This window comes from Leopardus geoffroyi, chromosome B1, assembly GCF_018350155.1.
Source record: "Leopardus geoffroyi isolate Oge1 chromosome B1, O.geoffroyi_Oge1_pat1.0, whole genome shotgun sequence".
Taxonomy (NCBI): domain Eukaryota; kingdom Metazoa; phylum Chordata; class Mammalia; order Carnivora; family Felidae; genus Leopardus; species Leopardus geoffroyi.
Genome location: NC_059327.1, coordinates 145,826,556 through 145,898,644, shown reverse-complemented (window position 1 = coordinate 145,898,644; position 72,089 = coordinate 145,826,556). Strand labels below are relative to the sequence as shown.

The 72,089-nt window shown below is 38.4% G+C and overlaps 1 protein-coding gene, 1 long non-coding RNA gene and 1 other non-coding gene across 3 annotated transcripts; all 3 read left to right on the top strand.

Moving 5' to 3' along the window:
* The first annotated feature begins 21,853 nt into the window (after window positions 1-21,853).
* On the top strand, window positions 21,854-21,955 carry LOC123596551. Its single transcript, XR_006711727.1, has one exon. It is a non-coding gene; the product is annotated as a U6 spliceosomal RNA (small nuclear RNA).
* Window positions 21,956-24,512: 2,557 nt separating this feature from the next.
* Window positions 24,513-42,713, top strand: LOC123595869. Its single transcript, XR_006711408.1, has 2 exons — window positions 24,513-24,820; window positions 42,409-42,713. It is a non-coding gene; the product is annotated as an uncharacterized LOC123595869 (long non-coding RNA).
* Window positions 42,714-51,584: 8,871 nt separating this feature from the next.
* CXCL8 (C-X-C motif chemokine ligand 8) lies at window positions 51,585-55,211 on the top strand. The gene is made up of 4 exons (XM_045473764.1): window positions 51,585-51,729; window positions 53,072-53,207; window positions 53,493-53,576; window positions 54,056-55,211. Exons 1-4 carry the CDS (start codon window positions 51,666-51,668, stop codon window positions 54,075-54,077), a joined length of 306 nt encoding a protein of 101 aa, XP_045329720.1. The 5' UTR covers window positions 51,585-51,665; the 3' UTR covers window positions 54,078-55,211.
* The last annotated feature ends 16,878 nt before the right edge of the window (window positions 55,212-72,089 follow it).

The window sequence follows — 72,089 nt, the reverse complement described above, 5'->3', positions numbered from 1 at the left end:
TAAATCTCCAGCTCTCTTTCTCTTTTACTCTCTTTTAAAATCAAAAAGAAGTTTTGATGCCTCAGATGGAAAGAGGCCTATGGCAACCGGGGGAGGCCTATGGCACTGTGACAGTCATTACAGGGAGACGAATGTTTTGATTTCATTTTTGCCTCAATCAAGTATAGTATATTGATAATTTTGCAAGCACAATGATTACTCCACCCAAAATCTATGGTGGAAAAGAATGCTTACTAAAATAAAAGCAGGCAAAAGTATTTGCATAATGGTCACACTAACCCAAATCAAGAGACGACTTCATTGAACTCTGCCTGTGTGCAGTTTGCATATGTCTCCTTTGGCAGGTATACTGGTCTCTCTCCCCCACTCCCCTCTTTATTTCATGTTGAACAATCCAGAGGAATTGTTCTATTTCTCCTTTGGCAGGTATACTGGTCTCTCTCTCTCTGTCTCTCTCTCTTTTTTTAATTTCATGTTGAGCAATCTGGAGTAATTGTTCTATTCCCTTCGATACGTTATTTCTTGATCTTAAAGAGTAAGAAGAAATTTTCCTCTGTCCAACGTTCTTCTAGCTAGGCTAAGAATTAAATTTACATGAGATGGATTAATAGGCGAAAAGAACCAAAGTTGTATTACGCACACACACAAAGGCCCAGTAATGAAATCAAGACCTAAAGAAATGACCAAGTAGGTAGTTTTTATACTTTGTATACAAAGGCAGTAAATCTGTGAAGAATTGACCTGTCCAAAGAAAACTTAAATTTGGGAGCTTCAAGTAATAAGAAATTCTAAGCAGAATTTGGGCTAATGTCATAGATTAGTACAAAGTAACAAGGTTTGTGTATATAGCCTTCTTAGCTCTAAATTTCCTACCTCTGGTGATAAGTATATCTCTTTCTTGTACCGGGAGGGTGTCTTTACATGACAGGCTTATTTCCTACTTCCAGGGGGACAGGTTCTGAGTGTCCTTGTATACACTGTCTCTTAAGTAATTTTTTTTAATTTTTTTTTTTTTTTTTGAGAGCAAGAGAGACAGAGCATAAGTGGGTGAGGGGCAGACAGAGAGGGAAACACAGAATCTGAAGCAGGCTCCAGGCTCCGTGCTGTCGGCATAGAGCTCAATGCAGGGCTCCAATCCATGAACTGTGAGATCATGACCTGAGCCGAGCTCAACCAACTGAGCCACCCATGCTCCACAGGTAACTTTCACTTAAAATAAATCAATATGCCAAAATGGCACATTTTGAGCAGCCTTTCCATGACCCCTACAATCTTTCTTCTTATTAGTCTTTTTTACCCTTGCCTTGTATTTTAGTCATCCTGATGAAAGGCAACAGAGGAAAAAAATGGACCAAAAAATTGCCAATACATTCTTTTAAAGAGGTTATGATGTGTCAGATGATTCTAGGACCCCCAGATATCAGTAATCTCTGCTTACCTAGAATTTACATGGAATTGGGAAGGGGCAGAACAATAAACAATGAATGATGAACACAGTAATTATTTCACAGTGAGAGAGTTAGTTTAGTTTGGGTGTTCAGAATAAGCCTCTGTTAGATGGTGATGATATTTGAGCTGTGATTTGAGCCACACACAACTCTGGGACAGAGTTTTCCAGGAAAAGCATAAGACCCTAAGATAGTACTGAACTTGGACTGTTTGAGTATCAGAAAAAAGCCTGGGCAGCTAGGGCAGAATGAGTACCTCCTAAGAGGCAAAGATGGGCCTGAGTTTGAGCTTCTGAGAAGCTATGATAAAGAGTCATTATTTTATTCTAGTTATAGTGGGAAGTCATTGGAAGTTCTTAAGCAGAGCAGTAATTTGATTTGAATTTGTGTTTTTTAAATGATCACCCCAACGGTTGTATCCAGATAAGAGATGTTTGGACCCAGGTAGTAGCAGTGGAGATGAAGAGATGCAGACAAGTTTGAGATGCATTTTGAATATCAAAGGTGTATTATTGATGGATTATTATTATTATTGATGTATTAAATAGCATTGTGACAGGAAAAAAGAAGAAATCAAAGATAAGTTCTTGGCTTTTGACTTGAGCAACTAAGTAGGTAACAGTACCATTTATCAACTTGAGGAAACCTTATGAATGAGCTGGTTTGTGGAGGGAGTATCAGGAGCTCTGTTTTGGCCATAAGATCCTAGGGATACTTTAACTTTTTTATTTGCATGACTGATGTATTGATCACTTGGGGAGAGCTGGACAAGAAGGAGATGAGTGTTAAGGGAGGAGGGGACACAGAAGCATGAGGAAGAGGATGCTCACTGTTGTGGTGGTTGTTGACTGCCACACTAGGCAATCCAGCCTTGGCTTTGCTGTGTGTACCTCCCTCTTCCTCTTTCATGCCCTCTCCAGACCATCTTTCTTTCTGAAAGAGGGACACTTTCCAGAAAAAGGAAAATAGCAATTGACTGTACATTCTTTGTTTTGCAATCCTCATTTGTCATTGAAACCCGATCACACTTTTCTTCATTTATTTTTCATTCTGGCTTTTACACTAAGGCTTCCTAGTCTATGAACTTCTGGGGTCACTGAGTCTAGGAATCAGGAAAAGAAAATATATAGTCTTATTGAACAATGGTTCAACACTTACCTCTTTGATATTTATATTTCAAGAAATATGAGTAATTCAAGAGATTCATTTAAAGGAATGTTTTTTTTTAAACCATAAAGTAGCACTGAAAACAGATCATGTCAATGATTCCTTGTGTTTCACACATTCAGTTGCCAGCTAAATTTTAATTTTCAGAGGAATGTTACTTATAGTTACTATATAATATTTATGTCAATAACTATTATATTTTTAACTTTTTATTTTGAAATAGGTTAATAGGAAGTTGCAAGGATAGTACAAAGCAGTCCACTGTAGCCCTCACCTAGTACCAACTATCATTTTAAAACTTCTAATATATTTGCCTTTAAGTAATTTGAAAGGGCAAAAATTCTCACAAGTAATCAGATCATTAGTGAAAAAAAGGTATATATTTGCACTTTTTAAAATATATATCCAGGGGCGCCTGGGTGGCGCAGTCGGTTAAGCGTCCGACTTCAGCCAGGTCACGATCTCGCGGTCCGGGAGTTCGAGCCCCGCGTCAGGCTCTGGGCTGATGGCTCAGAGCCTGGAGCCTGTTTCCGATTCTGTGTCTCCCTCTCTCTCTGCCCCTACCCCGTTCATGCTCTGTCTCTCTCTGTCCCAAAAATAAATAAACATTGAAAAAAAAAATTAAAAAAAAAATATATATATATCCAGAATGGAATTAGTGGGTCACAAGTATGCCTATGTTAATTGTTGGATTTTTAAATATAAAAGGCATATGTGTTCATTGGATAACATTTTAATAATAAAACCGCAGAAAAAAAAGAAAAGAAGAGATATTTAAACTACCTATGACCCAAGAACTGATATATAAGTAATACAAAAAATTTTAGGCATAAAAATTTATGTATAAAGTCTCCTTGTGTGGATGAAGGAAGAATATTCCCAGAAGAGGGGCAAACTTGTATAGAAGCCCAATGCAACAGAGAACATGTCACTTTTAAGAACTGAGGGAAGTTCAGTGTGTGTAGGTGTTAGAGTATAAGCAGACAGTGTGGAGAAGACTATGGTGAAGAGGGAGATGATGAATCAGGTTTGGATTGACTGGTCTGGTGAAAACCAGAAGCCACCCAATGGGTGTGTCCAAGAGACAGCAGATCGTAGTTCTTTCATTCAGGAGAGAGGTCTAGGTGAAAAATACAGATTGGGAGTTATTAGCAACTCAATAGTAACTTGAGTAAGGGAATTCTAATGAAAGAAGAAAGATTCAGAGAGAGAAACACCAATATTTTTAAAACACAGAAGAAAAAAGAGACAGCAAAATAAACTGATGCGGTTGTAGCCATAGAGAAAATATGGAATCGGAATTGTGTAATGTTGGGGAAGCCAAGGAAAAAAAGATTTTCAAGAACAAGGGAGCGGGCAACAGGGTCAAGTACTCCTGAGTGGGCACATGGAAAGAAAAAAGAAAAAAAAAAGAAGTCTTAGATATGTCTACGTGCCTGCCCTACCTATTTTAATCACTATGAATGTTCGCAGATCTCTAGAAATGTAAGGTTCTCAAATGCTGAGAACAGTTATACTTACCACTACATAGGTGGTGAGGATTTCAAGTATTTTATTAGAAAGAAGAGGTCAACAAGGTTTAGATACAGATTGTTTTCATGAGCAAAAAATGTTAGGAATTGTGGGATGATAGAAGGATGGTCTGGCTGGACCCAAAGCACTAGGGCAAGGGGCTAGAAACAGGTGGGATGCCTCTAACCTCTGAACTCCTCTTGAAGCCAATTTAGAGGAAAAAAAGAATGGATAGACTTCTGAACTCATTTCCTGGGAGTGACCACTAGCAGGAGATGAAAAGGAATTGCCCATGTGAACACTTTACTTGAATGAGATTAAGGAGGTCAGAAGATTTCTTTCTGGGAGAGAAATCAAAGATGACTTTCAAGTTATCTCCTGACATTTTAGTCAAGTTGATTTGTGTGCTCTTATCATCAGTCATCCCTAGGAAGAAAAGAAACACACTGCTAATTCAGTGCTTTTCAGTGGTAATCAATACAAATGAGAGTGTTTTGGTGTATTACAATTTTATTTAGATAATGTTTTTGACTTGGTTCAAGCCAGAGTGTTAATGACCTAAAATGGGAACATTTCCCTGCCTCCTTTATAATTTTATTCCCCACCCCCACCCCCACCCGCCTCTTTTGATGTCTCCCAGCGAAGGAGCTAGAATCGCCCACTGCCTATTCCGAATATACATATATATTTTTTAAAGTATGAAAAACTAAAATACATAAGACAAAATAGTCCCAAGGCCCTTGGGCTTCTGGGCTGGGCTAGGCCTACTGGATTCTTCTATCAACAGCATGTTTGTTATTTCCTTCTTAACTGTACTTATTATTCTCTTTTGCTCAACTTTATAAACATATGTTGAGCAAAGCATCTTATTAAGCCATAATATGGAGGAACACAGATGAAAGACGTGGTTCCATGATGCAGGGTCAAAGAACATCATATTTATCTCCATATTCCTGGCAACTAGTACATAGAAGGAGCTCAAAACATATTTGCTTAATAAACATGAGTGTTGCAGAGGCCAGGCACATATCCAAGTAACTTTAATACAGAACACTGTAACTCATGCTATGGCAGAAACATAAACATTTCTGAACATATTTGTGGAAAACACTCAGATCTGAACATAGGCATAGCACACAATTAATCTACTTGATAGTAAGTAAATAAAATCAAAGATTTACATGAAGTGAAACTCTAAGATAACCTTGAGGTCATCTAAGACAAATTCTGGTTTCACAGCTCACTACCATGTACTGCACACAATGTAGGGCCTCAATCAATTTGATTTTTATAAGCAAAATACATTTTAATCCACAATCTGGGGCATAGTTTGTTACTTCCGTCTGCTAAACATTTCATGTTTGCATGCTAAATTTGAAAAGCTGCTATTTGGCAGACCTCTGCATGCAATGTTTGATTTCATGTCTGAATATTGAATTATTCCATGGGAATTAAAGACATTCCTACAATGTAAGCATTTTGTATGCATTTGATACTGAAATATAAGAGTGTCTGTGGGGTGACTTCACTGAACAATCAACAGAAGCTAAACACTTAAAACCAACAGCACAATGATATGATTGTGTGTGATGGCTCTTTGAAAGGTTATATTTATGAGCCGGAATACTCTATTTTTTATAAAAGGCCAAGTGTCTTAAATTATGGACTTCTATAAAAGATGAAGTGTTGAGGTAATTTCAGATAATCCAATTAAGGTTAAAATTTCATTGATGTGATTTCAGAGAATCCAATTAGGAATAAAATGTCCCTTTCAAAGAAAAATTCTTAGGCAAGAAGGGTAATTCAACAGGTATTTCTATTAATTATTTTAGAATTGAAACCAGATTGAGGCAATGTTTTGTAGGAGAGGAGTGAGTGAAAGTCATTGTACAACTTGCCCTGTGCCAACCTGCCTCTGGCACCAGCATCGTGGTCTTCTGAGAGCCTCTGCTTTTGTTTCCTCATCTGTTAAATCAGGGAGTGGGATTAGAGCAGGTGTTTACAACCATTTAGGTCTAAACTCGTCTTTATTATAATAAATGTTATCTAAATTTCTAAAAATGAAATGCAGAGGCAATATAATCCCTTTGTACACATAATTGGGTGGAACTCAATATAATGTCCTATGCATAATATAAAGCAGAAACAAAGATAAATCAATTTATAATTAAATAATGTGTTTTTTTATAATGTTGAAGCATAGATACACTAGAAGACCTAATGAAGCAGACAGATGCATGTACCTACTTACAATGAGTAAGTTCACATTTGAGGGAAGTAAGTGGTTTAGAAGACACTCCATGTAAGAAGTATACAGAAATGAAAACCCAGGAGTCTGGATGTGGACACTAGAATAAAAAATAATGTTAGGTTAAGTGATAACAGAGCAGGCTGATTTGTAGGTAATAAAAGAAGAAAGGGAATGGAGAAAATAAGAGAGTATGACACTTCTTTGACAGTTTTATTTGCTGTTTCTTTGTAAAAATGTTTATTTAATCTTGATAGCTTTACTGCCAAATTTGGAAACAAAAAAGTGTTGGCAGAGTGAACAAATTGCTAATTCAAATACCATGGGAGGGAAAGGGAATAGAGAGTGCTAAGGGACTGCTGCTTTTTAGGGTAGTCAGGAAACTTCTCTAAAGTTTTTGCATTTGCAAAGAGAACAGAAAGAAGGAAGGAAGATTATGCAAGGTAGAGAAAGACCCGGAGGGAATGCGCTTAAAATGTGCAAGTGTCTATAAGAAGCCCAGTTTGAGAAGACTGCAGAAGAATCTGTAGGGCAAAGTACAGAAGTGGCAAAGGATGAGGTCAGAAAGGTGCCACAGAAGGAGATCATATAGGGATCAGAAGAACTTCTGAAGGGTGTCTGGCTGGCTCGGTCAGTGATTATGAGATCGAGCCCCACATTGGGTGTAGAGATTACTTAAAAATAAAATCTTAACTTTTATCTGAGATGGGAAGTCACTGGAGATATTGAGCTGAGAAGGAACTTGATAAGACTTGTATTTTAACAAAAGTATTGTTTTCATTCATTCAGGATGAATATGTTCCAATTAAAAATAGAGTGTAGGGTTATAATAGAAGTAAGTAGACCAATTAGACAGAGGAGGAGGCTTTGACAGTACTCCAGGTGAGAGATGATGGTGGCCTGGATTTTAGTGGTAACAAAAGGGGAACTAAGAAATGTCTCAATCTTAGATATATGCTTGAGAAGGTTGGAGAATGGACTAGGTGTTTACTGAAATAGGAAGACTTAAGGAGAAGCAGGGCCATGTGTAGGAGAGAAAGCAGTAGTTTAATTTTGAAAATGCCACCTTTGAGATGTTCTCTAGGCACTCAAATGGTGACTGCAAAGATGCAATTGGAAAAGGAGTATGGAGTTTAGAGAGAAGTCTGGCCTAGAGATATAAATTTTGGATTTATCAGTGTAAAGATGATATCTAAAGCAATGAGATTGCATAAGATTGTTAAGGGAGTGAATTCAGAGAGAAAAAAGAAATCAGACAATGGGAGTCCTACAGTTAATGAAGTGGATCTATTCATGGAGCTTCAGAAGGGTAGCACAGAAGTAGAAAGGGAATCAAGGGAGAGTGGTATCTTGGAAATCAAATGAAGAAACATGCTTCCAGATCAGCTGTGTTTAGGGTTTCTGGTTGATTAACACAAGGACTGATTGGCAATTGGAATTAGTAATGGATGGGTCTTTGGTGTCTTTGATAAAAATTTCTTAATATAGAATAGCGAAGATGAAAGCCTTAATTGAGCTCAAAAGAGAAACAAAAGTTAAGACAGCCAAGTGTAGGGGTGCCTGGGTAGCCCAGTCAGTTGAACAACGGACTCTTGGTTTCACCTCAGGTTGTAATCTCATGGTCACAATGGAACCCCGAGTAGGGCTCCGAGCTGGGCATGGAGCCTGCTTATGATTCTCTTTCCCTGTCCCTCTGCCTCTCCCCTGCTCATGCTCACTCTCTCTCTCAAAAAAAAAAAAAAAAAAAAAAAAAAAGACAACTAAGTGTAGATCCTCTTTTGAAGAATTATGCTGTAAGTGATGGTGAAGAGTAGAGCAGTACCCAGAGGAGGAAGGGAGGACAGGAGAGTTTTTGCTTATATATATGTGTGTGTGTGTGTGTGTGTGTGTGTGTGTGTGTGATTTTTTAAGATGTAAGATTACAGAATTTATAGATGGGGATAATTTCCTAGAACAGTGCTGCTCAATAAAACTCTCACTAGGTAGAAATGTCCTATCATTTAAATCAGTGCTGTGCCATCTTATATGGTAACCACTAGTCACGTATGGCTATTGAGCACCAGAAATGTGGCTAATATGACTGAGGAACTGGGTTGAAGTTGTATTTAATTGCAGTTAATTTAAATTTAAATAGTCACACATGCTAATGCTGAATTTGGACAGCACAGGTCTAGAAAGAGGAAAGTTGGTGAAATAGAAGACAGGTCAATTGCTGTGGTGAGGACCTTGAAGAGCTGAAAGTGGAAGGGATCTCATACGTAGGTATGGCAGCTGGCCTTGATAAATACATGGGCAGTTGATTCATTTTTTAAGTTTATTTATTTATTTTGTGTGTGTGTGTGAGAGAGAGAGAGCTTCTATGGGAGAGGCAGAGAGAGGGGGAGAGAGAGTATCCCAAGCAGACCCTTCACTATCAGCACAGAGCCCTACACAAGGCTCGATCACAAGATCCAGAAGATCATGACCTGAGCTGAAATCAAGAGCTGGTTGCTAAACTGACTGAGCCATTCAGGCACCCCCACATTTCTTTTTTTTAAGTAAATAATATAAATTTGACCCTACTCTTTATTCTCTTAGAGTTTTAGGAGATTTTAATTTTAGCCATAAATGGGGCTTTCTTAATTTTTGCCACCTATCTCTCAGATACTTCAATGATCCCAGGAGACACATAAAAAAGAAAATATTTGAAGAATGTTCCTTTGGTCTTGCAATCCCTGAAGACAAATTTTCTAAGTCCACATGGTCTGTTTAAGGGCAGAGCTGCATGCTTGGAGCACAGATAAAGTAACCATGTTTGGAGCACAGAAATCTTTGCCAAGTTGGAAATTCCCAATCTTGTGTCTAACTTTCCTGGTGTAAAATACAACCATTTTCCCAGAGCCCTGTTACCTTTCTGGGCATCTGAGAGAAGTTCAGGATGTTTATTCCTAGTGGAAACTCAAATCAGACTGCCTTTTCTAGTCTTGGATAATGTACCTTCTCTTCCCTTCATGTCTATTTCTTTTTAAAGATACTCTCCTCTCTCTTCTTCTCCATCAGGATTGCTAGGATAACCTAAATTACTTTAGGCTTTTATTTATTTATTTATTTATTTATTTAATTTTTTTTTTCAATGTTTATTTATTTTTGGGACAGAGACAGACAGAGCATGAACAGGGTAGGGGCAGAGAGAGAGGGAGACACAGAATCGGAAACAGGCTCCAGGCTCTGAGCCATCAGCCCAGAGCCTGACGTGGGGCTCGAACTCCCGGACCGCGAGATCGTGACCTGGCTGAAGTCGGACGCTTAACCGACTGCGCCACCCAGGCGCCCCTAGGCTTTTATTTAAAAAAGAAGTCCTTATAGATGCTGGAGAGGATGTGGAGAAACGGGAACCCTCTTGCACTGTTGGTGGGAATGCAAATTGGTGCAGCCGCTCTGGAAAGCAGTGTGGAAGTTCCTCAGAAAATTAAAAATAGACCTACCCTATGACCCAGCAATAGCACTGCTAGGAATTTATCCAAGGGATACAGGAGTACTGATGCATAGGGGCACTTGTACCCCAATGTTCATAGCAGCACTCTCAACAATAGCCAAATTATGGAAAGAGCCTAAATGTCCATCAATTGATGAATGGATAAAGAAATTGTGGTTTATATACACAATGGAATACTACGTGGCAATGAGAAAAAATGAAATATGGCCTTTTGTAGCAACGTGGATGGAACTGGAGAGTGTGATGCTAAGTGAAATAAGCCATACAGAGAAAGACAGATACCATATGGTTTCACTCTTATGTGGATCCTGAGAAACTTAACAGAAACCCATGGGGGAGAGGAAGGAAAAAAAAAAAAAAAAAAAGAGGTTAGAGTGGGAGAGAGCCAAAGCATAAGAGACTGTTAAAAACTGAGAACAAACTGAGGGTTGATGGGGGGTGGGAGGGAGGGGAGGGTGGGTGATGGGTATTGAGGAGGGCACCTGTTGGGATGAGCACTGGGTGTTGTATGGAAACCAATTTGACAATAAATTTCATATAATAAAAAAAAAAAAAAGAAAAAAAAAAGAAAAGAAAAAAAAATAAAAAAATAAAAAAGAAGTCTTTAGACATCTCCTTTAGATCCAATGAATTTAGAACTCCCCTGAGCTAAGACAGAGAGATTTTTCTGCTTCACTGAGTTGTGTGTGATCTCACTATAATGGTACTTAGAATGAAGACAACGGTATTTCTGGGAAAGAAAAACCTCCTAATTCATGGGTCTCACAACGCAAGCTTTATAACAAAGGGAAAATTTTTTTGTACTTTTGAATAGGCCCAAACAACTCCTTGGTTCTTAAGTTTCTTTGACTCAACTCATTTTTAAGCCCCATGACCTGCCTTGAGGACAGCCCTGTCATATCCTCTGGGTCCTCTTCCTATGGTCTATGCAAGGAATAGGGATCTGGAATCCAACTTTACTGGTTTAATTTTATATCCACTTTCTCAAAGAAATTTCTGGAAATAAGAAGAAACTTTGTTGATTCCATATTTAGCAAATTTGTTTTTTATTGAGCCCATTCTAAATGGCTTAATAGAAAACATATTTCCAGAGCTTCTAAGGTTAAAAGCAGAAGTTTTTGTTTTTGGCATATTCATTCATTGTCCTAAATGGTTTACTCTCTAGATAGTTCATATGATTTTTGGGACTTGTTTATTCTTTCTCCTTGGGGTAGCTCAGACATTTAGAAAAGTAGTCAGAAGATATTAAACTAGAATATTAAGTAATATTTTATATGGTATTTTTAAAAAGTTTTATTGGGAAGGTATATAAACATATTGCCATATTTTGTATTTTCTTCTTATTCTTCCTCCTCCTCCTATTGTTGCTGCTGTTTCTTCTTCTTCTCTTCCTCCTTCTTCTAATCCCCTTCTCCTCCTCCTCTTCCTCCTCCTCTTCCTTCTCCTCCCCCTTCTTCTTTTCTTCTTTTTCTTCTTCTTCTTCTTCTTCTTCTTCTTCTTCTTCTTCTTCTTCTTCCTCTTGTAAGAGCATGATTGCTGAGAAGACAGAAAGTGGTTATGTGAGGGGGCAGAAGAAGAGCCTGGAAATAGGAAGAATGTTCTGAGGGTAATAGTAATATATTATTTCTTGATCTGGGTGGTGGTTACACATATGCTTATTCTATAATAATGATTTAAAGTATAGACATATACTTTATATATAAAGATAAGCATTTTTTTCACTTCTGTGAATATGACAACTCTCACAATTTTTTTTAAATTGAGGGAATATCATGGGAAAACCATGGTGAAAAAAGGTTTTTCACCTGCAGGGGAGAGACCTAAGAATGACCTGCCAAGGGTCAGGGTCACAGAATTCTGTGTATGAGTATTAATGTGTTTTTCAGTCATTAACCATGAAATTTTGCAGAAACCTTTCCAAATTCTCTGATTTTAAACAGGGAACTCTGGAGTTCTGGTGGTCTACACAGAAAGGTGTTGCTTCTGATCTCTCCTGCTATGGAGCCATGAAGAGCTGAACTACTCACCTCCCTGTGGGGCTTTGAGGTCTATGTTTTAATCTACACCTTTCTTTCCTGCATGCCTTTAGCATGTCAGAAACAACTTGTCTGAAATAGAACTCCTCAGTAGCAGGATGAGCTTTAAAAAAATTTTTTTCCTCCTGGTATTAAGTTCATTTTGGCTGAGATGACAAAGGAAAATGGACCACGAGATTGTTAATCTGAGTAGTGTGAAGGATTTGATTGTCTTGCAGCTACCACTTCCCTCCAGCATAGCTTTCCCTTTATTCCTCTGTGATTCAGCAGGGAGCAGTTGGAGATGAAGGGCTGGTAATGAGGCCAACAAGAAGAAACCCACTACAAGTTCTGAGAAAGGAGTATACAAGGACAAAGGGACCAGAAGCCACTTTGGACTCACAAGCTGTTCCCAACTTGTATTTTCTTTGTAATTATTTTAGCTCTTTGTCAGACTAACATTTAAGCCATGTTGGATAAGGACCACACTGTTCCCACATGTCTTCAATTGGGACACAGTCCTAGAGACTCCACATGTATTCAGTTTACTGACTCTGTAAACATATGGTAAACATCAAGCTTCTAAGGAGGGCTCTGAAAGCCATGATAAGACAGCTTTTTCTATCATGGAACTCACACTATGGATGAGGAAATGGGTCAGTAGATGAGGAAGGTGTCAGGTCTTATTCAGGCTCTAGGTTAGATCCTAGAGATGAAAGAAAGGAGTTCACATGGCCCCTTTGAGGAGTATACCTAGAAGTTAAAATAAGTAATCAAGGCAGAGAAAGAGTGTTGTATGTTATTTATAACTCTACAGAGAGTGTTGAACTTGGGGGAAGAGATTTAGAAATGAATTCTAGCAAAAATAATTGAAAAGCTGGGTTTTGAAAATAACTAGTTATTATGATGATTTTATATTTTGTTATCTTTTTGAAAAAAGATTTCTTAACATTTTTTTCCCCCTCTCACATCGTTCCTAGTATGGTATTTTGAACCCAGCAAGCACCTAATGAATTGGGAGAAGAACTTTGGGGGAAGGGACTAAGGTACAGCTTCAGTGGTTAAGGCTTCCAGATGAGACATTTATACCCGGGGTTTCAAGTTAAATTTCAAGGCAATTAATGAACATTTTAATTAATGTCACATTATGATAACATAGAACAGTGTGCCATGATAAGGAAAAATGAAGAATCATGGTCTTGTCTTTCGTGAATCCTCAATGGATCTTTAAAATGGCAACATGAAGGGGCATCTGGGTGGCTCAATTGGTTAAGCATCCAACTTTGGTTCAGGTCATGATCTCGTGGTTTGTGAGTTCGAGCCTGAGCCCAGCATCGGGCTCTGTGCTGACAGCTCGGAGCCAGGAGCCTACTTCGGAATCTGTGTCTCCCTCTCTCTGCCCCTCCTCGACTTGTGCTCTGTTTCTCTCTTTCAAAAATGAATAAATGTAGAAAAAAAAAAGCTTCTTAAAATGGCAACATGAAGTAGACCCACTGTGTGATGATTTAGAAACTTAACTCATCACACTGACATTTGTTAAGTCACTTAATTTGGATTTAAGAAAAAAATTACTATTGTTAATGTAGAGAACAAATCTGTATTTGTTCACTGAAGAGTTCTAAAGCATTGGAATTTCAACAGCAGGAAATTCATTTCCCGATGTGCACTTATCACTTAAGAGACATCAAATAGCTCATGAATTAATACGCCAACAGCTATTGTCATTCCTTCGTGGGGGACTTTCACCGTTGGGTTAAGAGGAGGCTGAGCGCCCAATGCTGTTCATCCCATGTCTTGGGATATGTTTCTAAAGGTCTGACATTTGCATTAAATTTATAGGAGCAAATGTCATTGAATTAAGTGGAGAGGAATTGACATAGAATAAGGAGTCAGATGATGGTCCCAAGAGTGTCTGCTGTGCTTAACCTTCATCTAGAACTTCTGTCTCACATGCACTGACTTGGGAAATGCTGCTTCATGCTGTGTAGCTACTTGTCAGGCTTATGACTCAAGAAACTGAAGTATTAGCCAAATGAAACGTTGTGCAATTCAGGCTGCTCACTCACAGCACATACAATTTTAAATATAATTGTCTGCCAGCTTTGAGACCCTGAAGAGGAGCAGAAATGAAGTAAGAGGTGAAATATTCTGACTTTGCCTGCGAAGGGCAACAGGATGCCAGCAGAATCAGGTCATGCTGTTTCCCCCACTTCTAGTGAAATAGTAGACTCATGACAAATTTATGCAAATACAACACGTAAAATAATTTCTGGAAGGCAATTTCTTTTTCTTTTTGCCAAATCTTTCCTTTTTTGCCAAATCTTTCCTAATATGGCTTATATTAGTTTGTTTTAGAACCTAGCTCTTCCAATTTTTCCTATAAGCTCGGGCCATATTATGTTTATTTCACAGAAAGGCCAAGTCCCTACAAGGAGGGCTGGGAGTGAGAGGCCCTGAGGCAGGGAGATAACACAAGGCAGTTTCACTGCTGTTCTAGTCTTTCTCTCCCACCCCTTCCAATCTCAGAATAGCTAGGGTTCACTAAAGGAATCGTAATTATCATCTAAACCTGGGAGTGGACGTGCCTGGAACTGACAGTGAAATCACATCTTTATTGCAACTCCCACTTGAAAAACTCTCTCCTCTTGTCTAACAGGATATGAACGTTGACTCCCTAAGTAAAAATGCAGTGGTCATTAATATATCAGAAGGAAATTTCATGAAAATAAAATAAATATCCAGAAAAAGGAAGTCTTCTGCAAGAGGATATAGTCCCTTGGTCCTATAGGAGCTCCTGGGGGTCTTAAAGTGTTTCCAGGTGTCATTTACAGCTCCTGAGTTCCACCTGCCATACCGTATGAACACACTGCCCTTCGGGGGCTCTGTCCTCCACTTGCACTGTTCTCTACTGGGGGGCTCCATTTTTTTCTCCCTTAGCTTCTAGTTATCTACTTTCACCCACTCAGGCAGCTGTTGTGGTAGAGGATGTTCGTCCTAGGAGTTTGTCCTTCCTGGACTCAACGGTGAAGGTGTTCTTTAACATCAACAAAGGATCTAGCAATGAAGTATTAAAAGATCAAAAATTTATTTCTCATGGACTAGAGAACGTCCTAAACTGGTGAAGCATTCTGTATCCCCAAATTACTATATGCAGATTCCAAGTACAAATTCTCAGTGACCAGCTTTGGGCCCACTTTTATGGCTCCCACCCCATTTCTACTGGAAACACTGTTCCAAGCAACAACCAAAGACAGTCTCCTTATTCTGGGGTAAGGTGTTCAATTATCCTAAGTGAAGATGGAGGGAGATAACATTTTACCAGTGGAAGGGTTCTAAAACATAATCTACCCCAACTCTTTCAATTTTGTTCAGAGCAAGGAGAGGTTCAGAGAGGTTGCTCATTAAGAGTTGCTTGTTGGTGGTAATCAGATCCCTAATTTCCACTCCCAGGCAGTGTTAATTATACCATGATGTCTACTATGTTAACATTATTACAAGGGTCACAATAAAGTGCATTCAATCCAGCAAAAGGATATTAACTCCCCACCATGTACTACTATGGCTTACTCTATGCTAATCAAAGAGCTAGGTGCTGGGTGCACCCACAAAGACCCTTCTTCCCTGGAGCTCACAATTGCTGGAGAATAGATTGCAAGAAAAACACTGTTTGCATCATGGTTATGAACGTTAGTTGTCACAGTGCACAATGAGATAACTTACACTGGAAATAGATAGCTGCAATGTTGTTCTGCAAACATTTGCACATGTTTGGCATCTGTGGCATTTCCAGTTTAAGACTTTCTGACTGTATGAGCACATGCTTAGGTCTTGCCATCCTGTTCTCTAGTTCTGAATTTGTGGCCACAAGAATCATAGCAGGAGCATGGGCTACATAGAAGGCATGCTGGAAAGGCAGTCATCAGAGGGACGACTACAAAACGTCAAAACAGGAAGTTACCCAACTGACTAGGAAAATTTGTTTTACATTAATTATTATTATTTTTTTACTTGCTAAGGAATCACACTGTCAGAGTTTCCTATGAATATTTCTGTATAAAAATTTCTGCTCTGAAAAACATTATCCAAAGGATACAAAAATACTGGTTCAAATGTACAGGCACACACACCAAAATGTCCATCGACTGATGAATGGACAAAGATGTGGTATATAAAATTACTCAGCCATCAGAAAGGATGAAATCTCGCCATTTGCAACGTCATGGACAGAACCAAAGTGTATTATACTAAGCAAAATAAGTCAGAGAAAGACAAATACCATATGATTTCACTCATGTGTGGAATTTAAGAAACAAAACAGATGGGCATAGGGAAAGGGACAAAAATAAAATCAGGTAAAAACAGAGAAGAAGGCACACCATAAGAGACTCTTAACTATAGAGAACACACTGAGGGTTGCTGGAGGGAAGGTGGGTGGGGGGATGGGCTAAATGGGTGATCGGTACTAAGGAAGGCACTTGTTGGGATGAGCACTAAGTGTTATATGTAATTGATGAATCACTAAATTCTCCTCCTGAACCAATACTGCACAATATGTTAAAGAACTTGAATTTCAATAAAATCTTGGAAAGCTAAAAAAAGAAAAAAACATTAATTACAACATGAAATATAAAGAAGCAGATGGGGAAACAGGGAAGAGACTCCCACAATGAGGTCACTGGCAGGTAGACTGTGGAGAGGCCTCCCCCTGCCCTGGGTGAAAAACCCTCTAACCCTCTGCTTCCTTTGCTTTTGAGCTCAACCTTTTTTGCTGTTGTTTTTCTTTAGCCAGCAGAATGCTGGCTAAATTACAGATTAGGATGCTGGCATTCTAGATTCTTTTAAAGAAAATGTTACCTGTGCCACTGTGTATGGACCAAATTGTCTGAATTCTTCTACAGAGGAATTGAGTCTATAAAAATGACTTGATAATTTAGACAAAAGTAATTCCTTAAAGAGAAGTTATTTGTGTATTTAATACATGCCATGCTAGGTATTCTTTCCTCAAGAGGCAAGACCCAGCCCTTGCCCTAAAATGGTTAACAGTTTTGTTGGAAAGATACCATAAGATGGACAACTCCTGGTCAACTATGCTAAGTTTAAGAGCAGTTCAGGGGGACCTGGGTGGTTCAGTTGGTTAAGCTCCTGACTCTCGGTTTTGGCTCGGGTCATGACCTCATGGTTCATGGGTTCAAGCCCTGCATTGGGCTCTGTGCTGACAGTGAGGAGCCTGCTTGGGATTCTCTTTCTTCCTCTGTCTCTGCCCCCTCTCCCTCATACTCTCTTTCTCTTTCAAAAATTAATAAATAAACATGAAAAAAAAAAAAAAAAGAGCAGTTCAGATTGAGCACCACATCATGGCTGTCTGGGATTTCATGTGAAGCCATGGGCAGAATCCCATTCATATGAAGGATAATTCTGTCATTAAAACTATGTATATTGAACACTACTATGTGCCAGGTACTAATCTAGACAATTAGGACACCCCTGTCAACAAATCGACCTAATTCCCCACTCTCAGGGGAACTTACATTTTAGCAGAGGCTTTGCTAGTGACTTTGATAGACTCCATCAGGGCTCATATCCCATGAAGCTTCACAGTACCCATAATAGGCCAGGTGTCTACAACAAAGTGGGTGAGTCACCCGAACTACATGGAAGATCCACCTTGAGAAAGTAAAGACCAGGGCAGGAAAGTATGTACGACTTCCTCTTGCAATTTAAAATCTTGCCTTAAGTGTTTCTGTTGAAATTTTCTTCTCTTTTTTTTTTTTTTTCAACGTTTATTTATTTTTGGGACAGAGACAGACAGAGCATGAACAGGGGAGGGGCAGAGAGAGAGGGAGACACAGAATCGGAAACAGGCTCCAGGCTCTGAGCCATCAGCCCAGAGCCCGACGCGGGGCTCAAACTCACGGACCGCGAGATCGTGACCTGGCTGAAGTCGGACGCTTAACCGACTGCGCCACCCAGGCGCCCCTCTGTTGAAATTTTCTAAGCCAGAGTAATCATCCATAGACTGAGGGCACTTTCTATGAAACTGCTTGGTAAAGAATGGATCACCCTGGTATTGGCTGTGTGAGAGTCCCTGTAGGAGGGATAGTGGGTGGGTGGGTGGGTGTTCCGCTGTGCCTGGGCCTGGGGATCTGGGCCCACCTTCTCAGCTCTGCACCTCAGCAGCTTTGCAAAAGACAGTCAGGTTCCCAGACTGTCAGACTCCAATGATCTAAATGCAAACAATTGGTAAACTGAATTGTTACACTGATGTGAGTGAGTATAATACACATATTGATGTCTAGATTATTGAATTTTGAGACTATAGTACGGCAAAGGTAACAAAAAGGGTGAAAATTCAAATATACATTGAGAATAGGCAATGTGGCTGGCTTTTCATGTGGTTCTAGTGACTTACTTTTTATAACAATCTTTTAAAAAGACATTGTTGGTTTATTTTATAGGTAAAATAGCTGAGACTTAACAGGGCTACGTGGAGTCCCACAGGCCATGAGATCAAGGTCCATAGGAATAATGGCAATACTTTCATAGCACCTTTGTTAACCTACTGACTATTCCTCACAACGCTGTCGGGTGGGTACTCTTTTTAATCTCCATCTTATGAAGTACCTACTGAATGCAGAGGTTAAGTAGCTCACCCAAGATCCCAGACTGTTGTTAGTAGAACTGGGATTCAAATTTAAATCTCCAAAATTCATAGGCTCTTAACCATAATTCTAATCTGTCTCTCTGAGTAATTAATTTAATTACTATGAACTAAATATGTGTGTAATTTTTTAACGAAATGTTTCCGTATAATTAAAAAAATACATTTCAAGCTTTTAAGAGTGTTCCAACTTTTCCATATGTCATTTTGTTTTTTTATGTAACGAAGTCTTAAAAAGAATGGAAATAGACTGTCCCATGTTATAATCACATAAGGAGGAAGATTGTCCAAGCACTGCTAAAAACTCTAACTCCATGAACTCTACAGTTCATAGATCTTTTCTTCCTAGAATTTAATTTCCGTGTTAAATTTAATTTGTCTATCATTGCCTCAAAGCATCAAGAATACACTGAAACAACACCCAGGAAAAGTAAGGGATGTGGCATGTACAGCCTTGAGCTTGTTAGAGGGAGGGCAAGAACTGTGAGGAAAGAACTCTGGTCCTGTCCTTTCCTTTCTCTGCAGGAGAAATCTTGACATTTCTAAGAGAAGAGCCAGGAGCAGTTCCTAGTTCTCAGAACTGTTGGTCTGCTGATGAAAATGAGCATTTTTCATTTTGGACAAGTTATGTTGGAGATTCCTATCACTTCCCAAGTGAGACACCAGGTTGAGAGTTGGTTCTTCAAGTCCAGAGCTGCTTGGTGCCAAGGAGAACAAACAAATGGACAGATAAATAAATATCAAAGGCTGATAGCTCAGGGTCAGAGAGCATGAAGAAGCAGAAAGAACTGCGTTTTAATCCTCACTCTGTTAGACCTTCACATGGTGATCTAAGGTGTTTAATTTCATTGAGCCTCAATTGCTACAATTGCAAAATGGGGATTTATTCAACAGGCATGTACTGAATGCCTACAATGTGCCAGATATTGTTGCAGGTACTGGATACAGCCCTGGACAAAACATGCAAAATTGTCACCCTTGTTGAATTTGTATTCTAGTGTAGGTGGGGGGAACAATGTAGCGAGTCAAGTAATAAACCAATGAAAAAGTGAAATATATAGGATATCAAATGGTTGTAAGTATCAAAGAGAAAAATCAGGGAAGGTGTGATGGACTATCCGCTGAGGGTAGAGTAGGGGAGCCAAGGATGTTGAGGGGTTAGACTTGTAAATAGGATGGTCAAGGAAGCCTTCACTGAGAAGCAAAGATTCTAAGGGAGGAGAAGAAGGGAGCCGTACAGATACCTGAGAGAGGCCGTTCCAGCAGATGGAAGAGCTAGTGCAAAAGTTTTGAGGCAGGGACCTGCCTGGCGGGATTAAAATAACAACAATAAGGGTGGCTGAAACAGATTGCATGGAAATCAAGAGGGCACGGGGTCAATGGAGGGGTCAAGGTTTCAGACTGCACAACTGGAATAATGGAGCTTTCAGTTACAGAAATGAAAAATCTTGGGAAGGACCATACCTGATTTTGAACTGGTTAAGTCTGAGATTCCCAGTGCTGCCCAGGTGAGATGTCAAGAAGTCAGTTGGGTAGTCAAGTCTGCAGTCAGCAGAGGGGACCAGGCTGGACATATAAATGTGGGAGTTGTCAAGTATTAAAAACATTTCAAGTTAACAGAAGTGGGTCTAAGTAGAGAAGAGAAGAGGTCCAAGTTCTGAGGTCCAAAGCTTGAGGTCTGCCAATGTTTAGTGGTCTCAGAAGAGCCAGCGACAGAGTAAGAGAGGTAGAGAAAAGTTAGGAAAGTGTTTTGTCCTGGAAGCCAGGGGAAGAAAGGAAGCTGAGGAGGAAGAGGAGAGTTGCTAGGTCAAATACCATAGTTAGCACTTTCTTCATAGCATAATGGCATCAAGTTAAATAAAAACAGTATTTGTACAACACAGCATAATGCCCATCACAATAGCTGGCACAAAACAAGAACCTAGTCCATGCTTTATTTCATTTAACAAAAATCTACTTGGACTTCCCAAAGTAAAATTTAATCCCATTCATAATTTCATGGAGATATTTGATCTGCTAATAGAAAGCATGACTTTATATCTCCAAAAACAATGAAACTCTTAAAATGGGAGGAAATAAACTATTTCGTAGAGGTATTTCATGAAAAGTAATATAGATTCTCTTTTATCCATAAAATTTATACTTTAATAAATCCTAAAACTGAGGCAGTAGATTTGATATACAGAATTTTGCTTCATAAATGATTTTTTTAGGAGTAATTCATTTTATGCATTAAAGGACAGCTAAAAGGAGGGAGAGATGAAAAGAAAATGGAATAAATAAGACAATCTTCATGCTTACTCTGCATGATACTCTGCCTGGTGCTTTATAAGTGCATCTTCTTCAGTTGGCACATTCACCCTGCAGATTGAAAATGGCTCATCCCAAACAGTGGAAATGGAGTGCCCGAATGTCTCTGCAGTGGTGATACCTGACAGACAAGGTGTGGGCTGTAAGGCTGGCCATACAAGTGTTTTCTCCAAATGCCACGAACCATTTATACTAAGGGAGAAGCTGTATTATTTACACTGAAAAGTAAAATGACCGAAGGATGGAGGTATGCATTTGTCCCCAGTGGTGTCTTTAGCCAACCAAAATTTTAGAATAATGTGAAGAAGTAAATGCAGAATCAGAATTTTCTATTTCTTCTGGCCTAAATCCTTCATTTCTTAGTTGAAGACAAGGAAGGCCAATGACTTTCTTCTGACAGGAAATGTTTTGAGAGTAATAGCAGATCTCTGCTTTGGGCTTGTGATGCCCATTCACAACACCTGTGAGCAGGTGAGCCCAGACTATCACAGAATGTACCCACCATGTGTCATCTGCAGACTGGATTTTCTGCGGAGTAGACTGTCAGAAATGGCCTTAAGGCCTTGCCTGTGGAGATGAATACAAAGATTGAACACAGATATTTTGAATAATCCTAGTAACTCATGGATTTAGTTTGCACAGGACACTGAGTTCTTCAAGGCCACCATTACTTAGTGGGGTTTTGTAAGCAGCTGTGAGATTGGATGCTTGTGTCCAATGGTGCTTACTATACCGCCTAGGACAGGAAGAGAGAGTGAACCCTGTTCTTGGGGCCTATACTGTATCACATGATAATTTAAGTACCTACTTTTTAACCCTCTATCCTTCTAAAGTGTGGAGAGCGGAGAATATGTCTACAGTTGCCAAGATTGTAATCCTCAGCAACTGGTTTATGGTTAGTACACAATAAACATTTGCTGCATGAATGCGTTGTGCTTTATTTCACAGACCTGCCAACCCTCATGCCCGTAATAGGCTATAGAGATGCCCACATACACTACTTTTAATGTCACCAATTTAGTGCTCACTTCGACAGCACATATATTAAAATTGGAATGATACAGAGAAGATTTGCATGGTCCCTGTGCAAGGATGACACATAAATTAACGTCACCAATTTAGACCAAGAGATAGAGAGATGTGAACAATTGCTCAGGAAAATGTAGAGCCACGTATTTTGAAATTCAGAATCTTCAAGTGGGGGGGATTGTTGAGCCCACTGAACTCCATGCTCTGTGAGAGCAGGAATTGTGTTTATCTCATTCACCGTTTCATCCAAGAGGCTTCATAGTACATGACCTATATTATTATTGTTAATGATTAAATTTTAAACTATCAAGTTATCACAAAAGGTACTTGATGAATAGCAATGATGAAAATGGACTGAATTGGTGTTAAATGCTAGAAGTAAAGGTACTCACGAGGGTCTTGTGATGTGTTCCACTGGATGAATTTCTCTTCATCATCTTTTTTGGTAACAAATAACTTCTTAGGGCTGAACACTCAGCAAACAACCAAGAAATATTATCCTAAGGTAGATTTTACTCAAAGAAAACAAGAGATGTCAAAAAAAATATCTTAAATTAATAGGAAACTGGCTGAGTCAATAGAACAGTTAATGTAAAAAATTGTGCTCAGAATCTGATTACCTAAAAAATTTGTATTTATTGTTATCTTGAACCTCTATGCCAAGTGTTTTGAAAATGGTCTTGTGAAACTCTAGCTCTTTCAATAACATCTTGGAATATTCAAATACCAAATCTTTGTTGAATCAAATGGTCTACATAGTGGTTGAGCAAAGGCTAAACTGTTTAGGTCTTTATATGAAATTAGTATTTTAATTTTCAATTATATCTGTATGGAAATATTCAAAATTAGAGCTGACAGTGGCCTCGCTGAGATGTAACAGTGTCCCTCAATGTTGAAGAAGCAGTAGTATCAGTAAAGGTTTTCATCCCCAGGAACCATATATGGGTATACTTTGTTATACCAGTGGTTTTCTTAGAGCTGTGATATCAGTTATGGGTAATAGTCCTGTAAGAACAGAAACAAATGATACACTTTATCGTTCCTTTTTCACTTGTGAATCAGGTTATGTCTGCTATTCAATTGTGTAAAGATAAAACAAATTAGCTTATTAATCTCATAAAGGCAGAGATTCTTAATTGTTATCTGGAACTAAAGAAAGGTCAGTAAAGACTCTCTACTTGGCCAAAATGCCAAACTGAGCTACCCCTCAGGATAGATGCATGTAGTTAAAGGAAGCATATTTATTATTCTGAGTGAATTTGCCTTTGGAACTTTACCACCTTGTAACATGAAGAGGACTAAATGGAGATAATGATGCAAAATAATTGTCACTGTGCCTGGTTCAAACAGACACTTGGAATCTTATTTCTGGCCCCACTCTCTCTTTTTCTTGCTTTACCTGTAGAGCCCTGAATCATGACTATTCAGCTACATTATGTCTGGGTATCATGAGTGCTCAGCTCCCTGAAAGGAATGTCTTCAGATGTCTTCAGAAGATACCCTAAGTATCTTCTTCTTACTCTTACTCCTTCTCCCCATATCTCCTCTTCTTTCTTTACTCTAATTAGTTGAAAGTGGATTAGTTCCAACATGATAATAACTAGGTCACTAGGCAAAAAGTAACAGTTAAGAAAGAAAGAAAGAAAGAAAGAAAGAAAGAAAGAAAGAAAGAAGAAAGAGAAGAGGGAGGGAAGGAAAGAGCAAAGGAAAGGAGGAATAGGTGAGGGGGAGAAAGGAGGGAAGGAGGGAGGGAGGAAGGAAGGAAGAAAGGAAGGAAGGAAGGAAGGAAGGAAGGACCCTATAATGTTATAGGCCATTGCTAACTTGTAATATTATAACTAAGATATCAAAGATGACCCTTTCCTTTTGCACTTTCTAGAACCCCCACCTAGATTAAGAGGATCTTATTTCTATAATCAATATGCTTGTTCTAGGAATAGGAACAAGTAAGACATTTTGCTTCTCCAAAGTGATTCTTGGACAGAAAGTCTTCATAAGCCACCATCCCTAAAAGTAGTGTGGTCAGGTCCTGACTGAAAGTGTCAGGGTGACTTTGACCAGATGAGGCCGAGGCAACCTAATGACCCATTTCTGTCTCCTGTTAATAACCTTTCCTAAGTTCTTAGAAAGCTCTCTTTCCAATAAAAGACTCTGTGTCAAACTTCCCATATTATCTTTAGGTTTGAGATTTGTTTATCCTCTGGGTCCCAAATCTGACCCTCATTGTATTTCTGAACTTAGTGCTGTTAGGTCTTGGTTCCAGATATTTGTCTACTTGCTTTAGTTCCTGATTTCAGTTCTGACCTCTGCCTTTGGGAGGGAAATGTTTGTCTTTCAAATTTTCTTTATAACTCAAAATCCATTTAATTGTTTTCTTTTCCAAGAAGACTTTCCCAATCCTCTCAATTAGAATAAACTTCTTTCTTCTTGGCTCCAGTTTTTTTTGTTTTTGTATCTCAAGCATTTCTCCACTTTTGCATTAAATGTGAAATTATCTTGAAAGCAAGGCTCTCCTTGCAAGTCCATGCTTATGCAATGCCCTAGCCAAAATAGCATCCTCAATTTACTGAATTTAGGTGTTGGCCATTCAACCATTGTGATGCCTTCTAGCGTCACAGTTCGAGTGCTGACTGTGGATGTCATCCAAAATAGAGCTGTAAGACATAAGGCATACAAGAACAGACATGCTGAACATCCGGATTTGCGTGGTCAAGCCCCAAACTTTCATTCCAAGGAAATGAAAAACTGTTCTATGAGATCAGACAAAGGACAGGACTCAAGTTTGGAATGAATTTCTGAGAAGATTTGAGATCGAGGTACATGCAGTCATGTACCTTGGATACATGGATAGAATGCCCATGGATATGTTTTCTAGTTCCCATAAAACAAAGATGAAGGGATATCAGCTGAAGTTGAGATTAACTGTAGAGAAATCTAAAAGAACTACCACTTTTCACAGTGAGTAATGCACTTAAGTCATTCTTCTAACTTACCACTTCTTTTTTAATTTTTTTTCTTAACGTTTATTTATTTTTGAGACACAGAGAGGCAGAGCATGAACGGGGGAGGGTCAGAGAGAGGGAGACACAGAATCTGAAACAGGCTCCAGGCTCTGAGCTGTCAGCACAGAGCCCGACGCGGGGCTTGAACTCACGGACCGCGAGATCATGACCTGAGCCGACGTCGGCCGCTCAACCGACTGAGCCACCCAGGCGCCCCTAACTTACCACTTCTTAAGTGGTCTATATAAATTCACAACCGGCCTTGCAGTATCCTTCAGTAAACCAGTTGTGGTATGGTAGAAAGAAAACTTGACTTGGAATCAGGCAGTCTGATTTAGGATCTGGCTTTCCATTACCAGATATGTGAGCATAGTAAAGTCACTTAAATGCTCTAATTCTCACTTCCCCTCTGCAAAATGGGATTATAGTAGATCCTACTGGTGCCTATCCCTATCCCCTTTTTCTTTCAGGCCATACACCCTTCCCTCAGCTGGTAGAAGTGCTGGCTGATAATGACTCATAGCTGTCCCCTTGCCATAAGAAATGCCCTTGTCCGTGGTGGTTTATACATCACACTCCCTTCCTCTGATAGTTCACAGCCAGTGAGTAGCTGGCATTGGTGATGAGGAGTAATAAGGTTAATCTCACAGAGTTGTTTGGATTAAATAAAATAGCATACATGAATATGCCTGGGATGATAAGTTAAGTATTAAAATTAAAAAAAGAAAAAAAGAAAAACTAGAACTAGGAAACTGTAGTCTTGTATGGCTAATTTGTAAAGTTAGACTCATGATGTCAAGGAGTATAGTCATGACCTCTGACATTTTCTGGGTCAGAAGCCGGGGTGGAATGGTTGGCACATTTAAAAATGACAACATTTGTGTTCGCATACATGACACAATCTTTCTAAATCAGTAGAAGAAATGCAGCCTCATGGCAGTGCCAGTAACATGTGAGATAAAGAGGATGTTGCCCTCCATGTCAGGCTGTCCTCCTTACCAACTTCCTAGCAAATTACATATATTCGTACTTTCAAATAAGTAGAATGTTTCACATAGCTCACTGCTACTCTTGACCCATTATGAGCAGATTTAAGATATAGTTTTATTCAGGTCTTCAAAAGAAGCAACTCAGTAATTCTTTCAGCAAATGATGGTGATAACAATTGTTCCATTTACTGAATGCCTATTGTGTGTGGATTACTCTTCATACACTCATCGCATTGGTCAATTTTTGGTTGTTCTAATCACCCCAAATTTGCACACAGGAACTAGAAATTCCTTTATTTAATGACTTCCTGAAGGTCACACCTTCAGAACAAGGGTTGGAAGCCAGGTCTATCTGACCATCCAGTGTGCTCACGGAAGCTGAATTAGGGCTGAAGCTGAATTAGGGCTGAAGCTGAATTAGGGCTGCTTGAAGGTAAATCCATGTTGTCTGTTTTTATTTTATAATTCGACCCAGGCCTAACCAGAATGTGGAAGAGGAGTAAGCATCATGGTATAAATTGCTCTTAGCTCAAATATTTACAAGGAACCGCCAAGGGGATTAATAAAGGAGGGCTATTGTTTATTGGTGAATCATAAATGAGAAATTGAGTGGCGCAATTATTTCATAAAATCTGAGAATGGAGGCTAATGTGAGGGATTGTTCCTAATACCCACATATTTGACAGCTTGGAAAATGATATCCTCCCAACCCTGTGTGCAAGATTGCTCAAATTTTCAGTGTCGCTGAGGGTACGTGGCTCAAAAGTAGGAAGAAGATGTGGCTAGTGATGGGTTTGGCAGACTTGGTAGCTGCAAAGATAAACACGAGCCACCAAGAGTGGGGATCAGGTTAACCTGAGTTGAGGAAACTAGATAAGAATGTTATTGCTAAACAGACATATTTCAAGTCTCCCATGAAATGTTTTTGGCACTATCTCCCTTTTCAATGAATATTTTCCAAAACTGGTCACTGTTTAGAGAATGTTGATCATTTGCTCCTTCAGGGATGCTGCGCAGACAAGATGGTGCCTGCTAATTGTGAAATCTATTCTGAAAATACATTTCAGAAGCACCAATGACTAACCCATGAAATTCTCCCTGGAGTCGCATTCATTGTATTCTTAACAAATGCTCAAAATTCAAGACGCTGAGTAACGATTACCTATTAAGGTACATCTAATCTGGAAATTAATTTAGCTAAACTTTACTAGATAGAAGATAACACCCCCCCCCCCCGCATTCTTTTTACCTTTTAACTAATTTATTTTTCTAAGGCTGGTCAAATTATCCTAAGGCAAAGGGAAGAAAGGTCAAAATGGCACATCAATAAACTGAAGACTAGCTGGCATAACAGAGTAGGTGAAATAAGTAACAAATTTGGACTGAACATAGAGGTTATTGAAATCTTTCTTGGTAATGCTTGATTATTTTTTGGACCTGTATACTTAAGCCTGGTTTTATAATGGATCATATATGTTAATAATGCTATGATTTTAAAACAAGCGCATATAAGAAATTTGAATTTTTTTTCCTGAAATATACAACGTGTTGCATTTTTTTTTTTAAGGGAGAGGGATACACAAAAGCGAACCATATAATGGCCTGGTTATAACTATGCATGGAGAAACCTCAACTTTTTGTAGGTGATTAGACTGAGGAACTTTAAAGGATATGACATCTACTTTTTCTGACACTTCCCTCAAATGAGACTAACACTTATTGAAGTTCCATGTGTAAATTAGTCACCAGGACAACCACAGAAAGGAATGATAAAGGTGAGTCTAATCCCTATTTTAGTCACACACTTTAGTCCCTATAAGGTCACAGAACAAGCAAACAGCTGAGCAGGTGCTCTGAACCCAGTTCCCTGATATCTCCGTTGGCTTAAACTACCTGGAAAGTGCTTTGAAGAAGAGAAATTGAGTAAAAGCATTTAATCTGTTTAATTATCAGCTTTAATACTGCAAGGTAGAGTCTATTATCTGATAGTTATCTGGATTCGTGAGCAGGCAACAAGATGATTTTAATCGTTAAGACTTCTATAAATACTTTATTATGAAAAAGTGACCCAAATCTCTCTGTGAAAAAAAAAAATTCAAAGGAAAATGATTCGTTTAGGTCAGCTCTAAGTGATGAAATCTCAAACCAGGTCAGGTTACTGGATAAGGTTTTATTTTTTGTGTTTTTGTTTTTTAATATAATTTATTGTCAAACTGGCTGCCATACAACACCCACTGCTCATCCCAACAAGTGCCCTCCTGATGGGGGGTGGGGAGAGGGGAAAGTGGGTGGATAAAGGTTTTTTTAATAGAGGTCCTAACATATAGCTTAGTTCTAGCGTCATCAATAGTGTCGTCCTTTTTAACGTTTAGAGGCTCTGTCCAACTTTGTAAGTAGAAACCTTTGCCCACGAAAAATACAGCCAAATATTTTGAACTCCTTAAATTTTAGCTGCATTTTAGCCTCTGAATGCACAACAAAACATTCTCCCAAGTGGAAAATAGGAGATGAAATTTGTAACGTCGAGTTTGGGCTAGAAGACTTCCAAGGACACTTAGAGCTCTCCAATTCTAGGTATAACCTTGAATAGCCCGGCAGTTGCTCCCCCTCGCGTGCAACGGGATTGCACGCAACAAACTTATCCATTCTGCTGGGGTCGAACAAATAGGAGAACAAACCTTTAATATTAGTTATTACTTATTAGTGGTCTTTGTATTCCAGAATCCACATACTAAAGAAGTGTTAACTAGCCTGGAAACAAAGAGATTTAGACAAGTCTTTCTCAAACCATCATTACATACTGAGAAAGTCGGACAGACAAGGCAATATAATTATCGCAATCATTTATTTAGCATGCAAGTGTTTCCTATGGTGCAGATGAATGCTGTGATATCAGACATGCAGCAAGGCTGAACGAGACAGGCTCTCAGATCTAGTCCTGGAAGAGTTTTGTAGCTCATGGGAGGCCGTGAAGAAGGCAGACTCTGGAATTTGATATCAGAATTTGAATCCTCCTCTGCCACTTAGTTCCTACGGGACCTTGGACAAGCTGCATAACCTCTTCTGCCTCAGTGCTCTCATCTATACCCGAGGCTAATAATAACACGAACTTCTTGAGTTGACGTGTGAGTCAAATGGTCCGCTACGTGGAAACACCAAGGAAATTTCCTGGCAAGAAGAAAATAGACTGTTCAATAGTCTCTGCTACAACTACCTGAGACTCTCATTTAATAGATGAGGAAAGTGAGAGCCATTAGAATAAAGTGGTTTTCTTTTTATTATCGGAGAACAGAGTCTGATCTGCCATAGACTTAGATCTACGTAATTAATCCCAATGGGTTCCACAGTGTGTAATGCCATCTGTTATTGACTGCTTATTTTGGACTTTAAAATCATTCTTTTTCCTTTTTTTTTTTTTTTTTTTTTTAGTAAAAAAGTGAGTTCAGTCTGACTCATGTGATCCAGCGCAGGATTACTTCAAGTGTGGCCTTATAAGTCATTGGAATATGTCATCGTCTATGTGGGTTAAGAGAACTGGGAATATTCTATGACAAAAATAATTTCTCTCCAACCGCTGACTGATGCCCGCAATTCCCTTTGGTCTAAGGATTTGTTCCCTGTTCGAATGCACAGCTTTCTCTTAGGGAGAACACTCTAGGTTTTATTAATCACTTATGTCATATTGTAAAAGACAAATCCAAAGGGAGGTTTTGAAAAGGGGACTGGAGAAGAGAAAATGAGGGTCTTGGGCCCTAGAAGCGGAGCACGAAGTGGTGTGGTTTGAGAACTCTGAGAGCGGGCTTCTCCACAATTTTGCTTGTAATCAGTTCTGCGCTGGAATATTCCTCAAGTAACATCTGTCCTGGAATTAATGAATCTCACTCTCTTTTCGGGGCAGTAAAGCCATGTGCGGGGCACAGTGGAAGAGGTAGATTTAAATGACACAGTCCCTGTCCCGATAGAGTGCCCCCTCTTAGTAGGAGACAGAATATAAATACACACTTCACTGCACCTGACTGCTAAATACAGGGGAGCTGATAGGAGTGAGCAGGAGTCTGGAAATCACAGTGGAACAGCACTTCTGACTCTTGCAACCAGAGTACCTTTAATGGCACAGGGGGGCATTTGGAGCCTAGGGGTTGGGGACCAGCAGTAGAAGCCTGATGGCCCACACAAAGGTAAAATTTGGGGCACCCGGGTGGCTCAGTTAGGTGAGTGTCCAACTCTTGATTTTGGCTCAGGTCATGATCCCGGGGTCGTGGGATTGAACCCTGTGCTGGCCTCATGCTGAGCATGGAGCCTGCTTAAAATTCTCTCTCTCTCTGCGTCTCTCACCTGCTTGTGCACTCTCTCTCTCTCAAATAATAAAACAAACAAAAAACCCCCACAAAACAACAAGGCTAAAATTCCTTTGAAAGCATTTGTTTTAACGTATGCTTGAAATAACACACTTGAAATGGATCTCTGTTGTTGGCCATCTTAATTTTTTGCTGCTTAAGTGTCTATTAGTCATCTAGCGAGTTGTTAATCATTCATGAGGTAAAAACTGAATCGTCATTTTGAGTTCAGCTCCCCACACGTGTGCTCAACGTACTAGGTATTAAGTAATTTGTGCCCGGGCGATTACACTGCTAATGAAGACATAAAAGAAACAGATTTGGGTGGCCTCATAAAGATTGGGCAACAACTGCAAAATAATAATAATAATAATAAAATAGGGAAAATTGGTACTGCCGGAGCCGGATCACTCCTGTTGCCCGGCTTTGTCTTTTTAGGTACTAGGAAGGAAAGCTGAAATCTAAGCTTGCTTAAGGAAACTGAAATTCCAAAACTGGGGTCTTTGAAAATACGGAGTCAGCAGGAATTCTTTCATCAGCTACCACCATAGAAATTAGTAGCACTTTCTTAATAGAAATTGCCCATATACAATTATCAGCACTGCTTCAGAGACTGGCTTAACACCTGCACGTTTCACATGTGAAAATGAAACCAGAACATTTTAGGGAAGCAGCACTTGGGTTCCCGGCTTCTTGTGTTTAAGGGAAGTTGAATGGACACTTTTCTGGTTTTTTCCCCGAATTTGGTAGTTTTAGATTTAGACTCGACATGTCATCTGCAAGAAAGCAGATATGGTTAGTAGAGTAGTAGGTGGAACTGAATTCGTCCCATGAAAACCTTCCCTTCGGTCACATTCAAAGGGGCTTTTATTCCCACAACACCGTATTTTCGATCACATGGAGTTCTGCCTTTCTTGCTCCTTACCCTCTAGGAGAAATACAAATAATTTACGTATGGAAAACATCGTACCAAAATTTTAAGGCAAATATCATGTAGCTTTCTCTCTTTTTGTGACGCCTACTAGCAAAGTTAATGACAGCGATGTATGTAATTGGTGATTTATCCACGGGAAAGTAGTGTTTTGTTGTTCTTATCTGTGGGGCACGTGTGATGGAAAATTCATTGTGGAAAGGGGATTTGAAGGGAGATTTCCAAAATCCTTGGGAAATTCCACATGTAGTCAAGGGGCTCATACCATGATTCCTGTGGCATGTCATCAAGTGGCATTGCACAGAAATATATATTGAGTCATGCCTCAGAAATCTATCATCCTGGAGCCTGCAGAGGAAGTGGGCTGTGGATGGTCACAGTTACTGCTTGGCTGCTGAGCCCGGAATAGCTTCCGTATCAGGATCCCTACAATCTTAGGATTCTGTTCAGACCTTGTTATACAGAAGTCACCGTCTAAAAGGGAGAAACAAACACACAAAATTACTTATGATACAGTATATTAGGTTCTAGCGGCAGGTCTTAAGTTCTGTTCCCTAGAAAAACAGCATCAACCTCACTTTGGAACTTGTAGAAATGCAAATTCTCAGGACCCCTAGACCTTCTGAAATAGAAACCCTAGGAGTTTCTGAGTGCTGTGTGATTTGTGTATCAACAAGCCTCATTATTATTATTTCCTGGAATTCCAGCTACTTATTACTTCTCCATAAATGAGATGATCCCAGACCTTTTTACCATCAACTATTGATGCCACTTCCCTCACTCCTAGATCTTTGGCCAACATACCCTGTTGCTCCATAGAGTTTTTTTACAGCATTATTATTATTATTATTATTATTTTAGAACTGTGTGTATAATTCTTATAGCAGGGAAATGGGCCCAGAGGTGGGGGGGAGAGAAAAAAGTAGCTGCCAAGGCAATCAAAGAACAGTCTTTTGCACAACTCTGTTCCAACACATTCAACTGATCTCAGCAACTAGAGCAGTGAGGCATGCAAATTGTGTCTTGGAGACTAGAGGGTGGGGGGTAGACATTGAAGATTAAAGATTAAAACCAGGAAAAGGCATGGCCAGATTCGCATTTGGAAAGTTCCCCTGCAGAAATGAGTGGATGGTGGAGGGATGAAATTTGAGGTTAGACTATTTAGCAGATTTCTATGGTGACCAAGATCAGAGAAAGGAGGGTTCAGCCTAGTGTAGTGGGGGAGGCCTCCAATAGGGAGATGTTTAAAAGAGATGACTTGGTAAAACTACATGTTATAATATACCACAAATGCTAAAACTCACGAGGTGTAGGTACAGACTGATAGTAAATGCTGACAAGAGAATGGAAGTTGAAATAAACAGACCATACAATGGTATGCACAGTAAAATACACATTTAAAAATATACACTTATAAACACAAATGCAACGTTGGAAGACGCATCTCAAATGCATCTAAATGGACGGATTACAGATAATTTTTTCTTTTTTCTATTTTCTTTATTTTTTAAATGTTGTACACTGAATGTGAATCATATTTATAATCAGGGATTACAATTGTGGAGGAGGGAAGGAAGGGAAGGAGGGAGGGAGGGAGAGAGGAAGAAAGTGTCATATTTGAGGGCTGAATGGGATAATGTATTGGGAGTGAGAACGGTTTCATAAATAGAGGTAAATTATGATTCCTGCAGGAGTCTTTTAAACTTAACCCGAGTAAACGTTTCGTCCGTGGCATGGAGCTCTGATCTACTGTGAGGCGGAAGCGGATGGAAGGGGCGGAGCTAGGCGGGTAACGGGGTTGTGCTCTCCCAGGCGGTCGGTTGGGTTAGCCAGAGCTACAAGTCACAAGAACGAGCCGTGTATGCCGGGAAGTCACCGTCTTTGAGTCTTAACTTCTTGGATGGAGGCTGCCCTCCCAAAGCTGTGCTGAGGACTGCCTGCCCAGACCTTGACCCTGCCCCACTGATTCAGAGCATTTGCTGCTCTAGTTGCTGAGATCATTTGAATGTGTTGGAAGAGAGTTGCGCTAAAGACTGTTCTTTGATTGCTTTGGCAGCTACTTTTTTTCTCTCCCCCACTTCTCTGGGCCCATTTCCCTGCTATAGGAATTATACACACAGTTCTAAAATAATAATGATGATGATGATGATGATGATGATGATGATGTAAAAACTAGGGAGCAACAGGGTATGTTGGCCAAAGATCTAGGAGTGAGGGAAGTGGTGTAAAAGGTTCGGGATCATCTCATTTATGGAGAAGTAATACTTGGCTAGAATTCCAGGAAGTCATCATAATAACAATAAAAATACAATCATTTTTCATTCTACTAGGCACTTTACAAACATTACGCACAACAACCCTGTCTGTTTGCTTTTAAAAATTTACAGACGAGACAGACTGAGGCCTCAGACAAAAGTGATCCCACTGTCAGAGTGTCCATGTGAACCAAGGTCATTTTTATTCAAAAGGCAGTGCTAACAGTTCAGAAGAGGGACCATGTTGATGGTGGCCCAACAGCGAGCATGTACTTGATATCACCAAACTATATACTTAAAAATGGTTAAGATGGCAGGGCGCCTAGGTGGCTCAGTCGGTTGAGCGTCCGACTTCGGCTTAGGTCATGATCTCACAGTTCCTGAGTTCCAGCCCCGCGTCGGGCTCTAGTGCTGACAGCTCAGAGCCTGGAGCCTGCTTCACATTCTGTGTCTCCCTCTCTCTCTGCTCCTTCCCTGCTCATGCTGTGTCTCTCTCTGTCTCAAAAATAAATAAACATTAAAAAAAAATTTTTTTTAAATGGTTAAGATGGCAAATTGTATGCTATGTGTATTTCACCACAGCTTTTTTTTTTTAAAGCTGTACTTTATCATACATTGCACTGGTACGTATTCCAAGGATATTTTGATGTAACCATTTTAACAATGGTGTGAAGGAAATGCCTGTTTTCTGGAGAGAAAAACAGGTGTCATAACACCCTCGCTCATTTCTTCCTTTTCATCTCCCTTCTTCTTCTCTCACTCCTCCCCACCCAGAACAAATAGATGGACAGACTGCCCCCTTCCCCACCACACACATACACACAATTCATAGCCCCGCACTCCCTGACCAGCCACTCTTGCTCGGGCTGCACCTTAATCTTCATGGTGTTTCCGAAAACAGGTGATTCAGAACAAGCTTGTTTGACTCTAACACTGTTAATGGAAGAAGAAATACCTGGGAAGCCAAATTTCCAAGAAGCTTTGGAAATTCTGATGAAGCTGAAACTGGGACAAGGTAGATAAAAAGGCTGACAAGCCCAGGGGTTTAAATGCAACAGCTCATGCACGCACACACATACACACACAGGAAACAAGCTGGTGACCCAATAACATTTCCGGAGAAATGAGAAGTATGAAGAACAGAGGGCTACGTGCTTGCCTAAAATCCTAGCTGCATTTCCTGAAACTTTCCCAGCCCCACCTTTTGGCAGATCTCTTGTAGACAGGAGTGTGGTGTTGCTGCTTTCTGACCACAAGGCGGGGCTTGTGTTGGAACATACTGAACATCAAAAGATCCTTTGTGTTAGTCTTTACCACTAAGAAAACTTTCTATGTTGCCATGTAGATACGATTAAAGCTAACCGATGGTAGCTTACTATACATTACCTTACTGGGCTGCAGGATTCCAAAAGCACCCAGAATTAGTGCATGGCTTAAGACCTGCATCTGGAACTCTTATTTATCATAGGAAAGATAAAATATCTTATTTTCTCAGAATTTTTCCCCCCTGAAAAATGACATATATGTGAAGGTGGGTAGAGCTTTGCTGTGCTATAGGGTGTCTTCACAAAGCCCCGGAAAAGTCAAGGTGAGCACGAGCCACTAGCCCCTTTGCTCTCTCTTTTGAATACTAGTATATTGAAGGTAGAGAGAAGGAGAAGAAGAGGAAGAAGAAAAAGGAGAAGAGTCAAAACAAGATTATAAGACTTCTTTAAACAAATCCACTGCATACGCTTAATAAACTACACTACTTTATTTTTATGTATAATTTTTTAAAGTTTATTTATGTATTTTTGAGAGACAGAGAGACAGAGACAGAGAGAGAGAGAGGGACAGAGAGAATCCCATACAGGCTCTGCACCGTCAGCACAGAGCCCAATGTGGGGCTCGAACTCAGGCACAGGGAGATCATGACCTGAGCCAAAATCAAGAGTTGTTCAATTAACTGACTGAGCCACCCAGGGGTCCCCATAAATTACACTTTTAAGATTGCATAAGTATATTGCAATATATTCATGTTGTTAAAAAATATAAGCACTTCCTGAATAGGTGAAGGGGATGAAGAGTGCACTTACCATGATGAGCACTGAGTAATGTATAGAATTGTTGAATCACTTTCTTGTACACCTGAAACTAATATTGATTTTATTATAATGTATGTTAATTATACTGTAATTTAAAAGTAAAGCAAAAGGGAAAAGAAAAACTAAGAATAAAAAATAAAAGTAAAAAAATTGAATTCCAAACTAGGGTTGTGGCCTTTCTGCAGAGGGATAGAAGAACCAAACCTAAAAATACATACATATAATGGGAATGCAAGCTGGTGCAGCCACTCTGGAAAAGAGTATGGAGGTTCCTCAAAAAACTAAAAATAGAACTACTCTATGACCCAGCAATTGCACTACTAGGCATTTATCCAAGGGATACAGGTGTGCTTTTTCGAAGGGACACATGCACCCCCATGTTTATGGCAACACTATCAACAATAGCCCAAGTATGGAAAGAGCCCAAATGTCCATCGATGGATGAATGGATAAGAACATGTGGTATATATATACAATGGAGTATTACTCGGCAATCAAAAAAGAATGAAATCTTGCCATTTGCAACTATGTGGGTATTATGCTAAGTGAAATTAGTCAGAGAAAGACAAAAATCATGACTTCACTCATATGAGGACTTTAAGAGACAAAACAGATGAACAGAAGGGAAGGGAAGCAAAAATCATATAAAAACAGGGAGGGGGACAAAACAGAAGAGACTCATAAATATGGAGAACAAACTGAGGGTTACTGGAGGGATTGTGGGAGGGGGATGGGCTAAATGGGTAAGGAGCACTAAGGAATCTACTCCTGAAATCATTGTTGCACTATATGCTAACTAATTTGGATGTTAATTTAAAAAAAAAAAAACAAAAAAACATATAAGCCCTTTGCAGAACATTCAGGCTCTCTGTCCATGATAGGATTAAAAAGTTCAAGGTTGAATACTAAAGATTCTATGAATATATCTCTGTGATTTAGGGTATGACCCTGTTCTGTGCTAACATCAAAGACGGGGTGTAAGAGTTTCTGTGAATGCAAGACCCTGGACAAATACATTCCTACCTCTCACCTGCACCCCTTTGATGAACTCTGTTTACAAACCACAAATGTTACTGAATAGATGTAATGGAGGTGATGGTGGGACACATTTTGCTCTTCTAAACAACTTCCCACCCATCAGAAGCTTTTCTTGATACTCTTATAACCCTTAATTTCTAAGCTTAAAATGATCTTTTGAAATACAGTGTTCAAGACTTAGGACACCACATTATAAACTCTCCATGTCCTGCCTGGCCCTCATTCTGCAGAGGGGAAAGAGCCCAGGCTTCAGGGTTCAGAACTGAATTCAGATTTGAACATCATTTTTACTCGCTGAGCCTCAGCTTTCTCATTTATCTCAATGAGGATAATAGCACCAAACACCTAAATTTGTGGCAAAATTTAAATGAGTTAACTTGTGTAAAGAGCCTAGTATATTCAAAGCTACAGATAGATCCAACACAATCTCTTCCAAAGTTCCAATGGCATTGTTCACAGAAATATCAAAAAAGATTTATAAAATTCGTATGGAACCACCAAAGACCTGAAATAGCTAAAACAGTCTTGAGAGAGAAGAACAGAGTTGGAGATATCACACTCCCTGATATCAAATTATCTTAGAAAGCCATAGTGACCCAAATAGTATGGCATCGGCATAAAAATAGACACCTAGACCAATGGAACAGAATAGAGAGCCCAGAAATAAACCCAAGTGTATAAGGCAACCAATTTTCAATGAGGGTGCTAACAATATACTCTGGGGAAACCATAATCTTTTAAATAAATGCTATTGAGAAAGCTGGATATCCACATACAAAAATAATGAAACTAGAGCTGTATCTTACACCACATGCAAAAATCAACTGAAAATGAATTAAAGACTTACATGTAAGATCTAAAACAATAAAACTCCTGGAAGATAGCATAGGGAGAAAGCTCCTTGACGTTGCCTCAGCAATGAATTTTAGGTTACAACACCAAAAGTGTATGGAACTAAAGCAAAAATAAACAAGTGGGATTACAACAAACAAAACTGCCTCTGCACAGCAAAAGAAACAATCAAAAAATGAAAAGGTAACCTACAGATTGGGAGACAATATTTTCTGGCATGTAATTGTAAAGGGTTAATAATATCCAAAATATATAAGGAGCTCATACAACTCAATAGCACAAAATAAAACAAAAGAAAAAACTGAGCCTGATTAAAAAATGAGCAAAGGACTTGAATAGACACTTTTTCAAGAAGACATACAAATGGCCAACAGGTATATGAAAAGATGCTCAACATCACTAATTACCAGGAAAATAGAAATCAAAACCATAATGAAATATCACCCCACACCCGTTAATATTACTATCATAAAATAATAATAATAATAATAATAATAATAATAACCTAAAAGGTAACAAATGTTGGCCAGGGTATAAAGAAAAGGAAACCTTTGTACACTATTAATGGGAATATAAATTGGTATAGCCACTGTGGAAAACGATATGAAGTTTCCTCAACAACTAAAAATAGAACTACCATATGATCCAGCAATCCCACTTCTGGGCATATACCCAATGAAATCAGTGTCTTGAAGAGATATCTGTGTTCCCATGTTGATTGCAGCATTATTCACAATAGTAAAATATAGAAACAACTCAAGTGTCCATTCATGAATCAATGGAGCAACCAACACATTCACCTTAAACTTATACAGTGTTATATGCCAATTATATGTCAATAAAGCTGGAAGAAAAAAAAGAAATTGTAATATGGAATATTGTTCATACTTCAGAAAGAAAGCTATCTTGCCATTTGCAAAAACATGGACAAACCTGGAGAGTATTCTTTTTTTTTTTTAATAAGTTTACTTACTTATTTTGAGGGAGAGAGGAAGAGCAAGCCAGTGACCATGGGGGGGGGGGGGCAGAGAGAGAGAGAGAGAGAGAGGAGAGAGAGAGAGAATCCCAAGCAGGCTCCCCATAATATCAGCATGGAGCCCGATACAGGGCTCCATCTAATGAACCTTGAGATCACGACCTGAGCTGAAATCAAGAGTCAGACACTTAACCCACTGAGCCACCGGAGCATCCCTGGAGAGTATTATTCTAAGTGAAATAAGCCAGAAACAGAAAGAACAACTGCATCATCTCAATTATATGTGGAATCTTAAAAAGTTGAACATGCAGAAACAGAGCAGAATGGTGGTGGAATTATGGTGGGGAGGTAGGAAGTTACTGGTCAAATAGTATAAAGTTGCAGGTATGTAGGGTGGAAAGGTCTAGAGATCTAATGTACACCATGGTGACTGTAGTTAATAATGCTGTATTGAACACTGGAAATTTGCTAGGAGAGTAAATTTCAGGTACTTTCATCACACAAATAAATGGTAAGAGATCCTTAGTTTGCCTGTGGTCATCATTTCACTATCTATATGTATACCATATACTAATAGAAATGTTTTACACCTTAAACGTATGTTTTACACCTTAAATATATATGATTTTTATATTAAAAAAAAACCCTTAGCACAGTAAGTGGAACAAAAATATTAATCTACCCCTCGCTCCCTCACCTCCCTTCCTGTCTTGGTGGCCTTTGCACCACTAACCCTATGGCCACCACTTCATGTAACTATAGAGTGTAATGCAGGAGGTCCACTCAGGACACAGTTGGAAAAGCTCTATTAAACACTATTTCCCCCAATTATTCTGCAACGTTAGTTTCAATACTTTCTCAAGTGTCTAAGTTCACAGAGATGCCATCCTTCCAATTGCTTACACTTAAAGTTTTCATCATCAATCATTTTTTTCTCATATTTCATACTCCATCCCCCAGGATTTTGTGCTCTCCAAAATATCCAGAATCCGACCATTAGTTACCACCTCTGCTGTTACCACCTTGGTCTGGTGTAAACAATTATCATCTCTCTCTTGTATTCCACGATCACCTGTAAGCGGTCATCCTAATTTGCCTTTGTCCTACTAAAAACCCTTCCCCCCCACCCCAGCAGCTGCATTATCATGCCTCTGATTTGCTTCAGACCCTGCAATGACTCTCTACTCAGAGTAAAAGCTAACATCCCTGTAATGACCAACAAAGCCTATCTGATTTGGCCCCTTAAATCTCTGCCCTCCTGTTTTACTCATTCCTTGCCTCTCTGTTCCAGCCACACCAGCCTTCTCACTGCCCCTCAGATGCACAGCCATGCTCCCAACTCTGTTACCTCTAAGACTGTCCCTTTGCCTACACTTACCCACATAGCCATTTAGTTAGTTCCTATAGCCTTCAGTCCTTAGCTCCATCTCAACCTCTCAAGGAGGCTTCCCCTGACTCCCCAGTGCTATAATCTTCTCACCCTCTCACCAACCCGACACCCTGAGCCCGCTGCCCTGCTCTACTGCTTTTCCCCATAACAATTATCCACCTAAGACACTATTTGGTAGCCATTTCTATTTGTTAATCACTAAGACTTCCCAAGCAGCTAGAAAAGTGCTTGAAATACAGAAGGTGCTCTGGAAGTATCTGTTGAATACATACATAATGGAAAAGTGAATACTTTTGACATAGGTTTTCAAGTGATATCCATACAATTTGATGTTTTTGCTTTCCAGCAAATCCTGTAGGCTTGCTTGATTACTTTCTCTTAACAAAATTTTCCACCCCAACCACATTACTTGTTTCACAACAAGTGGTCAATAGTTGCAACTTATCTAAGAGTCATGAGTAAACCAAGTAAGAGGAAATGGTGTCGGGAAAGAGACGATCAACAACAGGAAGCATTTCCTTTCATTCTGGGGTGGGAATAGAATCTGATGAGGATTCTGATGGTAACTCACACCATCTGATGGTAACTCACACCATCCTCGTGACATCCAATTCTGGGATTTTTCTTCGTCAAACCCCTTCACCTTAAGGTGACAAGAACCTTGCAAATGACAATTTTTAGTTAGCTTCATTTAAGGGCAAGTACAAATTAAAGTTCTGCTGAATCTGAAGTTTGGGCAAGTATCCTCTCCTGACATAAGTGGTCAAGCATCCCAGAAGAACTTTTCCATGTAGTCCATATGCACTATGCTTCTTAGAATAATACATCAGACAGAGGAACTGTATAGGCAAATTCCCTCATTTTACAAATGAAAAACCTGATGCCTCGACAGGAAGATGGACCAGACCTACTAGATTATGTTGTCCCTGTCCTGCATTGAATCCACTGAATTGAGACTGTCTTCTCCAACAGTCCAAGCACTCACAGGCAGCAGAAGATGGGGGCAAAGGGTGTGTGCTCAAAACCAAGTCTGTAAGACTTACAGCCACGTGAGAAAAACTTCTGAGACAAGACAAAGTCTCTGGACTCTGGACCCTGTTTAGGTTCAAATCCTAATTCTCTCTGCTGCTTGCCAGGAGACCCTCTGCAAGTTCCTTAATCTCCCTGAGTGTGTTTCCTCATTGGTTAAATGGGAATAAATGAGACCATAATATAAAGTTATTTTAAATGTTACAAAAAATAAAACCTATGATGTACTTAGGAACAAGGTCTTGCTGGTGTAATTATGTTTTGAGTTAGGACTCTCTGCACTCATTGCTGAAGTCAAGTACATTAAGTCCATAAAGGAAATGTGTCTTTCTAACTTTTCTCATTAAACTTGGCTTTCCAATACTCGCTTCATTTCTCTTTGGGTCTCTGCTATGTGCTTTTAAGGCCTTGCTTCCCTGGCTGGGTGTGTTATTTCCCCTCTTTCCTGCCCACTTTGCTTATATCTCCAGCTTTGTAGGAGATGGTTCCATGTCCACTCCTACCACTGGGGAAAGGGAAGTGCATGACAAGTTCATCCAGCAGGTTTGGAGTAGATAGGTTTTCCTAAGTTTCAAAATTCAACTAGATTTTAATGGGTGGTGATTTCCTTCTTTCTGTTTTAGCAACCATAAGGAAGAATTCAATTTTGATGAGTAACATGACACAGTTAGGAAAAATAACACTCTGTATGTGGCAAATAGTAAATTATGCTACATGGGAAAATAGATTACCTAGAAACAAAAGGGGCTTGCATCCAGAAATCAGGTAACATAGGGCACAAGATTAAATAGAGTTGATTAAAGAATTATAGCCTTATTTTGCATCAGTTTAGAGAATCCTGAGAGACTGGCCACATCTCTAAGCCCATACGCAATCTGAATTATTTCCGAAAATTTTTTTTCATGTTAAAACATTACATATTTTTTAATTACATGTCTATTTTGCAAGCTAAAGAAAATTCTGAAAGGTCTAAAATTTTGCCCCCTACATCAGCCACCTTTTGCCACTGGCATTATCTTTTGAGCAGATTAGCTAAGGAGGTTGCATTATTTGAAAGCAGTATTCAGCTTTCATCTTTTTTGGATTTGGATTTTACTCCCACGGACAGCAAGAAAACCAAAGGTTATTCATACTTGAATTCATATAATATGAGGATTTTCTTCCTCCTCCTAATTCTTGTCCATATCCATCTCCACCATCTCTTTTGGGAACTTCAGGAATTTTTGTTCTGAAGTCTCTGTCCTGGACATATGTAGGGACAGTAAACAGTGGTCAGAAAATATTTCTCTTTCAGTTGATATGATCTAAAAATAGTAAATTTGAAATTCACTCACTATCCAAGTGTTATACCTCCACTTTACTCTTTATTGATCTTACTCTTTAAGAATTTTTAACGGTCAGTGAACTTCCTGAAACTTAACGTATAGCTTTGTACATTTGGGTTTAAGTAAGCAAAAGGCCTATAACTTTCACTACATTTTCAAGTGATTAAATGGTTAAAATTTTTAAAAGTTAAGAACCACCGAGGTAATACCTAAAAAGAAAGCTGATCTGTTAGGTCTTAGCACATTTAAGGCTAACTAGACCAAACCTGTGGGACACCATTCGCATTCACTCACTGACTTCTGGAAATACTGTATATCGTCTTTCGGACTCTCCACAGACAGGCGATGGAAAGAAGAGAGCAGCAGAGCCCTTATCCATCAGTGAAGTCTACTCCATCACTGGAATTTCCTGCGCGCTTCTCTCCATCCCTTATCCTGCCTGTTGTATTGTAACCCTCACCCCAAGCCCGGAAGCATCCTAAAAGCGTTTGGATGGCTAATTCACCAAAGGAAGAAATTGTTGCCTGGCTGAGCTAGTTACTGTTTTATCTATCCACCACTAAATGATAGCATGAACCGAAACTGTAGTTTCCATACTAGATTCTTCTGAGTTCATGTAAATAAAACAATAGACAAAGATAAACATTTTCAGTTCCTGTTGTTGATATTGTTCTATTGGGGAAGGTTCTGAAAATTGGGGAATTTGTACTTTCATCCAAGAAATGTTTATAGAGCACTTGTTCATTGGGGGCACTGAGCCAAGAGCAGGCACACAGTGTAAACAAGACAGACATGCTCTCTGACCTCATGGAATTTCCAGTCAAGTGAGTGAGACATATCAACAAACAGTTACACAAATAGGTTGAGTTTTCCTTACTTTAACAGAATTCACCAACACCGAGTTTGTACTCTGGATGTATTGTGTCTTAAATATTTCAACAACCCCTAATGTCAAAGTCAGGAAAAGAACTAGTTAAGGTAAAACTCATATTATGAAACAAAAAACTTTAACACAAAGTTTTAAGAAGGAGAGTTGTGAGAAACAACATAAAGGAATTACAACGTAAGACTTATTTTCCACTTAAGCTACTTTCTTCCATTTGCTGAGTTTCAATTTCACATAGCTTTAAAAAAATTGTTTTAATATATTTTTTTACATTTATTCATTTTTGAGAGACAGAGAAAGACAGAGCATGAGCTGGGGAGGGGCAGAGAGCAAGGGAAGCACAGAATCCGAAGCAGGCTCTGAGCTGTCAGCACAAAGCCTGACGAGGGGCTTGAACCCACAAACCATGGGATCATGACCTGAGCTAAAGTCAGATGCTTAACCGACTGAGCCATCCAGGTGCCCCAACCTTAAAGTATCACATGTCTATAAAAAGCAAAAGATTAAAATAATAAAGGACTTTGACAAAAGAAGAAAACTGTTCGTATGAAACTATAACACCTTAATTCAACATTTTCGTAACTCCTTTTTCTTCTGTCACTTGACTTAATTGCTTCTGTGACTCTTGTTTACCTCAAGACATTAACACACACATAAGTCCAGTCATTTCTAACATGGCAACTTCCCTTTCTGCCAAGTGATTTCATTTCCTATGATCTTTACTTCACACGCAAGAAACCCTAGTGACAAATAATATGTAATTGTTATTTCAAGGATATATTTTATTGTAAACATTAGAATATACAGTCCAAATGGTTTTAATATAAATCTAACGAAGAAAATAGTTGAATAAAATTTTGCCTTATAGATTAAATAAAAAATGCCTATAAGTAAATATTTATGTTTTTTTCATACTGAAAGATCTCCCAAGTTCACAATAAATGCCTATTTCCACAATCAGCCTCTTCCTCCAATCCCATCCGTTAAACTCCATCTCAAAATCTCCATGGATTTAGGGGATAGAATTAGAAATGGTACTCAGTCCTTTGTGTATATGAATAGTACTTTTTTTTAAAACACACGAATGTAAATTGAATTATTAGGTATAAAAAAGAAAGTTCTGCAAATGGAAGGGGGAAAAAGCAGCTAGGGGTATGCTCGAAGAGATTTGTTGTGTCAATACATCTTTACTTTTTGCTTGGTAAACTTCTACAAAGCGACGTGGTTCTCCCAATCCAGGCAAAGTTAAGTGTGACTTAAGTGACAGATTAGAGGAGAAGAAAACTAGCATTCACTGAGTATCTCCTATGTGCCAGGCAACATTCGTGACATTTTTTTGTATGTATTTCCTCATTTAGTTCTCACTGTGAACCTATGGAACTGGTGTTATTCTCATTTTTCACACGAGGAAAGTGAGACTCAAAAAAGGTTAAAAAACACTTCTCATGGTTGTTTGGCTGAGAAGTGGTAAAACTAGGCTTGAAGATCAGTTTGTCTCAGTTCAACACCCATGCATACACTTCAGATTAAGTTATTCTGACTTGACATTGCTCAAAACGATTGCATTTAGCTATTTGATCCTCTAACTCGTCAAGACTGGAAAATGCCTTTTCTTTCAACGTAGAACACTTTTAGCAGCAACAGCCATCTTTACTTAGCTTTTTTACAAATTGTAAACTGGAGATATTGGAACTTGGAAATGGAACTAAAATGTCCTTGAGGTACTATGGCAGGTAAGTTATGATATTAACAAAGTAGAGATAAATGTTTATTATCTGTAAAAAGTAAAAAAAACAAAAAAACAAAAAAAACGTGTTTTACATCTTTCACTTAACTCTGAGTTTCATTGAGTAAAATTTCAGGGGGTAGATATTTTCTATTTGTGATTTAGCATTAATGGCGTTGTAAGTCAACTCATTGATACATGTTCGGCATTTGTCTATGGTTCTCTTAATCTTGAGGATTGCTGAGCTGGAATTAATTTCTTCAAAAGGAAGATTAGGAAAGGTGGCTCAGATATTAACAGCAGCAACTGCAACACCAGCATGGGGTCAACTTGCTCAAGGTCTCTTGGTTAATAAGTGTTGGACACGGCTCAAACCCAAATTCCTATCACTTCAAAGCACATTCTGCTCTATTACATAAATACAGCTTTTTGGTGGGTAGGGAGATAAGAAAAAAATAGCCCTAATTCTAAAATACCTATTTGCAGTGGTGGGGAGGAGGACTCAGATGATTTAACATACCAAAAGACACTCAGTTTTCCTGTGTGGGGAGTTTGATGAAAAAAGTTCTGTATCAGTGTGGAAAAGTAAATACCCATCTTTATGTTGGCTCTTTTTTGAGCTCTTCTCTCTCTTGGATGATAGACTTGGTCCCATGGCTGTGAGATCTCTGGATGCTTTTCTCTATTTGCTAAGTGTTTCTCATGTCTCAGGAGCTGGTTGGAACTTAAATAAATAGCTAAAAGATTGATAGGTCTATGAACTCTGCATTCATCCCTAGAGGGTACCAAAATATGTATATTTACGTGCAGCTTTACTAGTCAGTGAAAAATTTCTCTCTACTCCACTTCAAAGTGGCATTTCCTCAAACATGCTGATTAGCCCTTTCCCCTACTCAGCACCCCATTTAGTCCCACTCACTATGCAATGACTCAAAAGGAATCCTTTATAAAGGTGGAATAAGACTAGAACTATTCCCACTCTACTCACTTTGTTCTTGTCCATCCTTTTGATGGAGAGTGGAGTTCAAGGACATAATACATCAAAGTTACATTGTGAGAGATGAACAACATTTGCAAAGAGGTAATTTTGCCTTATAAATTAAAAATAAAAAAAGGTTTTCCCCTCCATTAAAAAAAAGTGAGCATCTAGGTTAACTAGAACTCCTGAGCTCAACCTCTAAGGATGATGTCAGGACGCAGACAAGACCCTGAGCCAAAGAAGGAAGGAAATGAGGAGATGGACCAGAAGGAAATGAGGTACTTCTGTAAGTAGGACTCAGCAAAAGTACAAAGGAAGCCCTGAGGGAAAAGTAAAAGCGTGTTTGTAAATCCTTAGAACTCTGAGCTTCCTGGTGTCACTAGTATGATTGGGTCCTAATCATAATGGACTGGTTTATTCATGTCAGTCTGTCCATGTGAGAATATGTCTTCACTGAACAAGCCGGCACTACTGAAGCAGAGACTAGGAATTTTCTTTTAAGATGCAGGTCTTGCTCACATATCTCATCCTGACTCTTCCCTTTCTTCAGTCCTACCCTTTTTTCCATACAATGCTCTACAACTTCTGAAACCCAATAGTCATAGTCTCTTACATCTCATTACCTTGTAAGTACTTGCTTTTCCCTCCATTAGGAAGGCAGTCACTCCTTTTCCCCACCCCTCTGATCTTCCCATCACCCATGTTAGGTCACAGTTGTGAAGCTGTTTCTTCAGAAAACCTCCATTCCTCAATCAAAACTGCATCAGATGTCTTATTTATTTGCTTCCAGATCTTTCCACAATTATCTGTATGGCAACACCCACTGCTGTATTGTACTTGCTTGTGGAACTAAGTATCTATATTCTGCACTAGACTGGAAACTCTGTGAAGTCAGAGACTAGATCTTATTTATATAGTATTCCCAATATGTAGTAAATGAATAGATGAGCAATCAAGTTCCAGAAATAGTGGAATTAAAAACAATATTGTACTCCATTGAACTGTATTGTTTCGAAACATGTACTTTGCTATAAAAGGTAATATAACTCATGTGCTGTTTTGTCCTCAAGTCTTAGGTTGGTTGTAGGAAGAGAAGGAAAGAAACATGACTACAGGCATACCTCAAAGAGTGCAAGTTTGGTTCCAGATCACCACAATAATGCAAGTCAAATCAATTCCTTGCTTTCCCAGTGCGTATAAAAGTTCTGTTTACACTATGCTGTAGTCTATTAAGTATGCAATAGCATTGTGTCTAAAGAATAATGCACACACCTTAATTAAAAAGTAATTTATTGCTAAAAATGCTAACCATCATCTGAACTTTCAGTGAGCTGTAATCTTTTTGCTGATGGAAGGTCTTGCCTCAATGGTGATCTGTTGACTGATCAGGGTGGTGGTTGCTGAAGGTTGGGGTGTTTGTAGCAGTCTCTTAAAATAAGACAATAATGAAGTCTGCTGCATTGATTGACTCTATGAATGATTTCTCTGTAGCATGTGATGCTGTTTGATAGCATTTTATCCACAGTAGAACTTTTGTCAGAACTAGAGTCTTTCTTCTTAAACCCAGATGCTGCTTTCTCAACTAAGTTTATGTTATATTCTAAATCCTTTGTTGTCATGTCAACAATCACCACAGCATCTTCACCAGAAGTGGTTTCCATCTCAATAAACCACTTTCTTTTGCTTACCCATAAGAATCAACTCCTTATCCAATCAAGTTTTATTACTGAGATTGCAGCAATTCAATCAACATCTTCGGGTTCCACTTCTAATTCTAGTTATCTTGCTCTTTCCACCACATCTGCAACTATTTCCTCCACTGAAGTGTTAGTCCCTCAAAGTCATCCATGAGGGTTGGATTCAACTTCTTCTGAATTCCTGTGAATGTTGATATTTTGACTGCTTTCCACAGACCACAAACGTTCTTAATTGCATCTAAAATGATGAATCCATTCCAGAAGATTTTCAATGTACTGTAGCCAGATACACCAGAGAAATCACTCCATATATAGCCTCATAAAATTTATTTCTAAAATAATAAGCCTTGAAAGTTGAAATTACTCCTTGATCTAAGGGTCACAGAATGGATGTTGTGTTAAGTAAGCATGCGAACAACATTAGTCTCATTATACAGTTCCATCAGAGCTTTTGGGTGACCAGGTGAATTGTCAATGAGTAGTACTATTTTGAAAGGAATCTTTTTTTCTGATCATTAGATCTCAACAGTGGGCTTAAATATTCAGTAAACCATGTTGTAAACACATGTGCGGTCATCCAGGCTTTGTTGTGCCCTTCAGAGACCACAGGCAGAGTAGATTTAGCATAATTCTTAAAATCCCTAGGATATTGAGAAGGCAAATAAGCATTGCCTTCGACTTGAAGTCCTCAGCTGCTTTAGCCCCTAACAAGACAGTCAGCCTGTCTTTTGAAGCTTTGAAACCAGACATTGACTTCTCCTCTCTAGCTAGGAAAGCCCTAGATGGCATCTCTTCCAATAGAAGACTCTTTGGTCTACACTGAAAATCTGTCATTTAGGGTAGCCACCCTCATGAATTATCTTAGTTAGATCTTCTGGATCACTTGCCGCACCTTCTGCATCAGCACTTGCTGCTTCAATGTGCACATTGATGTGGTGTAGATCACTTCTTTCTTCACACTCCATGAACCAACCACTGCTAGCTCAAACTTCTCTTCTACAGCTCCCTCACCTCTTTCAGCCTTCACAGAATTGAAGAGAGCTAGGGTCTTGCTCTGGATTAGCATTTGGCTTAAGGGAATATTGTAGTTGGTGTGATGTTCTACCCAGACTGCTCAAACTCTCTCCATATCAGCAAAAAAGCTGTTTTGCTTCTTATCATTCATGTGTTCACTTCTAATTGCCTTCAAGAACTTTCGCTTTGCATTTACAACTTAGCTAACGGTTTAGCATAAGAAGCCTGGCTTTAGGCCTATCTTAGCTTTTGACATGCCTTCCTCACTAAACTTAATCATTTCTAGCTTTTGATTTAAAGTGAGAGAGGTGTGACCTTCATCTCACTTGAATATTTAGAGGCCATTGTCAGATTATTCATTGGCCTAATTTCATAATTGTTGCATCTCAGAGAATAAGGAGGCCAGAGAAGAGAGAGAAAGATGGGGAGTAGCTGGTAGGTGTAGCAGTCAGAATACACACATTAGTGAGTTAAATTTGGCATCTTCTATGAGTGTGGTTGGTAGCATTCCAAAACAATTAAATGGTGACCTCAAAGACCACTGATCCACAGATCACCATAATAAATATAATGAGAAGAAAACATGTGAAATGTTATGAAAATTACAGTTGTGACACAGAGATAAAAGGTGAGCAAATACCGTTAGAAAGATGGCAGTTATAGACTTTATCTTCAAAAGGTTGCCACAAACCTACTTATAAAAAACACAGTATCTGTAAAACTCAATAAAGCAAAGCATGATAAAACGATGTATTCCAGTACCGGGAAAACAAACAACATCTTTGGAAAGCACTCAAACATTACATTTCCCTCCCCACTCACTCACTGTGTGGACAAACTCACTGCTTTATTAAGCTTCCTGGGAAATATGAGAGATGTTGAATCAACTGAATTGTTTACAAATTGTGCATTTGCCCAGAGTTGGACTGAGTTTTAGTTTTTTTTTCTTAGTGTTTCTTCCCTGAGAAAACACAGACTAATCTCTGAGGACTGAAGAAGGATGGAGTCATAAAAAGATGGCTTTGTAGCCTAGTGTCCTGAAGAAAAGTTCTATGAACTCCCCTTTTGTGCATGTGCTTTTATACCAGTGTTCAAAAGAGTAAGTTTTGGGACCATCAACGCCACAACTTAGATATATGAACTTGGAAACATTGTGAAGTGTCCTCATCTGTTAAATGAGGGCATTATTACTTATCCCACTGCTGTGAGAGTTAATTAATACACCCCTCCCCCCCACACACACACCCATACTGTCCCTGACATCAAGTAAATTCAAGTGATATTTAAGAAGTTAAGCTGAGATCACTACACAAATCTTTTTTTAATGTTTATTAATTTATTTGTGTGTGTGTGTGTGTGTGTGTGTGAGAGAGAGAGAGAGAGAGAGTCAGCATGATGGGGGAGGGGCAGAGAGAGAAGGAGAGAGACAGAATCCCAAGCAGGCTCCACACTGTCAGTACAGAGCCCGATATGAGGCTCGAACTCAGGAACCATGAGATCATGACCTGAAGAGTTGGACGCTTCACCAACTGAGCCACCCAGGTGCCCCTACTACACAAATCTTTCAGCAAAGGAAGTTTTCTTCCCAACCCACAAATGTTCAAATTCTGAAGCATTATTACCCTTGCTCTAATTTTCAATCTTTTTTTTTTTTTTTTTTTTTTTTTGGTCTAAGAATTTAATCTAAATTTTATATCAGTGTTTAAACCAGTTACTGCCTCAAGCATTCTGGAATTCTATAGATTATGACTCTCCATATTCCAGATTTTTCATTTGAAAGAGCAACTTGAGTGCTAATGCTGTCAGAATTTTATCTGGAGCTTTAATTTTAGCAAACCATAACTGGAACTGATGATGTTTCTATTTTACTGTATTGTTACCTTACATGGTGTGAGCTGGTTCAACTGGTCTTTCAGCAACTGATCTTCTTTCAGGAATGCCTCTAAGGCAAATGAGATTTTTAGGAAATCATTATTGGTTGAATATCCTTGCAGTTTGGAAGTGGGTAATCTGACAACAATGAGAAATATAAGTCATAACTCTTGGAATAGGTGAGAATTTACCAGTTCAAAAGTTCAGCTAGGAAGTTTACATATATTAACTTTATGCGACGGGGTGGGGTTATTTAACCCATTTTATAGGTACTAGAAACTGGAACTCAGAAAGTTTAAAAGCCACACAAAAATTAGGTGGCTGACCGAGTTTGAACCTGGATGGTTTTTCCACTAAGCATACACGGTTTGCCTTTCCATTAGATACTACTTAATTCTACCCTTATCAAGTAGCCCCAGGGAACCTCTTCCTGGAGCACAGACATATCTTCATTCATGTGTCCTTGAACAATGTTTTTAGGTAGAATGTGCTGTTCTCCTTCATCCTCTCCTTCTTCTTCAACACCCTGCTCACACTGCTTCTGGAATATTCTATCCTTCTGTCCCTGTTGGAATTAAAATCTTGGTACCACTTGTCTGTTCTGTAATACAGTCAGGTCTTTATATTGCTTTTTTCTTATGACAGACCAAACTCTCTGATAACAAGTACTTAGTCTTGTCTATCTCTAGATCCCCGCACTACTCAGAAGTTACTTGATAAATATTAATGGAACCAAACTGAAAGGTGTGCCTTTTCATTCTTTCAAACATACATTAGAAAACCAAATCTTTTGAAAACTTGTAATACTCTCCTTGAGAAGAGTAATGGTTTCTGGAAACTTTCCAAAATACGCAGAAACGGACTTCTCAAAATTGTGTCTCTAATAAAAGTGGTTGTCAAGATTACTTTCTCTATCATTACAGCACCTGTAATTTCCCTAGAGGAATGACTATACCCTAAAAGAGTTATCACAAATGACCTTTCTCTAACAATTGCCAGATGGTACTCCAATAAATTTATTTATAAATTAAAAAAGTACATCTGATAAGAATGTGTCAAAGAAGAGAAGCTTGAATGTGTAACAGTTATTTTGAAACATGGTTGAAAATGTTTTTAAATGAAATACATTAAATAATGTTAAAGATCAAATAGAATTTCCATCATGCCAAAAATCTGATAAGAGACATGTTCCAGGAGTGGGATGACTCAGGTCGGCTCACAAAGGGCAGGCAGACGGTTGCATATTGTGGAATTTCCTCTGACATAATTCAAGAATGAGGGTGCATATTCTCTGCTGCTGTGAATAATATAAAAAGCCACAGAAGCTCTCCATCCAACACAAGTCCTCTGGGACAGCAGAGCTCACAAGCGTCTAGGACAAGAGCCAAGAAGAAACCAGAAGGAAAGCACCTTGAGTCAACATGACTTCCAAGCTGGTTGTTGCTCTCTTAGCAGCTTTTATGCTTTCTGCAGCTCTGTGTGAAGGTAAGCATGCCTTTCTGATCTACCAGTTTTCCTGTGTCTAAATGTGATCCTTAGATTGCAAGATTATCCTTCCTGCTTTAATAACATTCTTCGTATTCAAGAAAAGGAAATAATACTTACAGTCATTTCATGTTCAATTGAAGTTTTAATTGCTTAGGCTTGATCTATACAACACTTAGAAAAGTATAAAGCTTGATTAATGTCGACATTCTGTTCCTATCATTCATACTCTGTAGTATGCATACATTTAATTTAAATCTATAATTTAGAGTGTATCTTATTAGAGGCTACAATCACCCATATTATTATTAACTAATATCAAGTATGGTAAACCTGGTAATTTTACTCCTTGTGCTGTTTTAGTGACCAGCTTCAGACAACTATCAATTCCTATTTGGTTTAAAGACACCCTGACAAATTGTAAACCTTTTGGGATCCCTCCTATGAAACAAATGCAGTTAGAAATGTTCATAACGGGGCGCCTGGGTGGCTCAGTCGGTTAAGCGTCCGACTTCAGCCCGGGTCACGATCTCGCGGTCCGTGAGTTCCAGCCCCGCGTTGGGCTCTGGGTTGATGGCTCAGAGTCTGGAGCCTGCTTCCGATTCTGTGCCTCCCTCTCTCTCTGCCCCTCCCCCGTTCATGCTCTGTCTCTCTCTGTCTCAAAAATAAATAAACGTTAAAAAAAAAAAAAAAAGAAAAGAAATGTTCATAGCATGTAGTTTCTATACATTTTTTTCTTTTCTGTTAAGCATTAAGGATTTTCCCAAGATATGAGATATCTTTGTGCAACTTACTTATCTATTTTTATTAACTTTTTCTGAAGGCAATTTCTCTGTTGTTGAATTTTAGTTTATATACTGTAGGTAACATTGTGGCATCATAGAAGGTTGCACAATATCAAGTAGAAAAAAAAGTACTGTGAGGATGTCAACATTTCACAAAGGCAACTCCAAGTCTTTATGTGGGAAGTCAATCAATTCTGTCATTAGTGACAGTTTGTTATTTTATTTCATTTTTATTTTAAAAGAGAGATTGAGAACGTGAGTAGAGGAGAGGGGCAGAGGGAGAGAAAGAGAGAATCTCAAGCAGGTTCCAGGCCTTGGGATCATGATCTGAGCTGAAATCAAGAGTTGGACGCTCAACCAACTGAGTCACCCAGGCGCCCCAACAATTTTTTTAATTGAATTTAGGAACTAGGAGAATATCCAGTTTACTAAAGATGAGATGTTTACCAAACATCCCGTCACTAAATGATCAGGTTGAAATTAAGGAGAGAGTAGCCAGCAGAACTGTATCTGGGTTGAAATTAATCCTGAATTGATTTTATTATTTTTTTTCACAGCTGCAGTTTTGTCAAGAATTAGTTCAGAACTTCGATGCCAGTGCATAAAAACTCATTCCACACCTTTCAATCCCAAATTAATCAAAGAACTGACAGTGATTGACAGTGGCCCACACTGTGAAAACTCAGAAATCATGTAAGTACTTTCAAAACTGATTAGATATTTTACTCCAGCAAACCTATAATTGAAGAAGGTAGAAGTGTCACACAAAGTTCTAGGTACAGGAACACAGCAGTGGGCAAGACAAGAAAGAAATTCTTTGTCTCCATGACATTTACATACAATACCTCTCATGCGTCGTAGCTAACAACGACTTGAACTCAGATTTTATGCCTATATTTCAAGAACCACGACTCGAATTGACAAAGAGATGTCTGAAACCCGCTAAATACTGATTCAATCATATCTCTGTCATTTCAGTGTAAAGCTCATCAGTGGAAAAGAGGTGTGCCTGGACCCCAAGCAAAAGTGGGTGCAGAAGGTTGTGGAGATATTTTTGAAGAAGTAAGTTGTGTTTTTTTTGTTTGTTTGTTTGTTTTTAATTTAGATGCTTCATTTATTCTGAGACATACAGTCTAAAAGTTAGCCTCTAATTTTCTTGTTTCTGCTGGAAGACTACTTTCTAGGGATCTGCCCTTTTGACTTAACAAAAAAATAGTGGCAATAGTGAGTTTGTTGTTCTCAAGACTGGGAAGACCATCCGTCTCAGTTTGTCAGGGCAAGTCTGGGCTTAAAATGCCGTGCCATGCATCATTAGTATGGTTCCCTCAGAAGGGTCTCGGTTTGGATGATAACTTATCTGGTCTTTCTATTTATAGAAACAATAGTTTCAACAATAGTTGACAATTAGGACATTTCTAACACACGAATATCTAGGACTCTATTAATTTCCGTAGTAAATGTATTTTCAAGATCCATACTCTCCTCCTGGTTCGAATAATGTTAATTTACAAAATTTTGATTTTAATTTTACTTCTTTTCAGAGCTGAGAAACAAAATGCATAAACTAACAAACAAACACATTCTCCATGGTTTCCAAGAATTCTTCAATAAAGATGCCAATGAAACTTCAAGCAAGCAAATTCACTTCAGCACTTCATGCGGTGTGTGGGTCTGGTGTAGGGTTGGTTGCCAGATAAGAGTATGCTTAGTTAGATCTGGAGATTAGGAAAAACAATGAATAGGTTTTTTTTTCCAATGTCCCATGACACTGTCCCATGCAATATTTAGACACACTTATATTAAAAATATTATTTATTGTCTACCACAAATTCAAATTTAACTGGAAATCCTGGATATGTTTTGTAGTTATTGTTACATCTTTCAACCTCAACCTGCTGGCCAGGATACATGAATCCCTGTCTTTGTTTCTGTATTTATTCCTCAACTGGAGAAAAAGTATCAGTCACCATCCTACCTCACAGAGACGTGAGGACATGTGGAAGCACTTTAACTTTTTCTCACGTCAGGCGAATTATTATGTGCAAGTGAAACTTGTTTGCTTATTTATTATTTATATATTTATTTAAGACACAAATAGGGGAATCTCTCTGTGTAAATTGGGGAAAATGGGAAATGAAGCATTGTTGGTAGGATAGTATAATGACGGTAGTGAATTTTTATTTATTTTGACATTAAATGATGTGACATTAGGGAACTATGTTGATCAAGGGTACCAGATTTAGAAAAACTGAAAACAAACAAGAGACCCAATTAATTTTTATTTCAGATAAACAATGAATAATTTTTTAGTATATGTATATTACTATTTATCTGAAATTATAATTGAACTAGAAATCCTACTTTTATAGTCCTAGCCTTGTCTTGTCACTGCCTGCCTTGTACTGGGCTGTGTTGAATTGTAAGAATCCTGAATTATAATTGCTTCTCAAAGCAGCAAAAATTCAACAGGCAAAATTAACCGAATAATTTCTTGCTAGTTAAAACTTATTTATTACGTACAAATGTATTCTTCTAATTTTATTTAAATTATTGTGTTTTTAAACACTGACTTTATTTTCTGACTTGAAGATGCTTTTATGTATTCCCAAAGAGATTTTTTTTTTCTGCTGTTTTGATGGTGTGGAAATCTAAGTGTAACTATGAAACAACTTAAAATAAAACTTATTGTCAAAGTTATTGGGTGTTTGTCTTTCTTTAGTAGTTTTAAAAGTTATTGTTTTATAACTTTTTATATTAAAAATATTTTGCATTAAAAGACATAAATGTACTATCAACAATAGCCAAAGTATGGAAAGAGCCCAAATGTCCATCGATGGATGAATGGATAAAGAACATGTGGTATATATATGCAATGGAGTATTACTTGGCAATCAAAAAGAATGAAATCTTGCTATTTGCAGCTACTTGGATGGAACTGGACGGTTTTACGCTAAGTGAAATTAGAGAAAGACAAAAATCATGACTTCACTCATATGAGGACTTTAACAGACAAAACAGATGAACATAAGGGAAGGGAAACAAAAATAATATAAAAACAGGGAGGGGGACAAAGCAGAAGATACTCATAAATATGGAGAACAAACATGGTTACTGGAGGGATTGTAGGAGGGGGGGTGGGCTAAATGGGTAAGGGGCACTAAGGAATCTACTCCTGAAATCATTGTTACACTATATGCTAACTAATTTGGATGTAAATTTAAAAAATTAAAAAATTAAATTAAAAATAAATAAATAAATAAATAAATAAATAAATAAAATAAAAGACATAATGCTCGGGGTGCCTGGGTGGCTCAGTTGGTTAAGCGTCTGACTTTGACTCAGGTCATGATCTTGTGGTCTGTGAGTCTGAGCCCCGCATAGGGCTCTGTGCTGACAGCTAGGAGCCTGGAGCCTGTTTCAGATTCTCTCTCCCCTGTCTGTCCCTCTCCCACTCACTCTCTCTCTCTCAAGAATAAATCAACATTAGAGAAATTTAAAAAAATAAAAACTTAAATGCTCCCTCTTAGCATTTTGTATATTATGTGGAACATTACAAACCTTTGTAGAAAAACAGAAATCTTGTCCAGAGATGGGTTACAAACCCATGGTAGTCTCTTCCATAGAACAATGGAAGTTTTCTCAACTCCTCATTGTATTCCATTTTGCTAAGAAGGCTGACTTCATATTTTTAACTAACCAACCCAGGTGTCTGTACAACTTAGCACAGTTGAGCACTCAGTGAAAGAGAGAAGTGGATACTCATTACAAAGCACTTCTTAGCTAATTGAGGAGTGAAACTGACACATATGAGATAAAGAAGATTAAATATGATCAGAGACCAAGCATATTTGAAAATAAGTAAAAAAGAAACTCTTAAAAGTAAAAATACAACAATTTGACTGAAATACTCGGTGGAGATGTTTTATAACAGATTAGACACTACTGAAAAGAAAATCAGAGATCCAGGAACTAAAACCAAAGAACTTTATCTGGAATTCATATCCAAGAATTAAAGAGGTGTTAATAATAAAAAAAATAATTAAAATCATGGCGGATTGGGGATAAGATCTTACAAATACCTAGTTGAGTTTTTACAGGTGGAGGAGACAGGAAAGGGTGAGAGACAACAATGAAAGTGACAATGTCAATGGCTGAAACTTTTCCACAAATGATGAAAAATAATAATCCACAGCTTCAAGAAATCCAACTTACAGATGCCTAACTTTACATTTCTACTCAAAAGAGAAGGATCTTAGAGCTTTGATTCCATTTATCTACCTCCTCACTCATTTACTATTGCTTTGGGGTCTTTTAAGCCCACTTTGTTTGAAAGCTCCACAATGTGGAAGGAGGAAGAAGAGTATTCTCTTATTTTTTCATGCATTGGTTCACACTGCAACTTTTCCTCTGTCATTTTTCTCCTTACAACTACTCAGGTACCTGCCGCTGCCATTCTCTCTGTGGGTCGACAGTATCTGTGGTGTGGACCACAAAGCCCATTCTTTCTCTCTTCTGATTCCCAATACACTTGAGCACAAAAGTGTGCAGAATAATAGCATCAATAAGAGATTTATGAGTAATACACAAGAAGCCACCAACTGGAAATTCAACCCTGGTACTCACTGTTCCTAAAAACATTGTTTCTCAAGGTGATTTCTTCTTGCCTGTATTTCTTCTCAGACCGTGTTAGGGGGCCTCTTTTTCCTCAGAGTTCTGCCTAAGTTTCATTTCCACATTCTCCTCTTTGGATTCAAGTTCCCTTGTCCTACCACCCTTTGCAGTCTTTTATCTTATGGATCTCATACACAGGGAATAAAACAGATAACAAACAATTTTAGCATAACATTCACAGGAAAAATACAGGATTTCTCAGAAGCATATAGCAAAGAGTTATCTCAATTAACTAGACTACACTTCACTGAGAAAATCTAAACTGGAGACTGAAGGATGAGGAGAAGTTAGCCACACAAAGGGAAGAAGGATATGTGGGCAAGGCTGGTCTAGACATCAGGGGAGAAGTAATTTGTAGGCAAGAGCATGACACAAATTGAGAAGTGAAAGAATTTCAATGTGGCTGGAGTTTAGCATGAAACAGAACAAGTCCTACAGATAGAGCTGTGCTAAATGGACTCTGGAATCTGTAAGGGGCTGAGATTTGGAATTGAAAACTTCTAACAGCTTCCAATTACCGTCATTTTAAATTGCGAACATTATAGGCCCTTCTTCTTCCAGAGTCCCCTCCCAAAAGGAAGTGAGAAGACATAAAAGCAACTCAAAAGTCTGACCTTGGGGGACTTTTAATGCCATTTGTAGTATTATTTTTATTAGAGGTAGTAATAAGTATTCACCTTAAAACTGAATTGTAAAATACATACATAGTACACGCAACAAACAAAATCAACAAATTTTTATAATTGCTGGTTTGTTTGTTTGTTGCTAAAAATGCATTGAGGGCGCCTGGGTGGCGCAGTCGGTTAAGCGTCTGACTTCAGCTCAAGTCACGATCTTGCGGTCCGTGAGTTGGAGCCCTGCGTCAGGCTCTGGGCTGATGGCTCAGAGCCTGGAGCCTGCTTCCGATTCTGTGTCTCCTTCTCTCTCTGCCCCTCCCCCCTTCATGCTCTGTCTCTCTCTGTCTCAAAAACAAATAAACGTTAAAAAAAATTTTTTTTTTAAATGCATTGAGAATAGAAGCATAGGTTAAAGTTACCTAAGCAGAATCTTTTATTCTCAAGATTTTGGTAAATAAGTAGACAATGTGAATCAAAGAACTCCCAACCATACACGAAACCTCTTAATGTGTTAAGTACACACCTTTAATATGATCAGTGTCTGACCCTGAAAGCAAGGTGAAGACATCTGCACCACCAATCCGATAAATCTTAATAATGACTCCTTATTTAAAAATCTAATCATTAATTTCATCTTTCTTGCTTTCAAAATACACTAAAGGATTTGATCCACTTTCTCATCTATGTTGCCACTGCCATAGGACAGCAAAATATTCCATCAAAAAGGCAATGCATGGATCAAACTGGAGAGTGGGCATCATGTAAACAAGCCAAAAAGGAAAAACGGAAAAGAATAAGAGAAAGTATGAGAGTGCAAGAACGAGAGAGAAGGAACAGCCAGTCAATTTGCTGAACTGAAAATTTTTGCTTTAGCGAAATTACGTATATAGACATGGATTTTATTTGTACAGACACAGGCTTAGACTCAAACTTGAGCATGCGATCTATTACTCCATCACTTTAATCCATTTATGTGGAATACAAATTGTAAGTCTAATTTTACCAAATAGAAGCATGAAAATGAAAGCACACACAAAATGAAAAGGAATGGAGAGATAAGAATAAAGTGCTCACCTTAAAACTGCATTAATTGTAAACCAGTATAATACATAATACATCATATGCACAACATACGAAATCAAGTAAGTTTCATAATTGCTGCTTGTTTGTTTGCTAGAAATGAGCCAGGACATAGATTCATAGGTTAAAGTTAACAAAGCAAAATTTTTTATCATCAATATTTTGGTAAATAAGTTGAAAGCATTTTTTTTTTTTATTATAATCCATCTCTTTTCCATCGGGCCTAGGTTTGAAAATTTCAGAAGAAAAGATGAAAAACAATTTTACTTTTTGCTTGTAGTAGTAATACAGCAAACCAAAAATTGCCTAAGACTGTATTAACCCTGCAATAACAAAAGAAAGCTTTAGAAGCAGTAATTTCTCCATTACTCACTTAAAAATACAGCAGACAGCAATTGCCTCAAGTTTAGCAACCATCAGCTAAATTTGCAGAGATCACAGACAACAGATAGGGAAATTTTCAATGTAACAAAGTAAACACCAGGCTATTTCTTCCCACAAGATTTACAGATGGAGCAATTAGGTATTCTCCAGAAGATTACTTAAGGGTCAAAGAACCCAACTCTCAGTGAGTGAAGAAAGAGATCTTTCTACACTTTTTGCATTCCCATAGATAAAAGTCAAGTGGATAAATATTGTTACAAGACTTTCTAACATGATTTAGCAAGATAATGTTGGAAAATTAAGATGGGAAAACATTTGCAGATGATATTTCCATATAAAGTCTGCTTCAGACCTACCTAGAGGAATGTTCTAATCACTCTGTAAAAAATTACGGAACTTGGGCTAAAGATCAGTTTTAATGTGTCTAATAAGTCTACTTCATAGGGCATGGTTTAGCTCATGTTTTAATCATGTTATGATGCAGTTCTTTTCACCTCTGCCTACCTTTACTTTTTCATTGTGCTTCCAAAGGTTTCATCATGCCCCTTACAAGAATCCCATATGGAAACATGTTTCATTAAAGTCACAACTTGTTTCTGCTCAGGTTGTCTACTGGTCTCCAGCAGCTTTATCATGATTTATGTGAGTCAACCCTCTACTGACTTTCCACACCAGTTTCATTCTTCTCTACTATATGCCGGTCACACTTATTAAACAGCTGATTTGAAACTTTTTAAAAATGAAGTTTGTGATTATTGATTCCACTTATAAATGCATCTGGACGGTTACAAGATCCTCCCGCAAAGCTTGAATGAGGTCTCTGCGCTGACGTGAAATGGACACTGACTTCTCCTTATATGTCCTTTTTCCAGCACTAAAGTTTTCCTGAAGAAATTTTTTCACTCTTCCTAAATTTCAGCTTACTAAAATTCTGTTTCATTTTCTTTAATCTCAAAATAAAGGTAAGAATTAGTAATGGTTACTGATTAGAATTTAAATTATATCTTCGCACATAGTATTACATAAATTTTATATAAACCGTGTGTTTTCTTTCTCAGTCTATATCTTCTCCAATTACTTAAAATTTTGACCAGATGTTATAGTGAACAAAGATATATTAACTCTGATTTAAAAATATGGTATGCTCTGTGTGTGTTGCAGTAGCAGCTTTCAGATAAGCAGGGGAAGAGACTAAAATAATCTACGTAATAATGAATTAGAGCTAGAGATACCAATATGAATTCATATTCAGTATAGATATACATGGATCCATATGGGAATATTTACAGTATTTATAAACAGACATATATTCTTCCTTTGTCAGCTTATAGGACCTAGAAATGATGACACTTAGTAGCAACAAGCACACCATTTTCTGACAAAATGAACGAGGGCTTTTTGGAGAACTGTTTGATCATAAGACTGGGTCAAGAACTATGTATGGAATCTTAAGTATCTTCTAACATCAGAAAGTAAGGAAGTGCTTCCCTCCAAAAAAATTGACGAGGACATGTCAAAGAGCTAGAACCAACTGAAAGCTGGACCAATGGCCAAAGCTTGAACAAATTGAGAACAAAATAAAGCAGTATATTATAACCCCAAACATAATGCAAATATCCATGAGTCCATATGGATATAAATAAATGGTTGAGTAAATAAATGAATGGAGAAGAGACAAATCTCCCATGCAGAAGAATTAAAAATAATTTACATAGATGGAAGATAACTATGTACTTGGAGGTGTGAGCTGTGCATAGTGACTTCATTCAAAAAAAAAAAAAAAAAATTATGGAAGGGAGAGGAGGAAGACCACAGAGGAAAAGTGCCATTTTCATTACATCTTCCTTTTCCCTCCACATAATTTATCACGTTGATGTCGACCTTGGTTGACAACAGTATTTTTCAGGTTTCTCTACTGTAAACTCATTCTTCCTCCTACAATATACCTGATCAGTTAAAATTGGTCAGACCAGTCAGAATGTCAAGGTTATCTTAAACAAGGAAATTCTGAGCAACCGTTATACCTAAGAGGAGCCTAAGGAGGCATGGCAACTAAGTAAAATGTATCATGGAATATTAGGTAAAATCTATGAAAATCAGAGTCAAGTATGGGCTTTGGTTAATATGAATTGTCTTGGTCACTTTGGGCTGCTATAAAAAGTATCATAGTCTGGGTGGCTTATAAACAACAGATATTTATTTCTCACAGTTCCAGAGGTTGGAAATCCATGCCAACATGGTTGGTTCTAGTAAGGATCCTCTCCCCAGCTGCAGTCTGCTGAGTCCTGGTTGTCAGTGTCACACGGCAGAGAGCAGAGTCTGAGCAAGCTCTCATATCTCTCCTTATGAAGGCACTAATCCCATTAAAGAGGCCTCTACTCTCATGACTTAATTTCTTCCTAAAGGCCTTGCTTCTTAATACCATTACTTTGGAGGTTAGGATCTCAACAGACAAATTTGAGGAGAAAAAACACTCAGTCCATAACAATCATGTAACGATATTGGTACCCGACTAATGTAAGATGTTAATAATTGTGGAAACTGGACGTAGGACATATGAAAACTCTCGGTAATATTATCTCAATTTTTCTGTAAATCTAAAGCAGTTCTTTAAATATAAGTCTATTTAAAAAAATAAGTAGGGAGATGAGAAAAAAATAAATAAATAACCTACAGCATGTAGTAAGTTGTAGTTTTCTGTCAATAATAATAAACTTCGTACATGGGCTATGAAATTGGTCTCTAGGGAGCATGTCCCTTAGGCAGTGATGGAGCTAAGCTTATCATTAATCACATCTGTACAGCTTTGTCTTTCCTTCTTTGAGGTTTGCTCCTAGAGTTATACTGGGCTTGGAGAACTTGCCAAATCTCTATATGTGTTTTGATAATCATATTTGATGAACAAACAGGTTAGACAAATGTATGTAACATCTAAGTACCATCAGCAACAGGTCATAGGGATTATGGTGAACTGGAAAACACATGGTCTGCCTGGAGATATAAGAATTTAAATGATCTTAAAACACAGAACTTGCCAAGCCAAACTCTTGGCTGCCAGTTTGTACCACAGAATCGACCGATAAAAACTAAGCCCCCAAAGAAATTTTTTAATCTAATAGTAAAATCTGGCACTATATATAGTCCTCTGTGGGGAATAAGCTTAGGAATTCTCTGAGCCTGCACTGATGGGTTAACAAGATATAAAGAATCAGAAAGCCATAGGATGCTTACACCCAAGTTTGGGTAGACAAGATTGGGTAAATAAGATTAGGTAAATCGGGAAAAGGCCCCCAGTATACGACAAATGGGGCAAAGACCCCCAGTGTAGGACAGACAGGACACAGGCCCCCAGTATGGGACAAAGATATAGGACAAGAGCAGAAAGCTGCTTTCACAGGAAGGAAGGACCAATTTAAGTAAACAGATAAATAGGGCTATAGACAAGCTGGTGAATATGCCCAGAGCAGAGCTAATTAGCAAAAGAAAGATGCCTTGTTGACCCTGAGGTAGCATGCTCTCTCTTTCTTGTCCCCTAGGCCAGTTAGGTAAACAGAGGTGGGGCCTCATGTTAACTGGAAACAACCTTCCACCAAGCACCAGAATCTTGTTTTGTATTGACCCAAATCCCTAACACCCACATATCTCCAAAACCCCCTTCTCCCCACACCCATGAATTAATGTTCATGGTTTCATTGTCTCTCTGTAAATGTGCATCACGCTTGTAAATCTTCTGATCTTAATAAAAATAGAGCAAGGATCCTTCCTCGGGGCTCTTATCTCCTCCTGGACATTAGCCTCTCTTGCATTTTTAATCCTGTGCCCTACTCTCTTGCTGGACAAGAGAGAACTCCAGACCCAGAGTCTACAACGGTCCTCTATTATTGAGTCTATTGTTCTATTTATGTCTACTTGCCTTAGATTAGGATCAGATAATAAATGTTGGACTACATATGTTAAACACAATATGTTTTAGGGTTGTTTATTTTGTTTTTGGTTTTTGCATCTGGAATAGCAGAGTCAAGAAATGCCAAAAAAAAAAAAAAAAAAAAAAAAAAAACCCCAACAACAACATTCAATAAATATTATTTAAAAGTCAAATTATTCTTCACAATGCCCAATTAAAATGAAATGCAACACAAGAGAGACAAGGTCTGAATGAGATCAAGAGAACAACTGTCTCCTTTTCACTCTGTTTTCCCGTTACCTATCACTAGCTCAACAGATGGGCTAAGCCTGAACTTCAGTCTTCCCAGGTTCTTAGGCTTATACTGACAGGATGAATAAAAATATAAATACTCACCTCAGGAGCAAATTCCAGCAACCCAGTCAATGGGCCATGAGCTCTAATAGTCTTCTATCTAACCATGTTTTCCAATAATTTGTCCTAATCAGTCCTTAAATTAATATCGTCTTATATCTATGCTTTGTACTGGAGCTGGCCAGAAAACAGGACTCATTTATGCATGCATCACTTTGCATTTTATTTGTAGTTACTCTATCATTAACCCTGTCCTCTTCAGAGCTTAAGGTTCTAGCTTTAATCTCAAGCATTAATTGGATTAACCAGATAGTTAATCCTGGAACTAGATAGTTCCAGACAATTCCACTCTTTGAGTGGAGAGACAATTCTTCATCCTCCTTGCCCCTCTCCCTCCTCACAGAAATCTTACTACATTTGGACATGCTCTCACTCCCAAAACAAACAGCCATTGTTTGGAATTTCTTGCCCACTTCAATGGACCTTCTGATACTACAGACTGAGAGTCCACTGTCTTCTGGAAATATCATAAACCATAGAAGTGCCTTCCCTGGGATTTGTTGCTACAGTTGACTTAACTTGTCTCCAGCCCTGTCTGAGCTCAAGTGCACTTCTCAGCCACCATCTGTTCTCCACCCAATTTCAACTTCCTACTTTTCTCTCTCTTCTCCAATGTTAATAAGATCTTAGTATGATTTGAATTGTTTTGACATGAAATGAAAACAGAAGAAGGGAAGAAAGACATATGGAGATGGAAAAACAGAATGCAATAAATATGAGGTCTGTGCATAGAGAATAAAATATGGAAGCAAATTTCCTCTTACTATGACTTTATTTTGTCTGACCTGCAACTCAATAAGACTTGACTAGCATTCAGTAAAAACAAAGCTAAAGGCTTTCTTCTTGAATCATATAATATTTTCTTGCCTGGCTCTCTGTTTTGGCAATCCTGGATTCTGAGCATTTCTTTTTCCTCCTAACTACACTCCCCAACTTTTTCTTTAGATGTAATAACTGAGATCGGATTTAAGTACTGACTCTTGGCTTCCCTCCTTGACTGTTATCTGTGCTGTCCTTTGCACTGTGTCTGCCTCTGACTGTTCAGAATGTCCTTCAGCTTAATTCTAACATAACCTTGAGATCTTTTTATTTAGTTCTCAAAACAAGGAATTTGGCAACCTGAGACAGAGATATTCTAGAAAAATTAATGTTGAGTAGAGATAGGTGAAGAATAATTAATGGAATTCGGATAAGCTATCCTGGATTCCCAACTTAAGAAGCATGAGTCTGAATTCAAGCCTGCCCCATGTGTATTTCTTTACCACTTTTATTCAAGTTAAGAATTCTTTACATAATTTCCAAAAGTCTCCATCCATCTATTATTTATCTATCTATCATCTATTGATCTATCTATCTATCTTCTATCTATCCATGATCTATCTATTGATCATTTATCTATAAAGGTCACTGGAATTTCCTATTGTGTTAAAACTCTTTCTTGTGATAAAATACACATAATGAAGCATACCATTTTAACAATTCTTAGGTTCACAGTTCAGTGGCATTAAGTATATTCACGTTCTTGTGCAACCATCACCACTATACATCCCCAGGACTTTTTCATAATCCCAAATTGTAATTCTGTGCCCATTAGACAATAACTCTCATTCCCTCTTCTCCTCCAGCTCCTGTCAACTACCATTCTTTTTTTCTGTAGCTATAATTTTGACTACTCTAGGTACCTAGTATAACTGGAGTTATACAATTTTTGTCATTTTGTGACTGGCTTATTTCACTCAGCATAATGTCTTCAAGGTTTATTCATGATGTATCATGTGTCAGAATTTCTTACATTTTTAAAGTTGAATAATATTCCTTTGAAGGTATATACCACACTTTGTTTAACCATTTATCCATCAATGGAATCTTGGGTTGTTTCTACCTTTTGGCAATTGTGAATAATGTTATGAACGTGAATTGTGAGTAATATAAGAACATTGGTGTACAAGTATATGTTCATGTCCCTGCTTTCAATTCTTTGGAGTATATATCCAGCAGTGAAATTTCTGAATCATATGGTGATTCTATTTTTTAAGTAACCACCATACTGTTTTCCACAGCAGCTGCACCATTTTATGTTCCCACCAGGAACACACAAGATTTCCAGTTTCTCCATATTCTTGTCAACACATGTTATTTTCTTTTGCTTTTAAAAAATATTATCCATCCTAAAGGGTATGAAATGGCATCTCAAAGTGATTTTAATTTGAATTTCCCTAGCAATAAGTCATGTTGAGCATTTTTACATGTGCTTATTAGCCACTATATATTTTCTTTGAAGAAATGTCTATCTGAGTCCTTTGGCCATTTTTAAATTGAGTCATTTGGGTTTTCCTATTGTTGAGGTGTAGGAGTTCTTTATTTATTCTAGGTACTAATCCCTTATCAGATATATGATTTGCAAATATTTCCTCCCCTTCTATGAGTTGTCTTTTCACTCTGTTGATAGTGCCTGCCAGATATGCAGAAGTGTTTAATTTTTATGAAGTCCAACTTATCTGCTTTTTCCTTTTGTTGCTTGTGCTTTTGGTATCATATGTGTTAAAAATTTTGTAATATTAGATATTTCCCCAGTTTGTTCTGTAGGATTTATACTATCTGGTGCTCTAAACTCTAAGAAAAGCATATCTTCACAAGAAAGCAAAATCTTGAGAGCTAAAATACAAGGAGTTCTTAGATCCATCTGGGGATTGTTCTCTTGCTCATTGTTCTCATGATCAAACATCTATTAATCTCTGTAAACTCATAAGAAAAATATACAATTACTGAATTGTTCTCTGAGGTGGTTCAATTTTCTCTCTCTTTCTGGAAATTTCCCTGCCAGTAATTATTGGGTATGGATTATTATGGTATGGAGGAGAGTATAAGAAAAAAAAAAAAAACTTCCATAGGAAAAAAAAGATTTTAATCTATATAAAGATTTGAAAAAAAATTTACAGTTTTGATTTGCCTTGAAATGTACCATTTTAAACTCCATGGTGCAACTGTCATCATGAGGTCTTTAAAACTTCCCAAGATTCTGCAATGCTGACCAGTTTCTATCCTTGTTATATTAAGCTTCCTCTAAAAGCTTAAGGAGATCACAGTCACCAATGGGGTATAATGCTAAGAGCAGTAGTAAAATTATTTGTGATTTCTGAATTTTTATGAAAATGTTGAGTAAAAAATGTCAGATGTTTTATGCAAACAGTATATTACTAAAATAGTGACAAGGCACTTTTCATAAAATATTTCCTTACTTTCAGTATTAATACCTACTTTCTCTTCTATATTTCTACCTATATTTCTATATTTCCACCTATATTTCTCTTCTAAGTTAGTAGTAGTCATATTTAATTTTAGAAAGAAAAGAACTATATGCATTTATAATTATTTTATTCAAAGATAGAGTGCTGCCACTAAAATTTGCATATAGATATACTAAAAAAACTACAATTAAAACCTCACATAAACACTTCATGGAACCTGTTTTCACAGAAGCCCATGGGCCATACAAAATTAAGCAAAAGTATTGTTTTAAATGTAAGGAAAATAGTCCTTACTATATCAAATTTTAATGTCAAAGGCTTATAATCTTTGAAGGCCTGACAATAAAATGTATATTTTACACACACACACACACACACACACGCACGCGCGTGCAGGCACACTGCATTCCTATGCCTGTTATTTAATTCATACTTTTGTATTTTTATTTTATTACAAGACTTTGAGAAAGATACTATTACCACATTCTGAATTGATAAGACTAAAATTCAGAAAATTTAAGGAACTTGCTTAAGGTTACCTTGAGCCAAGATTTGGACTTAGGTCATTTGTTCCCAAAGTCAATCTTCTCTTTCCATTATATCACAATATCTTGTTAGGCTCACTTAAATTAGTTTCATCAGAATTCATTATCAAACATCTATTAATCTCTGTGAGGGAAACTTCAGGTAATAGATAGGAGTGAGTAAACTACTGTTCCTTTCCTTAAGAAGTATTAGGTAGCAAATTAAGTAGTCATAGGTATTGTTATTTGACATAGGTACAAATGTTCAACATCCCACAGGCATTGGCAAATGCTTTGCAACTCTGAGTGCTCATAGACAACTTCCACTTCTGAGTATTTAGTATTCATAAAGCCATTACTTTATAACCAAGATGCCAGCTGGAGCCATCCTGCCCTTGGGATTTGATTAAACTTGACCTAAGCATCATGTCCAAGTCTTTGTAAGAGTTCAGAATCTAGACTGTCAATGCATTTAGAAATCTGTCATAATACTAGTTGGAGAGGAAAGGGGCCCATTGAAAATCATATGGTCTTCTGTATTTCATTGATTTGGGGCATCTGGGTGGCTCAGTCAGTCCAACTTTGGCTCAGGTCATGATCTCATGGTTTCTGAGTTCGAGCCCTGTATCAGGCTCTGTGCTGACAGCTCAGAGCCTGGAGCCTGCTTCAGATTCTGTGTCTCCCTCTCTCTCTGTCCCTCCTCTGCTTGTGCAGTCTGTCTCTCACTCAAAAATAAAGAAACATTTAAAAAAATTAAAAATTTATCTCATTGATTCATCTCTTCTACTTTTTCTCCTCCTTTTCTCATCTCAAGTTTTTCCATTTTCTCACATGAAGTAATTCCACTCACATTTAGCACCCTTTAGAAAATTCACCTTTCTCCCTAGTTTCCCATTATAGTATTTTTTCAAAAATTACAATTTTATTTTTACGAGGAATTCTGGTAAATAAAAAACATTGTTTTCATTATGTTTTCCTCTTTCTTTCTCCCTGATCTCCATTATCTAAAGACATTGCATTTATATCAATTGAAAGGATTAGTATTTAATTTAACTATACCATAATCATATTGAATAAACTATATCCAGTATCTATGGAAAGAACTGGAATTGGCTATGGTGAATTTTCAGTAGGAATTGGTATGACTACTAGAAATGCTAATATTGTAGACAGGTAAAGATCATATTTCACTGTGGTGGTGGTGGTGGTGATTAACTATTGATACTCTGTCTCACCAGACCACTTTAAAAAGTATAGATTCCTTCGGGTGCCTGGGTGGCTCAGTCGTTTAAGTGCCCGCATTTTGTTCAGGTCATGACCTTGTGGTTTGTGGGTTTGAGCCCTGAATCAGGCTCTGCGCTGATGGCTCAGAGCCTGGAACCTGCTTTAGATTCTGTGTCTCCCTCTCTCTCTGCCCCTCCCCTGCTCATGCTCTGTCTCTCTCTCAAAAATAAGTAAGCATTTAAAAAATTTAAAAAGTATTGATTGCTTTTACTAGGGTTTTAAATGTTATTTTTAAAGAGAATTTTTGGCCTCTCGTTCTGCAATTGTTAAGTATTAATATTTTTTCTTAAAAACAAAAATTAAAATAAATATATTAAAATAAATATATATTAAAACAAATATATTAAAATAAATATATTATAAAATAATACATATGCCAAATGTTGTAAGGACTGTACAATGTATGAAATAAACAAGACATATGTTTGTGTCCTTTTGAGATTTTTCCAAGCACTGAACCATGAAAATGCAGAGTTGGAAGGGCTATTAATAATCATCTAGTCACTCGTTTCTGAGAAAACAATCCGAAGAAATGAAAGTTGCAAATCCATTGATTCTTGCTTGGGAAGAGTGACATGTGTCAACCTCCTAAAATAATTCTTCCTGTATGGTTGCAAAAACCTTCTCCAAGCATGTAGCTCACATTTACTCCAGTAATAAAGATGACTATGAGTAAATATATCTGGATAAGACAAGAATTTAACCTGTAATAATTTGATTATTAGTATATGCTATTGCCTTGAGCCTTGAGAATTATATAATCATAAGGAACACCTACACTTCCTTACTTTATATATAAATATATATATAGGCTAAATACATATATATGTACGCTAAATATACACATAAGCTAAATAGGTAGATAGTTCTGGCAAAAATGCAGAATTTGAATTTGTCAGTCTAAAATCAAAGCATGTAGCAGTAGGGATCAGTTGGATACTAAGGAAAAGCAAAACCGGGACACTTAAGAGATTTCAGAAGCCTATTTATGTCTTTCAATTCTGGAGATAAAATTAATGCTAGGGATGATAATATTCATGCTTCCATGTAAAGGTACTACGGATATCTTATTTGTTTGATAAAATAAAATAAATCTGTGTCCTTTTGGAAACAAAGCTGGGCACAGTCATTGTACAAATGGCTAAATTCTACATTATAGGATAACAAAAATTTTATGAAGCCTGGTTAGAAAGGAGAGAGAAACCATTCGCCCTTGCAAAGCCAACAGAATTGGGAAACCCTTGAATGAGCCTCTTATCTTGATAAGCTTCAGGGAAAACCAGTAGGAGAAATACAGCATTTTTGCCACTCCTACCTGTGGTAACTATGTCAACAAAGACTTGTCTTAGCAGAGTTTTTCCAAAGAACACATTCAGGTAACAACTATAGTTGCTAAAATTTGCATCACTGATCCATAGGTAAAGTGTTACTTTAGGAAATAGTCACACAACATGGCAGAGAAGTAGGGGGCTCCATACTTCCCGCGTCTCTCAAAGAAGTGCTGAAGCCAAAGGACTTTGAACCCCAAGAGTCTGGGAGGGAAAGAGACTAAATCTACCAGGAAGAAAACGGGGAAATTTGAGAGACCATAGGTGGGTGAGTGAGAACTGGGGGAGAAAAAACGGCCGTGTAGGCATGGAGGGAAGGGATCCCCTTCTGCAGACGGACAAAGGGAGGAAAAAGAGCAGCTGGGGAAGTGTAGCACTGTATCTGGACAAGAGAAAAACCTCGGACTGTGAGAGGGATCCCATCTCTAACTGTAGGGCTTGCTCTGGACTGGGCCCGGCTCCCTGTTCACACACCTGGAGAGGAGGGGAGCCAGCTCTGGGTTCAGCAGGACCACGGTAGGAGTACAGTCCATGGTAGGAGAAAGCGGCCCCCTCCCTGGAGTGCTGTGGGACAGGACAAAGCCTGCCTGCATCCCCCACCCCCGTGAGGTCAGCAGCGTAGTCTCCAGCAGGAAAAGGCAGTCCTCCCTGAAGTGCTACAGCACAGGCAAAGCCAGCCAGGACCACGTACCCTGCCACACAGAGAGGGCTTCCCCAGCGCCAGAGACCATGGAGTGGATCTCTGAATCCTAGCCAAGCGCAGGGTCAGGAGAGTTGGCGGAGCAAGAAGGACCGCCCCATCTGCACCCATGGCACAATGAGGACAACTCAAATGGAGTCCACCGGGTTGGTGGAGAAGAGACTAGGGTATCGCCAACTCCCACCACCACCACCACCACCAAGGCAGGCTTCAGGGTTCGGTCCGTGGGGCCCACAGTGGAGGCAGGAACAGCCTACACCAAACCACGCCCCTCCATGCCTGGGTAGCTGTGTATCTACTGGAGGACAGACCATGTGGAACGAGACAGCTCCTCCAGACCAGCACCGAAGCATTGCCTGGATTAACTCTAGGTCAATTCTGGATATGTAGGTATATTCTCCTTACCGTTTCTCCTCCTTATATCTTCCCTCCTCTAGGCTGATTACTCCAGTTACTGGTTTGTCTAAACAGACATATTGAATCCATTGTCTTGACACATGTTGTACACCTCCTTCTTTACACTCCTTTTTCTCTCTCTGGAATAACCAAGCCATATAGTTTCGCTGTCTGGATAACTTTGTCTTCCTTTCTTTCTCCCCGTCTCCTTCCTTATTTTCCTTTCTCTCTCTCTGGATTATGCCTTTCAGTCTCTCGGCCTAGTCAATGTTTACTTTTTCTTTTTCCCTGACACTGTCATTTTTCTCTTTGTCTGGGCTCTTCCACTAGCATCACCTCCACATTGTTCTTTACTTGTAGCCAGCGTTTCTAGGTTGTTTTTTTGTTGGTTTTTTTTTTTGCTTTTGGATTGTTTCTAGTTTTTTGGTTTTGGTTTTTCTTTCTTTGTTTGTTTGTTTTATTTGTTTGTGTGTTTGCTTGTTTTTGCCTCCTATTTGTCTGTATCTTTGTTTTCCTTTACAGGGCTACTCCAAGGAACAAATCAAAACACACTGGTGGATGGTCCAAAACATCATTACAAGTAGGGAAATAAAATAAAATAATAAATGTCACAACAACAGAGAGCGGGTGACACTCCAAAACCACCTCCTGAAGGGCCAGGCCCTGGATAGTGTATGATCCCTCCCCTCCACCTTTTAATATAGCAGTGTTCACAGGTACATAGCACACAACACGCTTTTAAAACCCATAAGGGGGGCGCCTGGGTGGCGCAGTTGGTTAAGCGTCTGACTTCAGCCAGGTCACGATCTTGCGGTCCGGGAGTTCGAGCCCCGCGTCAGGCTCTGGGCTGATAGCTCAGAGCCTGGAGCCTGTTTCCAATTCTGTGTCTCCCTCTCTCTCTGACCCTCTCCCATTCATGATCTGTCTCTCTCTGTCCCAAAAATAAATAAACATTGAAAAAAATTTTTTTTAAAAAACCCATAAGGGACAGAAAATTAGCCAAAATGATGAAACGGAAGAATTCT

Bases quoted from the DNA above. Each gene is read 5' to 3' on its own strand.
- CXCL8 (XM_045473764.1), top strand. From the start codon at position 51,666: ATGACTTCCAAGCTGGTTGTTGCTCTCTTAGCAGCTTTTATGCTTTCT. The intron at 51,730-53,071 runs GTAAGCATGCCT...TTTTTTTCACAG, and splicing joins TTCTGCAGCTCTGTGTGAAG to CTGCAGTTTTGTCAAGAATT. The intron at 53,208-53,492 runs GTAAGTACTTTC...CTGTCATTTCAG, and splicing joins TGTGAAAACTCAGAAATCAT to TGTAAAGCTCATCAGTGGAA.